This window comes from Dromiciops gliroides, chromosome 1 (assembly GCF_019393635.1).
Source record: "Dromiciops gliroides isolate mDroGli1 chromosome 1, mDroGli1.pri, whole genome shotgun sequence".
Lineage (NCBI taxonomy): Eukaryota > Metazoa > Chordata > Mammalia > Microbiotheria > Microbiotheriidae > Dromiciops > Dromiciops gliroides.
Window position 1 is genome coordinate 622,017,509 of NC_057861.1, and position 65,696 is coordinate 622,083,204.

The 65,696-nt window shown below is 38.1% G+C and overlaps 1 protein-coding gene across 3 annotated transcripts; it reads left to right on the forward strand.

Moving 5' to 3' along the window:
• Window positions 1-486: 486 nt before the first annotated feature.
• Window positions 487-49,259, forward strand: SLX4 (SLX4 structure-specific endonuclease subunit). Of its 3 annotated transcripts, none has more exons than XM_043975314.1 (15): window positions 487-583; window positions 3,693-4,473; window positions 8,627-8,851; window positions 10,040-10,226; window positions 10,619-10,834; window positions 16,210-16,412; window positions 16,559-16,872; window positions 20,797-21,058; window positions 21,872-21,960; window positions 23,002-23,148; window positions 33,516-33,685; window positions 35,320-37,787; window positions 43,889-43,991; window positions 45,182-45,640; window positions 46,710-49,259. In XM_043975314.1, the coding sequence occupies exons 2-15, from the start codon at window positions 4,125-4,127 to the stop codon at window positions 47,047-47,049; spliced, it is 5,532 nt and encodes a 1,843-aa protein (XP_043831249.1). In that variant the 5' UTR covers window positions 487-583; window positions 3,693-4,124; the 3' UTR covers window positions 47,050-49,259. The 3 variants fall into 3 exon arrangements, with proteins under 3 accessions (XP_043831249.1, XP_043831250.1, XP_043831251.1); XM_043975315.1 differs by having other exon boundaries at window positions 8,630-8,851; XM_043975316.1 differs by lacking the exon at window positions 8,627-8,851.
• Window positions 49,260-65,696: the final 16,437 nt, after the last annotated feature.

A 65,696-nucleotide genomic window follows, 5' to 3' on the forward strand; every position in this document is an offset into this window, starting at 1 on the left:
CCAGCCGTTTGAGGCCTGAAAAAAGGTCGTTTCTCCCAGTTAATCAATGGGAAGGGGTAGGAGGCTAAAGTGAGGGGGTCGGCAGTCAGATTTCAAGGGGTGGAAGAGTGGCCAGTGAGAGGTGACGAGCGTAAATGACCCCCGAATCCTGCGCGCGCGTGTGTGTGTATGTGTGTGGGGGGGGTCCTTCTCCAGGTCCCTTCGAGGCGGAGAAGCCTCGGACTCCTCTATTATAGAATTCCGTCTCCTCCCCATGTCCACCCTGCCTTTTCCTTCAAAATTTAACATTTTTTTTTCCTCCAGGAGCTAAAGTCTGTTGGCTAAATTCTAAATCACAACCGCGCTACTGCCCTCCGCTACCCCAGAGATCCAGGGATCGCTCTCCGCACTCCCCGCCCCGGGACGCTTCCGAAAAGGGTAGTGGAAGACTCCCGTGATCGTCGCTCGCGCGCTTGCGCCGACGTGTCTCGCAGCGAGGGAAGGGAGCGCGCGCGCATGCGCAGGAGGTAGAGCGCCTGCGCCTGCGCGGGCGACGACACGGTCCTTTGCGGAGGAGGGAGTCTCAGTTACCGGAGCCCTTGGGGTAGGAGAAGCGGTGTGGAGGGGTGGGAAGGTTGCGTGGTACAAGTCGCTGTCACCCCCCTGACCTTGTGACGTGGGCCGTTGGGCCCCTTCCTGCCCGCTGCCAGGCAAGAGGGCAGTCCCTTTTTGTGTGTTCTTCGTCTTGGTGGCCTGGGTCTATTTGCACAGCCGTCGGCTCTTCCCTGCTGCCCCCCTGGCGCGCCCGGCCTCGTCCCCTGCAGTGGGTTTGAGGAATGAGGGCAGTGGAGAGTAGGGGGTCAAGGGGTTAAGTTAGTGCTCTGAAGCTCCGCGTTCGGAAAATGGGACCCGGGAAGACCCTGGAATATGGCCTGTCAGCCGGCCCTATCCTTGTGCTGTGATGTTGTCACCGCCAGCTGGAGGAGTCCTGGGGTTCCCGGTGTGAGGAGGCTGTTTGGGGGCTTTGAGGCATGTTAGAGACTGACTGACATGCCTGGGGTCTGGGGCAGACTTGCCTATGTTTAAGGTACTGAGTGCCTTCCACTACCCCAATCTTTTCTTACTGTACAGAACACTTTGTAGAATATAAGCAAATATCAGATAAGTCTTGGCATCACTGGGCCAAGTGCCCCTTCCCCGGTCCCTTTTTTCCTTCCCTGTGTGCCTTGTCTTTCATTTGATCAGTCATTTGACAAATGTGCACCCGGACACAAGTGATCAGCACCGGGAGGTTTACAAAGACGTCTCTCTCTGCACCCAGGGAAGCTTACTATACATAGCAATGGGTAGCTGAGGAGTGGGATGATTATAAAGAACACCAGGCTGAATTCGATAAGGTTAAGTGCCCAAAGTAGCAGTAAGGGACGATGGTGTTTAAGAGAAGGTAGGGAGATCAAGAAAGTTTTCATGAATGAGGTGAATTTCAATAGGCTTAGGGATACAGAGCCATGGAAAATTTGCATTAGAGTCTTCTCCCTCTTGTGTCATTTCTCCTACCTGTCTTTCTCTCATGTCATTTGTGTGCCCTTTCCTAGTCTATCGATCCTCTTGTTCTTTCTTTCACTTTTTTTGGGTCTCATCTTTACTTCCCTTCTTGAGGTGTCCCCAGCCCTAGGGTTGTGGGAACTTCCCTAATAACCAGAATTAAGTTGAATGTCCCTTTACTGTTCTCCCAAATCCACATGTATGTCATTCAAACTGGTCTACTCCCTGTTCCCCAAACTCTGCATCCTTTCACGTCTCTACTTTTGTATACGTTTGCTTTGCCTATAAAGCATTCTTTCACATCTACCTCTTAGAAGCCTTAGCTTAATTTTAGGTGCTATTTTCTGTGCTGTCTTTCTGAATCTTTCTACTTGTTCTCTCTCCCTCCTTACATTATTTTCTTTTTCTTTTTTCTTTTTTTCATGTTGTATCATCAAATTTAAGCTTCCTGGTAGGGATTGTTTTTAATTTTTCGTATAGTGCTTTGTATATAGTAGATGCTTAATAAATGCTTGTTGAATTTAAATTAAACAAATAATACAAATCTTCATTACACTCACAATTTTATAACCTCAAACAATCAAGTAAAATAGCATAGAAGAGTGATGGAGTCTGATAGTACATTGTCATGGAGATGAGTATTTTTCCTTCCCTTAAAAAAAATGAAAGAAATGTATCAGCCACTCAGTCAATAAGCATTTATTTATTAAGGACTTATTATATACCAGAAACTGTGCTGAATATTGGAGCTCCTAATTTAATGGGGGAAACAACATGCAAACAATTATGTAGAAACAAGCTATATAGGATAAATAGGAAATAATCAATAGAGGGAAGGCACTAGAATGAAGAGGTATTGGGAAAGGCATCTTGGAAAAGATGGGATTATGGCTGGAACTTGAAGGAAGCCGTGGGAGATAAGAGATGAGATAATAGGAAAGTTTGGAATGGATGAAGGTTTAGATGAATTTAGTTTTGGATGTGTTGAGTTTAGGATATCTACAGTACATCCAGTTCAAGATGTTGAATAGACACTTGTAGATGTGAGCCTAGAAGTCAAGAGAGAAGGTAGAGCAGGATAGGCAGATTTGAGAATCATCAGCATAGAGATGATAATTAAATTCATGGGAGCTGTTGAAATCACCAAATGAAGTAGTATAGAGGGAAAAGAGAAAATGTCCCAGGACAAAGTTCTGTGAGACACCTGATAACTTGATTCAGTCAATTCAATTAAACAAACATTTGTTAAGAACTTAATATGTGCCCTTGTTACTGTTTGAGGTGTTGGAGATACAAAGATAAAAATAAATCCCAATTTTCCTTTGGGGTTGGTTTTATTATTTGTTTAATAAGGTCAGTTTGTTGTTTTACCTTTAGACAACTGGATCAGTTTAGTGACTTTTGGTTTATTTGTAAAATTCCCTATTGCTTTCCAGAATAACTGGACTATTTACAGCTCTGCTAACAGCATGCTAATATGCTGGTCCTCTCATATTCCCTCCAAAGTTTTACTTTTTTGTCATCTTTGCCAATTTGATGAGTGTGAGGTGGAACTTTAGAGTTGTTTTAATTTACATTTTTCTAATAATTAGTGATTTGTAGCACTTTTTACATGTTGTTGTTAATAGTTTGCTTTTCTTCTTTTGTCAACTGCCTGTTCATATCCTTTGTTTATCAAGAATGGCTCTTGTTACATATTTGTTTCCTTGTATAACTTGTCTATCAGATCCTTATAAGCAAATATTTTCCTCCAGCTAACTTTCCCTTCCATATTTAACTGCATTGATTTCGTTTATACAACATGTTTTTCAATTTTATGTAATCATAGTTATTTTATCTACTGTGATCCTCTGTATCCCTTTATGTCCATAGTTGTGAAAGGTAAATTCTTCTCTGCCCTTCTACTTTATTTCACATCTAGGTCTTACAATCCATTTGGAGCTTATTGTGGTATATGGCATGAAGCGTTGGTCCAAAGCAGATTTTTACCAGCCTGTTTTCCAGTTTTGTTGTTAGTGCTAATTGTAACACTCCCTTGGCAATACCTCAGTGTTTTGAAAGGAATATGCTGCTATGAAGACTCCTTAAGCTCTTGTCCATGTTTGAAAGGAATGGCATAAAATGACACAACTTCTCAATTTCATTTCAATATTTTTTGTTTCCTGTAGTTTTGTTTCTTACAGATGCTGAAGTAGATTCTCCATAATTAACCAAGCTTATCTCACTGCAATGGAGATCTTACATCATCACCTGAGTTCCAAGTAGATACATACTCTGCTTTAGAAGTTCATGTTGGAAAAGAAGAAATTCTTCCAGATGTGAATTTTGACAGAGACCTGAAAGATGGTGCTAAGTTGATGCCTAGACTGAAGAGAAATGTTTTAAACTACTATGGAGGGCAAAGAAATATATTTTGCTCTCATCAAAACATAGCTTATACATACATACTGTGAAAGTATCCTTGTGGGAAAAGCAGACAAGGCTTGGATTTAAATAGATTTATACTCACAGTTTTATTCATATTCTCATCTACACATGTATAGACTGATTTTCCTTTGCATATTAATCTGAATGTGTTAAAACAAACAAACAAACAGTTGATGGATGAATCAGATGATGATTTTAATGAACTATGCTCCAAACTTCTACGGAGGGTCAGAAAGAAAGGGGGCAAAGAAGGCCCAGGAGAAACAAGGACTCAGAAGGAGGCTAGTAGGATTCAAACAAAAAACAAATTGAAAAGGACTAAACTTCCGGCAAAGACCAAAATCAGCCATGACTCCACAGAAAAGAAAACAGAGTTGGACAAGAGAGGTCTGGCACCAGAAAATGCAGGAAAATGTGAAATTACTTTCCATGAAAGCAGAGTGGCTCCTACTTCAAAAAGAGAGAAAGATGTGCTTGCAGCTGCTCAAAAAGATCCTGTGCCAGAACCAAGTCAGCTAACAGGTAACCAAATTAAAAACTTGTGTTTTCTTTCATTTTTCTCTAATTTAACTATTTTTTCCCAATTAAATGTAAAAACAATTCTTAACATTCATTTTTTAAAATTTTGAGTTCCAAATTCTCTCCCTCCTTCCCCCTCATTGAGAAGGCAGGCAATTTGATATAGGTTATGTATGTGCAGTCATGCAAAACATATTTTGTTATAAAAGAAAACATACCAAAAAAAAAAAGAAAAAAAATACTTCAATACACATTCAGACCCTATTAGTTCTTCCTCTGGAGGTGATTAAATTTTTCATCATAATTCCTTTGAAATTGTCTTAGATCTTTGTATTGTTGAGAATAGCTAAATCATCCCCAGTTGATCATTGTACAATATTGCTGTTACTGTGTACTTTGTTCTCCTGGTTCTGCTCACTTCACTTTGCATCAGTTTATCAGTCTTTTCAGGTTTTTCTGAAAGCATCCTGCGCATCAGGTTTTAAAAAATTGTTTAAAAATTTTTAAAATTAATTTTGAATTTAAATACAAAAAGATAAAAAAGAATATTTCTATGACACAGCACAACATAAAAAGAGGGTTTAATATAAAACCATGAATTTCCATTTCACACTATTTACTTTTTTTGAAAAACTATAATAAATACTATACATCGTTTTCAAAGCTACCCTGCTTTCTGTGCGGCTTCTTTTTTCCCCTTTTGTTCTTTGCTGTGTGCTTTTTATTTTTTTCCTCCCTACCTCTCTAGCCTGCCATAGAGAAGGCTGCTGTTAGACACAAATATGTACATATATGTAAAACCATACCATACATACTTCTGTTTATCAGTTCTTTCTCTGGATATGGATAAGATCTTTCTTCTTCTTTTTTTTTTTTTCCTTTGCAGGGTAATGAGGGTTAAGTGACTTGCCCAGGGTCACACAGCTAGTAAGTGGCAAGTGTCTGAAGCCGGATTTGAACTCAGGTCCTCCTGAATCCAGGGCCAGTGCTTTATCCACTGAACCACCTAGCTGCCCCTTTCATAGATATTTTGTAGTTGATTTGAGTATTTATAATACTTAAAATGATTTAGTCATTTAAAGTTTTTGACCGACATTGCTGTTACTATATACACTATTCTCTCAGTTCTGCTTATTTCACTCCTCACTATTTCATGCAAGCCTTTCAGTGTTTTTCTAAAATCAACCAGTTCGTCATTTCTTATAGCATAGTAATATTCCATCACAATCATAGACCACAACTCGTTTAGCCATTCCTCAATTGATGGGCATCTCCTCAATTTCTAGTTCTTTACCATCATAAAGAGAGCTGTTATAAATATTTTAGAACATATAAATTCTTTTTTTCCCTAATGACCTTTGGAAATAGACCTAACTCTTTGGGCATAATTCCATATTGCTCTCCAAAATGCTTGGATCAGTTCATAGTTCCACCAATAGTGAATTAGTGTCCCAATTTTTCCACATCCTCTCCAACATTTGTCACTTTCTCCTCCTATCATTTTAGCTAATCTGATAGGTGTATGATGATATCTCAAAATTGTTTTAATTTGTATTTTTCTAGTAAGTGGTGATTCAAAGCATTTTTTCATGACTATATATAGTTTTAATCTCTTCATTGAAAACTGTCTGTTCATATCCTTTGATGACTTATCAATTGGGGAATGACATATTCTTTTAAATTTATATACTTGAGAAATGAGACTTTTATCTGAAAAACTGCCTATAAAATTTTTCTTTCAATTTTCTGTTTTTCTTCTAATCTTGGCTACATTGATTTTATTTGTATAAAACCTTTTTTTAAATTTAACATAATTGAAATTATCCATTTTACACTTCATAATGCTCTCTGTCTCTTGTATGTTCATAAATTGTTTGCCTATTCATAAGTCTGATAGGTAATAGGTTCCATGTTTTTCTAACTTTCTTATTATACCTCTCTTTATATCTAGGTCACGTATCCATTTTGAATGTATCTTGGTAAATATTTTATGGTACTGGGGATGGCCAATTTCTGCCAGACTGCTTTCTAGCTTTCCCAACAATTTTTACCCAAATAATGAATTCTTATCCCAAAACAAACACAGGGTGACTATAATTATTTGCTACTGTGAATTGTATATCTACTTTGTTCCACTTATGTGCCTTTCTGTTTCTTGGCCAGAGAGTTTTGATAATTATTGCCTTATAGTATAGTTTAAGATCTGGTACTGCTAAACCTCCTTCCTTTACAGTTCTTTTCATTAACTGCTCATTATTTTTTTTAAATAGTTATAGTCTAATTCAGACCTGAAGGGGCCCTAGAGAACATTGGATCACAGAACCACAGGACATAAATTGAAAGCTGGCAGGGATCTTAGAGATCATCTCACCAGACCCTTTCATTTTACAGATAAGCAAACTCAAGAAAAATGAAGTGACCTTAAGGTCATACAGTTAGCAAAAAGATTCAGGTTTTGAACTACTGATTTCAAATCCTATACTCTTCCATTATCTTACTTATTTAAAGTTTTGAGTTCCATATTTTATCTCTCCCTCCCCACCCTTCCCCCTCCCCAAGTTTGCAAGCAATCAGTATAGGTTATACATGTGCAATTATGTAAAACATTACCATATTAGTCATTTTACATAAAAAGACAAGTAAAAAAAGAGAAAGCACAAAATAGCATACTTCAGTCTGTGTTCAATCAGTTCTTTCTCTGGAGGTGGATAGTATGCTTCATCATTAGTCCTTTGGGATTGTTTTGGATCATTGTGTTTCTGAGAGTAGTTAAGTCATTCACAATTGCTCATAGAACAATAATGATGGCACTATGCATAATGTTCTCCTGGTTCTCCTCACTTCACTATATATCAGTTCATATGAGTCTTTTCAGGTTTTTCTGAAATCATCCTGCTTGTCATTTCTTATAGCACAATAATATTCCATTACAATCCTATACCACAGCTTGTTCAGTCATTCCCTAATTGATGGACATTCCTTTGATATCCAATTCTTAGCCACCACAAAAAGATATGCTATAAATATTTTTGTACATATAGATCCTTTTCCTTTTATCTCTTTGGGAAACAGACCTAGTAGTGGTATTGCTAGGTCAAAGGGTATGCACAGTTTTATAGTCCTTTGGGCATAGTTCTAAATTACTCTCCAGAATAGTTGGATCAGTTCACAACTCCACCAGCAGTGCATTAGTGTACCAATTTCCCCACATCCCCTCCAACATTTATCATCTTCGTTTCTTTTATAATAGCCAATCTGTTAGATGTGAAGGTAGCATCTTAGAAAAACTGTTTTCCACTTACTAGCTGTGTAACCTTAGGCAAGTCACTTAACCCTGATTGTCTCACTAAAAAAAAAAAAAAGAAAAGAAAAGCTCCTGTTTTGTTATATTGAATGGAAAGTACCATTAATTCTATTACTACTAAAAATAATATTTCTTCATATAAATTTTACTTTTGAGACTCTTCTCAGTGTAATAATATTATATTCAAAAATATCATAGGTTATGTGATCATGAAGATAAACTATTCTTTTACAAATGTATCTAATTTATTCTGAAATAGTTTAGTATGAATGTTAACTTATTTAGACCAGAGAGGGTGTTTCTACCATGTCAATTGAAAGTTTCCAGGGGGATCATGCTCTTTAGAAATCCTTCAATATCTCCATTTATCTTCCCTTTCTGTAACTGTTTTCCTTTACTGTGATGCTTTTGGTACTCAGGAATGTATACATACTTAATCACACATAACTGGGAAATTAGAGTTATAGAGTTCTTAGAATAGGGTATAAAGAAGAAAGACTTCTAAGTTCAGTTTCTAGCTCTCACCTTAATTGTTCTTGGGTAAGTCTTTTTTTTTCCTTTAAACATCTGTTGCTTTTTAACCTATCATATATTGATGTCATGAACCTTGAATAGTGTCATGAAATATTTTGCCATCTTTGGAGGAAAGGAACTCTAGAGATGCAAAGGCCTGACATTTAGGTTAACATCAGTACTATCCTTTGTCAATAAAGAATCCTGTTCAGGGTTAGGGATCAGAGAATATGTCAATGAAGGCATATTTAAAATAGACTACTTTACACCTTGTATTTTAGAATGGGATTGTATTAGTCCACATACGAGGAATAGTTTTAGATTTTTTTTCCCTGTCAGTAGGCGTTTCAGATGACTCTTCTCGGACAGCATCACACTGTTTGATTGCTCTGTTACCAAGTGTCTCCAAACCTCGGGCAGCAGAGCTGGTATTGCAAAAAATGCAGCAGTTCAAGAGAACAGATCCAGAAAGATTGAAACATGCCCCTGAAAGTGGTTCCGAGGAGACTGTACTTAAAGAAAATGTCCCACAATCCACTCAGGAGGAGGATACACTGAAAAATGGTAATGTATCTTCTGAATAGGGTCAAGAGGTTACAGCTAAGGAATAGAAGATAGGGTTCCTAGTATTGTTTCTGAGATTCTTTGAGATGGTCTCCATTCCTCTTTACATCCTATGCAGTGTGAATCCACCTCTCTGTTAAGAGAATACAAAGGGAAAAGACGTGGTATAATCAGCCTAGTGTTGGACCAACAGTCCTCATTGTCTATAGGGATGCATTTATTGGTCCATTTATTTGAGAGCCATCTCAAGACCAGAACCGTTCACTTCATTGCAGAACATCATGCAGATGATATCTTTGGCCTCTAGACATCAATCATATTTTGTCTTTTAAATAAGGGAAGGACTTCAGCATTGAGCCAAGTGGATTCAAAGTTTTGCCCTTTGTGAATGAGATGTAAAAATTTCCTAATATTAGAGCTTGAGATTCAAGGAAAGAATGTAGATTTGGAGAAAAATTACCTCTTACTATCAAGTCAGTGGCCCAGTAAATTTATGGTATCTGAAGGATTATCTTTCAACCAAAACAGGGAAGATAATAGGCAAGTGCTTTGTATTTGTCATTCCTGAGTTTTGCCCTCACTAAATCCTTGGCAGTCCTTGGAAAATCGGAGCTGTAGTATGCAATAGTCAAGCTTCCTTGTCACTTGGTTTGGTGTATACAGAGTTTTTTTCACTTACTAGTACTCACTGGCCTGTCATTTGACAACATAGAAAATGAGAGGGAGCCATTTACCATTTTTTCCCTTATCTTTAATTTTTTTTTTTTACCATTTATCTTTATCTTGCACACACCCCCTTCCCCTTAATGAATCACAGTAATCCGTATCAATATATCCATAATTTTGCATCTTTAATACCATAATTCTCTATTAAGAGGAGGGAGGTATGTTTCCTCCTCTTTTGTTTGGGACCAAGATTAAGCCATGTATTATTTTGCAGAGTATATTATCTGACTCATAAGAAATTTAGTTAGTGAATTCATATTGGATTCTAATGTTCTTCAGTGGATTGACATGGGTGTGTGTGTCCTGGCCAGCCAAGAAAATATTTTTTAAAACTATCTGTAAAATGAAAGGGTTGGACTAAATTATTTCTAAGGTCCCTCCTGCCATTATGATGCCATGATTTTAAAATACAAATTTCCAGAGAGAAATTTTCCCTTTAAGAAGATGTTTTCCCCCTTCTAGGAAACATTCCAGAGCTTTCTGTGACAGAGAGTGATGCAGCTCTGGCCTTGGCTTTGCAGCAGGAATTTGGCCAGGAGACCCCCCAGAATTCAGAGAGTCTGGAGCAAGAGGGTTTGTTTTTCTGCCAGATTTGTCAGAAGGATCTCTCAGCCATGAATGCTACTCGGAGGGAACAACATGTTAACAGGTTAGACCAGTTTATATTGTTGCATCTCTAGGTTACCATCTAGTTTAATAGCTACATCAATGTTGTATGGAATCAAAATGAGTTATTTGCCAGATGTTAACCTTGGAAACTTTACAATATTCATACCAATTATACTTTGTTGCTGTAAAGGACACTTGTTAACAGAAACATCACTGACTGAAACTCTTCTTTCCTTCTCCCAGCTTCCTCATATACTTGATTTATGCTCCTTAGTCTAAGAGATTGCCTAATTCTGGTACAGAGACTCTTTATAACTGGGCACATAATTTATATGCTGTTTGTTGTGAAATGTTGACCCACAGCATATCTAGGTCTTTGTCATAATGCACCTTGTTATAAAGGAATTTTTTATTTCGGGTTTTCTTCTGTAGATGCTTAGATGAGTCAGAGAAGTTACTGGAACCTGCCTCTATTGTACCTAAGATTCCAGATTGTCCAATCTGTGGCAAGCCATTCACTACTACAAAGAGCAGAAATGGTCATTTGAAACAATGTGCAATCAAGATGGAAGTTTCTCCCCAGCAACTGGTCCAGGCGGTCAGGTTGCAGACATTTCAGCCCAGTGAGTGCCTCCCATCAGCATCAAGGTGAGTCGGAGGAATAATGAAGTTCAGTAATGTAACGATATGGTCCTTTGTTTTGTCAAAACTGGAAGTGTGGTTTGTTTGGTTATTTTATAGACTTTTAGCATTTTTTGAGAAACCAAACATCTAGGGCCACCAACCTTTATTAAAGTATGAAGTTGACACATAATTCCTTACTGGAGGATAAATGATTTGAGGAGGGAATAAATCATGTTCATAATAAGCAAATGGTATATTATAGACTTTCTTCCTCTTGAGGACTTTGAAATTAGAATAGTCATTTATCTGGAATATGGAATAGTTTAGTGGTAGCCCTTCCTAAAGGTACGATAGGCACTTTCATGAAAACCTCTCTAACCATATGGTTCTTTGTCTCTAAACAACAAATAATTCAAGTGGGTCTGCAGTTCAGTCTGTTGAACTATAAAGTTTCCCTTCAACAGAAACAATCCATCTTTCATATCTATTAATATTAGGCAAATTGCCAGAATTGCAGAGTGACCAGATGTGATAATAGCTCTCAAGCTCTCAATTTTAAAATAGAATTTTGAAACCATTTAGAAAGATATTTGCATGAATTAAATGCTTTACTGCTAGTGTAGTACAATTTGGTTACAGTTAGGGAAATAAGTTCTGTTTTCTGGAGGGGGGGGGGGTCCTCTGAACCTGAGGCCAGGGTAAAGCTTTTCTCCCCACTGTACCCTGTTAAACAATAGGTCTCAGTGTTTGACATGGTTAACTTTCCCAGACTCATTTTTATTTGAGAATTCTTTCCTGTGAATGCTTAAGCAAAGATTAGGGAGGAATTGGTTATAGGGGATAAGGGAACAAAGGCAGTTGATTTTTTTTTTAACCTGGTCCACCAATATACATAGTGTTATTGATCACAATGATGTCTGGCTCATGTTAGCACCAACAGAAAATGTTGATAGAAAAAAGATTGAATGGGCCTACCTATATTGGTCATTTTGAAGCTTTATCTAAGCCATCCCTTTGTCTGGTAGGGATACATCTTAACTGTCTCACATAGATAAAAATCCCTACTTTTTTAAACACAAGAGGAAAAGAAAAGTGTGTGTGTGTGTGTGTGTGTGTGTGTGTGTGTGTGTATGAAATGCTCCATTATTGGTAAAAACCAATAATAATTTTGATGTCCTTGAAGGATCATTGAGCCTTTTGTTGTGTACTCTAGCAAAGGTACAGTAGCTATTTGTTTTTGTTATTCATTTATTTTAGTCATGTCTGACTCTTTGTGACCACTTTTGGAGTTTTCTTGGCAAAGATACTAGAGTGGTTTGTCATTTCCTCCTCCAGCTCATTTTATAGATGATGACCTGAGACAAACAAGGTTAAGTGACTTTCCCAGGGTCACACAGCCCAGAGACCAGATTTGAAGTCAGGAGGATGAGTCTTCCTGACTTCTGGCCTGGCACCCTATCCTCTGCACCATCTAGCTGGTAGCTATGCCTTGGAGGGAGAATTCTATTGCTATAGATTTGATGTAATTTTGCATATAGGTTGTAGTTTCTCAGCCTATTTGCTTCCTTCCACATATCTGAACAGGATAAGTGTTGGACAGGACACACAAAATAAAGGACCTTTAAGCAGGCAGGGAAGTTCCAGATTACCTTGTAAGTTTCTTGTTGGTATAAAGGGTTTTTATTAGATTTAGGATGCATAGAATTTCGGCAGGATCTTTCAAAATGGTCCATTGGATTTTAAAATCCAGCCCAGACTACAGAGGTATAGACCAGAGACCCTCTCATCCACCCCATCCAGATGAACTCAAAAACATTCACATCAGCCTTAAAGAATGTCTAATGACTGACTCACTGTCGAGAAAGTGGTGTTTGGGTTTTGCACCCCAAAGGTAATTCTAAGTGTTGCTGTTTTATTTAGTTTCTTCTGCCTCTAGCCTGTTCCTAGTCTCATGTGCCTTTTATAACCTCGTCAACCAGAAAATCCCATCAATCCTCCAACCCAAAATTTGAAGAAAACATGATAGACAAGCAAATATATTGACTCACTTGTGTCAGTTGGTAATGTTGCTAAGTTTAGGTATAGGGAGTACTAGCTTGGAAGCTTTAAATTCGATTATTTAAGATTTTTTAAAAATTCATATTTTATTTTGAACTTAAATATCAAAAAAGAGGATTTCTATGTACATATCACAACACATAAAGAGGACTCTATTTGTAGCTATGAATCTCTATTTCACACATCACTTGCTTTAAAAAAAGTATATAATAAATTCTACTTGTTACTTTTGAATCTGTCCTAATCATCTGTGCTATTTTCTGAACTGTGTATTTTAAAAAATGTTTCAATGGACCTCTTTTTTTGGTAGGCATCACTATTGAAAACTCCCCCTTCTCTTGTAGCCCCTCCCTACCATTAGCAAAGAGAAAGAAATGAGGGAAAAAAATATGTCTTTGCACCTTGTGGTTATTACTTCTCCCTTTGTCTGTTTCAGTCAGATAAGCATAAGGCTCATGCCCACCCCTCTACCCCTTCCTCCAAGTTTGTACATTCTTATCTCACATCATAATTATGGGAAATAGCAAGTTCTACCTCCTTGTTCCTCTTTTCTGCACTAATGTATTCCTTCTTTACCCTTCCTTTTTTCCTTTATTCAAATCCCCCAGACAAAACCATTCCACCCTTCATTTTTCCTTTTTAAACTCTTTCAATATCCTTTGAAGATATCATGTTCTGAAGAGATGCTTGTGTTTACCCCCATTAGAATATTAGTAGTGCATCATCATACACCTCCTTCTAATTGCTCAATAACCTTTCTTAGTTTCTCTGGAGTTTTGTGTCTGTATTTCAAAGTTCCTATTCATCTTTGCTCTTTTCATCAGGAAATACTTAAAAGTCCTTTGTTTCATTAAAGATCCATTTGATTTTGCCTTCTCTAGCATCTCAGCACAGAATGTTAGGAATGTGTGATCCCCTGGATTTGGGGCTTCTCATGGGGAGGTAGGGAGAAGAAAGGTGGGCAAATCCGTTACCTTGGGACTTTTTGACATTCCTGGACACTGAGACTTTTCTTCGGAGCCTTCTACTTTTGTTGAGTCTGGACACAAAACCATACGGGCTATAGTTGTGTGTTTGATTTGCTAGGAGTGGGAGGCTCAGACTAATTTTTTGTGACATTCTGGAATAAAAGAAGTTGCATTCTATTTCTTTTTTTTTTTTTTTTGGCCGGGCAATGGGGGTTAAGTGACTTGCCCAGGGTCACACAGCTAGTAAGTATCAAGTGTCTGAGGCTGGATTTGAACTCAGGTACTTCTGAATCCAGGGCTGGTGCTTTATCCACTGCGCCACCTAGCCGCCCCCCATTCTATTTCTTGATGATTATTTGGTCTGGTGAATACTTCAGGATTTTGTCAGGAAATCTATAATTCAATTATTTGAAGTAATTGTCCATGGGGCTGAGACGGTAGAAAGTACATCTGTATGAGGAAAGGGATCCTTTCTTACCTAGTCATGAGAGGAGTTCTCCAAAGAGGCATCAGAATTTTCTATAGAGAATAATTGGTTGTATACAGGGAAAACACGTTTGGGCTATTATGTTTCTTTGTAATTCTTTTTTTTTTTTTTTCCTAGTGAGGCAATGGGGGTTAAGTGACTTGCCCAGGGTCACACAGCAAGTAAGTGTCAAGTGTCTGAGGTCAGATTTGAACTCAGGTACTCCTGACTCCAGGGCTGGTGCTCTATCCACTGTACCACCTAGCTGCCCCCTCTTTGTAATTCTAAACTTAATTATAGAATATTTTCATATCTGATCTGAGCAGAATTACCACAAATCATCCATAAATGTGCTTACTGAAAAGCTAGGGGTAGCTAGGTGGCACAGTGGATAGAGCACTGGCGTTGAAATTTGGAGGACTTGAGTTCAAATCTCATCTCAGACACATACTAGCTGTATGACCCTGGACAAGTCACTTAACCCCAATTGCCTTAAACATCTGGGGCCATCTCTAGTCATCCTGATGTATATCTTGCCACTGGACCCAGATGACTTTGGAGGAGAGCATGAGGTTGTTGACCTTGCACATCCCTCTTTCACTTAAATCCAATTCAGTGCAAGTCATGACATCACCCTGATGTCATGGTCCTCTTTGAGATTGAGGGACAAACAACAATACTGAAAGCTAGGCTGATATTCTCCCATTGACAGATGGCCAAAGAATATGAACAGGCAGTTTTCAAAGATAAAAAATCCAAGCTATCAATAGCTATATGGGGGAAAATGCTTTAGATTACTAAAAATTAAAGAAATGAGCATTTAAAGCAATTCCGAGGTTCCATTTCACACCTATCTGATTGGAATAGTTGACCAAGAAGGAAAATGACAAATGTTAGAAGGGCTGTGAGAAAATGGACTCACTAATTAATAATTAATTAGCTCACTACTGGTGGAGCTGTGAATTAATCCAACTTTCTGGAAAGCAATTTGGAAGTCCACCCCAAAAGCTACCACACTGTTTTGTATCCATTTGATCACTGTATTACCTTTGATCCAGTGATACCACTGGACATCAGACTCCAAAGATGTCAAAGAAAGAGGAAAAGGACCCCAATATATATAAAAATATTAATAACTCCTCTTTCAGTCGTAGCAAAAATCTAGAAACCAAGGGGGTGCCTATCAATTAGGAAATGGGGAAACAAATTGTGGTATTTGAGTGTAATGGAGTACCATCATGCTATTTTTTTTAAAAAAAGAAGAAAGGGATGATTTCAAAGAAAACTGTCAATATCTGGGTAAACTGATACAGAATGAAGTGAGTAAAACCAGGAAAAAAATTTCTACAATAACAACAACTTTGAAAGACTTAATCCTGAGCTGTGCAATGACCAACCACTATTCCAGAGGTCTAGTGATGAGGTGATGGACTCAAGCTGCAGAATAAGATATTTTTTGGACTTGACCAGCATAGAAATTTGTTTTGCTTGATTATGCATATTTATCGGAAGGTTTGTTTTTGTTTTTCTCTTCCTGCTCCTTCCCATAAGCTGAAGAAATAAATTTTTGTTAATTGAAAAAAGAAAATTAAAAAAAGAAAGCCCAGGTTGAGACCAGTAGTCCTAAATATAGAATACTCTATACTGTTTGCTGATTGTTAACCAACAACCATTTTTTTCTTGAGATTTTAGAATCTTGGGCAAAATGGGAACCTAAAAAGAAGTTAATTACACAGCAGAAGCACACTTCAGATGTTTGAAGAGTTGAATTGTTTTGTTATTACTTCTCCCTATGAGAATAGACCTTGTTTCTTTCTAAAATCTGATTGAATAGTACAGTATCATAAAGTAGTTAGTTCACTACTCTAATCCTTATTAACTCTTCTTTTGTGGCTCTTTGTTTTCAGCAAACCAGCTGGTGAATCAAAGAGGAAAGGGTCAACCAGTGAAAAGAAACCACAGAAAAGGAGGAAGATATCCAAGACAGAGGCCATGTCAGAGGATCTCCTTGTTGCGATGGCAATGTCCCATTCTCTGATGGAGCAATCTAAGACTGTGACAAATGATAATCTTGGAAATGTGTTTCCAAACAACATAAAGCCAGGAGCAGGTATATAAGAATAGTGCTACATTAGCTTGTAAGAAATCTTATATGTCCTTTTTCATTTTAGTCATTCAGAACATGTTGCTGTACAGGTTTCAACATCAGTGGGTTCATTCCATTATTGATCCAAATTATTTTCTATTTCTCTTTAGAGAAGAAAAGTCGTAAGAGGAAAATTGTTTCCCCACCTCAATTGTTAGTTCAAGATTCAGACACATATCATCAACAGATACAGGATCGAATTGCTATTCTACTCACAGAGGAATTAGAGTTATCTAGCACTCCACCACTTCCACTGAGCAAAATTTTGAAAGAAGAAATGGGCAAGGCACATTGGTGTCTGTTACAGACTGAAGGAAAACAAGGCATTTTATGGAAGGGCAGCTCTTTGACAGGAGCTTGGCCTCTGGAGTCTTTTTATGCTAAAGGATTAGACCCTCCTATTTTGCCCTGGAAACCTACAAAGGTGAGATTTTCCCATGACCACACCTTCTGGAGGTGTTGGGGACAAACTAATGGGTACAGAGTTCTACTAGGGGTTAGGACACTTCTCCTGGCTCTGCCATTGATGGTGGAAGTTGGAGTAAAGCACTTAACTACTTTAGGAGTTATTTTTTTTTTAAATCTATAAAGTACTTATTTTCTAGGATAAGGTTCTGCGAATCTGACTTTTACTCCTATCCAGTTACAGGTAGAATGAATATATATGTAACTCTGGTTAGCATACAAATGTACTTGCCTAACATTAACTAGTATATGATATTAGGTGAAACAACCACATAGGTTTCCATAGGAACAAAATTATAAATGGCATGGTATGACACTTGAGAATTAATACCACTGAGGCTCAAGGATTTACTCAGATGGTTGCTGATCATTCAGTTCATTTCTTTTTTTTTTAATGTACTTTTTATTTTTATTTTTAACAAACATTTATTTTATTTTTCCAGTTACATATAAGGGTAGTTTTCTTTTTTTTTTTTTTTGGATGCTCTATTTAATAGTAAATAGCATAATGTATGAGATAAAGAGCTTGCCTCCATCAGGAGGCCTTGGATTTATGTTCTGCCTCTGATAAATTATTTCCCCCCAAGTGTTTTCTATTTCCAAGTATACTTTTGAAGGAACCATCATCCTCTTAGTCACCCAGGTACATTTCTTCAGTGTCTTCCACAACTCCTCACACTTGTTCAACCCACTTATCCAATCGGCTATTAAGTCTTGTCATCTTTTTTTTTTTTTAAGGGTAGTTTTCAAACATTCATTTTCATAAGATTTAGAGTTCCAAATTATTCTCCCTTCCTCCCTCCCTTTCCTCCCCCCTCCACAAGACCGCAAGCAGGTTATATATGTACAATCCACACGTGCTCTTTTTATCAGTTCTTTCTATGGGGGTGGCTGGTAGGCTTCCTCATTAGTCCTTTGGGATCGTCTTGGATCATTGCATTGCTGAGAGTAATTAAGTCATTCACAATTGCTCATTGAACAATACTGCTATCACTATGCACAATGTCCTCCCAGCTCTGCTGACTTTACTATGCATCACTTCATGAGTCTTTTCAGGTTTTTCTGGGATCATTCTGTTGGTCATTTCCTATAGCACAAGACCATTCCACCACAATCATATAGCACAGCTTCTTCAATTGATGGACATTCCCTTGATTCTCAATTCTTAGCCACCACAAAGAGTTGCTATAAATGGTTTTTTTTGTGCTGTTCCCCCCCCTTTTCTCTTTTTCATGATTACTCTTGTTAACTGTTTCCCTTCAATCCTATTCCCTTCCCCATGATATTTATTCTATTATCCATCTTCTTTCATCTTATCCCTCTTCAAAAGGGATTTGCTTCTGTCTGTCCCCTCCCCCAATCTCCCCTTCCTTCTTTTGCCTCCTCTCTTTATCCTCCTATTTTCCTGCAGGGTTAGAGAGATTACTCTACCTAATTGAATGTGTATGTTATTCCTTCCTTGAGCCAATTCTGATGAGATTGAGATCTTTGAGTCAATGTTAGGTTCATTTACTGCCCAAATTAAATAGATTACTCTACCCAGTTGGATGTGTATGTTAATCCCTCCTTGAGGAAACTCTGATGAGTTTAAGGTCTTTGAGCTTTTTCTAATGAGTGTAAAATTCATTTACTGCCCTGCTCCTCCCCCATCTCTTTCCCCACTCCACAAGCCTTTTCCTGTTTCCTTCTTGTAGGATTTCACCTCTGCCCTTCCCCCTCCCCCAGTGCATTTCCCTCACCCCTCAATTCAGCCCCAAAGATGTCATCATGGGGGCAGCAAGGTGACACAGTGGACAAAGCATCACCCCTGGATTCAGGGGATCCCAGCCAAAACCCGGCCTCAGACACAAGACAGTCACCTACTACACGACCCCAGGTATGTCCCCCAACTCCAATTTTTTGTGGTTCTCTAGGGTCTTGTATTTGAAAGTCAGATTTGCCATTCAGTTCAAGTCTTTTCATCACAAATACCTGAAAGTCCTCCTTTTCATTAAAATCCCATTTTTCTTCTGAAAGATTATGATCAGTTTTTGCTGGGTAGGTGATTCTTGGTTGTAATCCCAATTCCTTTGCCCTCTGGAATATCATATTCCATGCCCTCTGGTCCTTAATGTAGAAACTGCTAGATCTTGTGCTGTCCTGACTGGGGCTCCACAGTATTTGAATTCTTTCTTTTTGGCAGCTTGCAATATTTTCTCCTTGACCTAAGAGCTCTGAAATTTGGCTATAATATTCCTAGGAGTTTTCCTTTTGGTATCTCTTTCTAGAGGTGATCTGTGGATTCTTTCAATTTCTATTTTAGCTTCTGCTTCTAGAATATCAGGGCAATTTTCCTTGACAATTTCCTGGAAGATGATGTCTAAGCTCTTTCTTTGATCATGGTTTTCAGGTAGACCAATAATTTTCAAATGATCTCTCCTGGACCTATTTTCCAGGTCAGCAGTTTTCCCCAGAAGATATTTCACATTGCCCTCTATTTTTTTATTCATTTGGATTTGCTTTATTGTGTCTTAATTTCTCATAAAGCCACTAGCTTCCATTTGTTCAATCCTAATTCTTAGGTAATGCTTTTCATCAGAGAGCTTTTCCATTTGGCTTTTCAAGCTATTGACTTTTTTCTCATGTCTTTCCTGCATCAACCTCATTTCTCTTTCTCTTTTTTCCTCTACCTCTCTAACTTTATCTTCAGAGTCCTTTTTGAGGGCCTCTGTGGCCTGAGACCAATTAATATTTTTCTTGGAAGCTTCATCCAGTTCATTTCACAAATAATCAACTGGGTAACATTATAATAGGGTTCTGCAATGAGTAGGGTTTAAGATATGTTAATGATCTTATTTTGAAATAAGTCAGAAGAAGCTGTAGTAGATGTAGTTGTAGTACCAAAGAAGGGAGTATGCAAGATTTCATCTCCTTCCTTCCTTAATTTTGATCTCTTCCAAGTAGGTGTGCCTTTGATTTTCCAAATCAGTATCACTACAAATATGTGACTTAACTATATCTTCCTTTCAGGAACTTTCTTGAATATAAGTTTGAGAATCAAATAGAGGAGTTTAAGGATAGCCCTTCATGGAATCAGAAAGATGGACAGGAGATCTCTGAAGGTCCTTCCAATCCTCAGAGCTTATGAACCAGTGGTCATTTAAATTTGTTTGATAACTTTGTTCCTTTCAGATATTTTCTCTATAACTAAATCCCTGTCTAAGGGCATTAGTACATATCAGTATTGTTGCTCATTTCACTCTAGGCCCCTGTTGTATTAAGAATAAAAACCTTTGTGATTAAAACCTAATCACAGAAGGAAAGGAAAGTAAGAAACCAAAAAGGAAAAGTGAAGTATAGGGAATAAAGTATAAGAGACCACAGAAAAGTCAGCTTCTTTTCTCACTTATTAGCTTTTTATAATAAATTAAAGAATAGTGAAAAGATCCCTAGACTTAGAATCTGAAGACCTTAGTCTTGGCTCTACTCACTAGTTATGTAACTGTGGGAAAATCATTTAACCTCTCTTGAGCCTCAGTTTTTTTTAATCCATAAAATAAGAACACATGCAGCACATAGCTCATAGGATTGTTGTGAACAAAGAACTTGGTAAATCTTAAAAGCTCTATAGAAATGCCAGCTGTTTAGATTCTTGGTTTAGAGGAGATAGCATATGTAGTGGAAAGGCTACTGAACTGAGGGCCAGAAGAAACCTGAGTTCAGATCTTCCTCTGACAGTAGCTATGAGATCTCTTGTAAGTTACCTCCCTTAAACTCAGTTTCCTCATCTGTAGAGTAGGGATAATACTTATTGTACTACTGTTTGATCCATGTACCATATAGCTGCTCAACCAACATCAATGAATATAATAAATTAATAGGATTGGGTTTTGGTTTATTTTAGAATTCAGAAAAGGGGCCTGTGCCACCATTAATGGCATTGAGCCAGTCCAAACCAGATGTGCAAGAACTGCCTTCCTTCAGTGTTCCCAGTTCTGAAGGTTTTAACTTTAAAACCCAAGAAGAGCTTCATTCCAGGAGGCAATCACTTTCCTGTAGCCAAAAAGACCATCAGACTCTGCAGGTCCTTATGGATCTGGCAGGAGAAGGGCTGACTCTCACCCAATGGAACAACAGTGCTGAAACCCATTCCAGAAGTCCATCAGGTATGACACTTGTGGTTAGTTCAGTTCTGCACAGCCTTCCAAAGATGCATTATTCAGTTGACTTTGGCTAGGTTAGTCCACGGAGATTATTTCTTGGTTTAGGCAATTCTAAACTACTTTGAAATGTCAGGTTTGTCACAGTTGCACATGAGAGCAACTTAATCTCTATAGTTACTTGCATTTTAGCTACACGGTTAAATGTGAAATGAACAGTTGTGGCTATGCTTACATCCCTCAACATGAGAAACAAAACAAAACACCATTTATTTTTCTAAGAGTGTACATTCTTGTTGGGATTGCAGGTTGGCAAAAATGGTTTATGAGATGTTAATTTATTATTACTTGTATGGTAAAGAAATGTCATTCACAAGGAAATGTGATATAGTGAAGAGAGCACTGGTCTTAGAATCAAATTTCAGCTCCACCGTTTGCTAATTTGGGCAAGTCAGGTAATCTCTAAGAGCCTTAATTAAAATAGGGAAAATCATGTGTTCACTCACAACTTCATAAAGTGGTTGTATATAAAGCAACTTTTAAAAATAAATTTTTATTGATATCTTTATTTTTGTCACCAAATTGCCCCCTTTGCCTATCCCTTCTACTGCTCTCTCCCAGAAAGCCATCCCATATAATTTTTTCATAATTGTGATTTTTAAAAAATCATAAGTGAATGAACAGTCTGATTGTCACAAGCACCCAAGGCTTTCCTAACCTTATTTCAGCCCATGAGAATTTCTGTGTGTCCTAGGATTTGATTTTGCTATTTTTTCTTGCTTAGAATGTGATTTTTCTTTTCATCTGCACTTCCATAAGGGAAAGATCTGGGGTCCTATGATCTTCCACTGACTGGATTTGTCTTATCACCCAAAGAGAAGAAACACCAGAGAAGCAGCAACTCTTCAGTAAGGGTTTATTTTTCAAAGTATTACAATTATTTTTTAATTTTTTTATTTAAGTGAGCCAATTGGGGTTAAGTGACTTGCCCAGGGTCACACAGCTAGTAAGTGTTAAGTGCCTGAGGCCAGATTTGAACTCAGGTACTCCTGACTCCAGGGCCGGTGCTCTATCCACTGCGCCATCTAGCTGCCCCTATTACAATTCTTTTTACTTATTTTTAATTTTTAAAATTATGAACCAGAAAATGATCAGATGTGAACATTATCAAATACAAAGAAGACCAAAAAAAGGATTGTCTATGAAACTGTAAATCTATTACATGCAGCTCCTTCTTAGTAAGAGCCTCAACTGCTTATTATCTGTGTGACCCTGAGCAAAGGTCACTTAACCACTTTCAGCCTCTGTTCTTCCTTATGTAAAATGGGGATAATAATAGCACCTCCCTCAAAGGGTTGTTGTGAGGATCACATGAGAGAATTTGTCAAGTACTTATCAAATCTTAAACTGCTATATTAGTACAACATATGATTATTAGATTTATAATTATTTTTAGCTTAACATCTTCCTTGATTTATCACAGTTACCATTAGCTGCAGTTGCTTCATGTACACAATAAAATGAGCTTACCAAGTTGGTTTACATCTATTCTCTTCATGCTGCTTAAAGTACAAGTGTCCTTAACCTGTTTTATGTCATCATCTGCTTTAAGAAGCATTTGCTCTGTGGGTTTATATGGGAATGACTTCATAACACTGGCTTAAAAAGCCAAGGGAGGGTGGGCATTGCTGTATATTTTCTTTCCATTTGGTCAGGGCCACCAATTCATTTGTGAACATCTTTAAGTTTCCTTTAACTGAAATAACCAGCATATCAATCCTCTATCCTCTGCAGTGTTTATCCTAAATAACACAAAGTTTTATATTTGAAGCTTCCATAATGGATATCATCCTATGTTGTAGTGAGGCTGGTTGGAATGGATTAGCCACTTTGTTAGAGAAGTGAATTCTGGTAGAAAACGGCTGTTTTCATCCCTTTCATTTTTTCAGCTGTCACTTAGTTTGCTGTCTGCCGATTTTGGTGCAATGGTCAACAACCCCCACCTGAGTGATGTGCAATTTCAAATGGACTCTGGAGATGTGCTTTATGCTCACATGTTTGTGCTTTATGCACGATGCCCACACCTCATTCAGATTGTAAGTATGGTTAGAGATTTTTTTTTAATGTAACTTCTTTCTTTTCTTTGCGTATTCTTCTTACTCTACATTTTTTCCCTCATTTTGCTACCTTCTATCCCTTTTCCTCTCCCTTGACTAGTGTTCTCCTTCCCTCTTTTCTGTATTTTCTATTTTTCTTTCTAACTTTTCTTCCCTTTTTTCCCTTAACCTTTTCTCCCTTTCCCATCACACTATCCTTAATGTCTCCTTTACAAATCCCAAACATTTTTCTCTTTACTTTCATGTTCTTTTCATTTTGCCCTTAAACATTTTTTAATTTCCCTTTTTTTATTGTGAACTTAATAAATATCAGCAAATATGAATGGGAATTGTAGGAATATGGGGACTTTCTAGTACATGGAAGAGCCCAGGTCCTCTGAAAACACTCCAGTGGGAATTAGAAATGTGTAACTCTAAAAATTACAAAGAAATAAGAAGAATCACCTGTAGACTTTACTACCCTGCCTAGGAATCCACAGGGGGACCCCTGGAGTCCTGTGGAAACCCTGGGATAAACAGGTAGAAACCAGGCCTGTATTAGAAAGTGGAGCCCCTAGCAGCCTGAGACTGACAATGGCCCTATTCTTGAAGCCCATAGAAAAGAGCAGACACGGGGAGTCCCAGGCAGGGTCCACTGTGGCACTGATGACCCAAGCCCAGCTTTGGGAGAATGATCCTAGATAGTATCCAGCCTGAGCAGCCCCCGAATCCGGTGGAAGGAGCCTAGTAAGGGAGTAGTCCCTGAGTCTTAAACACAGGAAGGAAAAGGTCAAGCAGAGCCTAAAGCAGGGGGAGGCCCTGGTGCCCGCAGGCAGAGCCCAGCACTGGAGCAACCCCAGAGTCCCCCTAGTCAAGGCTTCCATAATCAGGACCAGGAAAGCTTGGCCTGTGCCATTCTATTGAGGAGATTGACACAAATACAGGTTCCCCCACCCTAGATGCTAAGACAGATGAGATGAGCAAACCAAGAAAGATGACAAATAGCATAAGGAAATAACTTAATTTGAGAGGCACTCAAGGGGCAAATCCTGAAAAGAATCCCACAATAAGTCCAGGTAAAACCTTGAAGAAAAAAATGTGCTGGGCAATAAAGCTGTAGGCATATCTGGAAGAAATAAAAGGAAAAACTATAAAATAGAATAGCAAGGGAGGAAGAAATTATAAGGAAAATTGACACCTTAGAATAGATAGTGGAAAATCTCATTCAAAAACTGAATACTCATAAAATTAGGATGGGTGATACAGAACACATCAGCTCAGTAAGGCAGCAGGGAATATTGAAACAAAGCCAAAAGATTGGGGGGAAAGAAGAAGAAAATGTAAGAATTGATAAAAAAAAATGGATTAAAAAACAGGTCAAAAAACAACAACAACAAAAAAAAACAGGTCAAAGAGAGAGAATCTAAGAATTATTAAATTTCCTGAAAAAACCTCATAATAAAATCAAGATATTTTATTTCAAGAAATTATATATGAAAACTGCCCAGAACTCTTACAACCAAAGGGCAAAATGAAAATAGAAGGAATACATATTTACCTCTGGGTGGGAATCCCACAAGCAAAACTTCTGGGAATATTTTAGCCAAACTCCTGAGTTTTCAGGTCAAAGAAAAAGTATTCCAATCAGTCAAAAAGAATGAATTCAAGTACCACGGAGACATAGCAAGCACCACGTAAGACTCGCTGCTGGCTTAAAGAGAAGGGAGAGCTTGTCATATGGTATTCCAAAAGGTAACAGAGTCTTACAACCAAAGACAACCTGTCCAGGATAACTAAGTATAATCAAACAGGAGAAAAATGGATCTTTAATGTAACAAAATTTCTAAGCATTCCTTATGAAAAAGGCCAGAACTGAATGGACATTTTGAAATGCAAACACAGGTGCTAAGTGAAATGTAGACAGTTTCACATATTTGTAATTAAAAGGGACTACATAGGAATGGATTTTTTACATTTTAATAGGGGGATAAGAAACAAAGTCTCCTCAAAACCCTAATATTTATAAGTGTCATTGAGAAAGGTAAAAATGACAAGAAGGTCATGGATCATTTTCTTCTGTTTTAATGATCTCAGGAAAAGTCAAAAATGAGAGGGGGAAGGGTCTATCTGGGAAAGAAAGAAGGAAGACGTGAAATCACTGTTGCTTAATAGATAAAGAGTATATTGCCATGAAGGAAAGGGTAGGGGGACAAACATCCATGAATCTCACTTTTGTCTGAATCAGATAAAGGAAGATTGAATAGAGTTATATGCACGAACTCAGATTTTGGTATAAAAATACACAGAACGCAAAAGGGAAATAGGGGACAGTGATAAGAGGAAGGGAAGGCTAGGAAAGAGAATAGTTATGAACAAAAGAAACTTGAATTTTGGAAGGAGCAGTGTGAAGAGATTAATTCCTTTACCACCTTGTTTTTAAAGTGGGAGGTAGGAGTAAAGAGAAGAAAAAGTACAAGAGAACAGGATGAGGGAAATACACAATTAATAGTCAAACATGAATGTGAATGGGATAACCTCATCCATAAAATGGAAGAATGTATTAGAAAACAGTCCAGTAATATGGGTTTTTGCTAGAAAAATGCTTGGAACACAAAGTTTCACATAGAATTAAAATAAGTTGGAGCAAAATCTGCAGTGCTTAAGCTGAACTAAGCAGGGATGGCAGATATGATTTAAGATAGAACTAGAGTAAATAGAAAATTTAAAAAGATTAGTATCGAAATTACATTATGCTAAAAGGCACCATAGATAATTAATGTCAATAATATATATGCAACTAATAGCACAACATCTAAAAGGGGAAAGTGAATTAGGAGAAACATATTAAAACTAATAGTGGAAAATTTAATGCACCATCTCTTTCAGACCTAGATAATTAAGTACCTGAATAGAACTTTAGAAAAAGTAGAAGTGATAGCTCTCTTGTGATTAGTAAATGGGAATAGACTTTATATTCCTCTTAGCTATATATAACTTCTTTAAAAATTGACCATGTAGTGGAGCATAAAGACCTTACCAAAAATGTAGAAAAACAAATACTTACCACATCATTTACTATCATGATGTGATAAAAATTATATTTAATAAAAGGTCCTTAAAGAAATAATTAAAAAGTAACTGGAGGGGAAGCTAGGTGGTACAGTGGATAGAGCACCGGCCCTGGATTCAGGAGGAGGACCTGAGTTCAAATCCGGCCTCAGACACTTAACACTTACTAGCTGTGTGGCCCTGGGCAAGTCACTTAACCCCAATTGCCTCACCAAGAAAAAAAAAAAAGTAACTGGAGACTAAATAACATAATTTTAAAGAATTGGTAGGTCAAAGGACAAATTATAGAAAAAGTAGAAAATTTAATCAAAGCGGATGACAATAATGAGGCATAACAAAACTTATGAGATGCAGCTAATGCAGTTCAGAGAGGAAATGTTATCTAGACACTTTCAGCAACAAAAGAGAAAAAACAAATTGACGAAATGGGCATACAATTTAAAAAAAAAACTTGAACAAATCAGAAATCTCTAACCAAGAAAGTAGAGAATCTGAAAATAAAAGATTAATAAAATTTAAAAAGACCATTGAATTGATAAACAGAAGTAGTAGCTATGTTTTGTTTTGTTTTGTTGGCCAGGGGTGAGGGAGAAAGAAAGGAATAAAATAAATAGCAAATCTGATTTTTTAAAATGGAGAGGAAAACTATGTTGTTTATATCAGAAATGAAAAAGAATTAAAAATAATGTAAAGGAAATTATTAAAAACAGTTTTGCCCAGTTGTATGCCAACAAAACTGATAACTTAGAGGAAATAGATTAATACTTAACTAAAACATAAAAACCCATATTAGCAAAAGAAATAGACTTTATAGAATATATATAAGCCAATATCAGAAAATGAAATTGAACAAATGATAAACACTTAACATTGATCTGAAAAGCAAAAATTGATGTAAAAATTTAACATATATTAATATTTAAGTAGCTTTATAACAACATATTACAAAGATTATATACTATGACCATGTTGTGTTTCAAGATTGGTTCAACATAGGATAGGATATAATATAATAAACCTTATTAATATTGGTAGACGCTGAACACTTGATAAAATAAATACTCATTTCCATAAAAAATAAAATAAAAAATATTTAATTAAAATAAAATTAAAATTTTAAAACCTAGAAATCATAGGAAGAGGTAGACTTTTTCTTAACTGTAGTAAATAATATCTAAATCCAAGTGCAAACTTATCTTGTGGAAAAAAGTTCTTTCCTATAAAATCAGAGGTAAAACTCATACTGATTATCACCTCTTCTGCTTAACATAGTGCTAGAAATCTTAGCTATAGCAATAAGATGAGAAAAAGAAATTTAAGAAATAAGCATCCGAGGGCAGCTAGATGGCACAGTGGATAAAGCACTGGTCTTAGAATCAGGAGAACCTGAGTTCAAATCTGGTCTCAGACACTTGCTAGCTGTGTAACCCTGGGCAAGTCACTTAACCCTCTTTGTCCTGCCCCCCCCCCCCAAATCCTAAGAAATAAGCATCCACAAAAAGAAACAAAATTATTGCTTTTCTAAAATATGATGGTGTCATTAGAGAGTCCTAGAGGGAATCATCTAAAAAACTGAAACAATAACTAGCAAAATTGCAGGATATAAGATAAATCTCCACAAATCATCAGAACTTCTGTTACCAACAAAACCTAGCAAGAAGACAACTATAGAGACTATAAAATGGATTTTCCAAGATTCACCTAGAAACTATATGAATCCAACTGTAAAATACTTGTAGAAATAAAGACAGCCCTAAATAATTGGAGAAACTCTAATTGCTCATGGGTAGGTCAAGCAAATATAATTTAAAATGCTAGTACTATTTTACTTATTCAGAGCTATACCAGTCAACCAAAAGAATATTTTATAGAGCTAGAAAAAAAATAGTGAAATTCATGTGGAGGAATAAAAGATCAAGAATCTCATGAATAATTAAAAGTAAGAAGAGGACCTAATGGTATCAGATCTCCAATTATAGTACTAAGCAGTAATCATTAAAAGTATTTGAGGGGGGGGGGCAGCTAGATGGCGCAGTGGTTAAAGCACTGGCCCTAGATTCAGGAGTACCTGAGTTCAAAGCCGGCCTCAGACACTTGACACTTACTAGCTGTGTGACCCTGGGCAAGTCACTTAACCCCCATTGCCCCACAAAAAAAAAAAAAGTATTTGAGGGGAAGCTAGGTGGCACAGTGAATAGAGCACCGTCCCTGGAGTCAGGAGTACCTGAGTTCAAATCCAGCCTCAGACGATTGACACTTACTAGCTGTGTGATCCTGGGCAAGTCACTTAACCCCAATTGCCTCACCCCCCCCCCAAAAAAGTATTTGATACTTGCTTTTTAAGAAGATCAATCAATGGAACAAATTAGGTAAACAAACATAGTAGCCTGGTGTTTGATAAACACAGAGACCCCAGTTACTTGGAGAAGGACTCCTTATTTGACAAAAGCTTTAAGAAAAGTGGACAACAGTCTGGCAGAAATTAGGTTTAACTCAGTACCACAAAGATATACTAAGATAAGCTCAAAATGATTTATCTAGATATAAAAAAGTCAGACAAATTAGATGAGCAAGGAAGAAATTATCTTTCAGATCTATGGATAGGGGAAGAGTTCACGACTAAACAACTAATAGAGTATTTCAGAAAATAAAATCAAGATTTTGATTATATAAAATTGAAAAGTTTTTGCACAAATCTAATATTGTTAAAATTAGAAGGAAAACAGGTAGCTTGGGGGGAAAAAATCTATGTGGCAAATTTCACTGATGAAGGTCTCATATCCAAAATATATAAGGAACTGATCCACATTTATAAGTTTTAGAACCATTTCCCAATAGGTAAAAGGATATGAGCAGGGAGTTTCCAAAGGAAGAAATCCAGGTTACCAAGAACCATGTGGAAAAATGTTCTCACTAATAATTAGAGAAATTCAAATTAAAGCAATTTTGAGGTTCCATCTCACACACATCAGAATGGGAAAAATGACCAAAAAAGGAAAATTATAAATGTTGGTGAGGCTGTGAGAAAAGAGGTATACTAGTGTACTTTTGGTGGATCTATGAATTGCTCCAACCATTCTGGAAAACAGTTTCAAACTATGCCAAAGAAGTACCTACCCTTTGACCCAGTTATGCCCCCAAAGAAATAAGAAAAGGATCTATATGATTTTTCTTGCCTTTTCAATGTGTATGGGAGGAGGGAGGGAGGGAATTTAGAACTGAAAATAAAATTTTATACAAAAATATTTATAGCAACTTTTTTTGGTGTAGCCAAATATTGGCACTCAGGGTTTGTCCTATTGGGGAATGATGGAACAAATTGTGGTATATGAATATAATGAAATATTATTGTGCTATAAGAAATGAAAAAAATGAACAATTTTAGAGGAAATTTAGAAACTTATGAACTCATGCAGAGGGAATTGAGCTGTACTAGAACTATTTATACAGTGATAACAACATTATGGAGAAAAATAACTTTGAAATACTTTAGGACTCTGATTGAAATTATAAGCCACAAGGCCAAAAGAATGAAGATGAAGTAGGTCACTCATCTCCTAACAGAAAACTTAAAATTCAAAAAGAGACATACATTTTTTGACTTGGCCAATATGGGATTTTTTTTTTCAAATTATAAATGTATTTTTAAGATTCCCCCACCCCTACCCCCATCTCAATAGAGGGAGGGACAGATTAATAAAAGATTAAATTTTCTAACAAGATAGTTATAAAAACATTTTATACATATTAATTTTTCCCTATACAAAGTCAACAAGAAACTAGCATTTTTTGTTGTTGGCAAAACATTTTTTCCTTAGTATTTTATTTTTTCCCAATTATGTGTATAGATAGTTTTCAACATTCATTTTTACAAGATTTTGAGTTCTGAATTTTTCTTGCATCCTCCCTTCCCTCCCCTCTCCCAAAGCCAGCAAGCAATCTGATATAGGTTATATATTACATTCGTGTTAAACATATTTCCACATTAGTCATGTTGTGAGAGAAGAGTCAGAACAAAATTTTTAAAAAATAAAGAAGAAACAACTAATAAAACAACATAAATGAAAATAATATGCTTCAATCTGCATTCAAATTTCATAGTTCTTTTTCTGGATGTGGAAAACATTTTCTATCATGAGTTCTTTGAAATTCTTTTGGATCATTTCACTGCTGAGAAGAACCAAGTCTATCACAGTTGATCATCACACAATGTTGTTGATACTGTGTACAATGTTTTCTTGGTTCTGCTCGTTTCACTCAGCATCAATTCATGTAAGTCTTTCTAGTTTTTTTCTGAAATATGCCTGCTTATCATTTCTTACCGCACAGTAGTATTCCATTACATTCACATACTACAATTTGTATACCATTCCCCAGTTGATGGGCATCTTCTCAATTTCCAATTCTTTCCCACCACAAAAAGAGCAGCTATAAATATTTTTGTACATGGGTCCTTTTCCTTTTTTTAATGATCTCTTTGGGATGTAGATCTAGTAGTGGTATTGCTAGGTCAAAAGGTAAGGTTTTTTTTTTAAAGGAGCTTATAGTTTAATAGGGGAAATAATATGCAAACAAGTGTTTACAAATGATTTACAAAACTGATAAAATAATCTCTTTTAAAAAATTATTCTTTATTTTAACATTGTTTTCTTAAACTTTGAATTCCCAATCCTCCCCCTGTACCCCTTCCTCCTCCTATTGAGAAGGCCAGCAATATAATCTCATTTATATGTGTGAAGTCATGTAAAATACATTTCCATATTAGTCATGCTGCAGAAAAAAAAAGCAAGAAAAAGAAAGCAAATGAAAAAAGCATGCATCAATCTACATTCAGAGTTCATCAGTTCTCTCTGAAGGTGGATAGCATTTTTCATCATAAGTGCTTTGGAATTGTCTGAGATCATTGTCTTCATCAGAGTAGCAATGTCTTTCACAGTTGGTCATCATTAAAATATAGCTATTACTATGTACAGTGTTCTCTTGGTTCTGCTCACTTCATTTTGCTTTGCTCATATAAGTCTTCCCAGGTTTTTCTGAAGCCATCCTGCTCATCATATAGCATAAGAGTATTCTTTCATAATCATCTACCCTAATTTGTTCAGCCATTCCCCAGTTGATGGGCATCCCCTCAGTTTCCAATTATTTGCCACCCCAAAAAGAGATGCTATAAACATTTTGATATATATAGTTCCTTTTCCCTTTTCTTTGATCTCTTTGGAATACAGACCTAGTAGTGGTATTACTGGGGCAAAATGTATGCACAGTTTTATACCCCTTTGGGTATAGTTTCAAATTGCTCTACAGAATGATTGGACCAGTTCACAACTCCAACATAAACTTCTAGTATTTATCATTTTCTTTTTCTGTCATATTAGCCACTCTGATAGGTGTGAGGTGGTACCTCAGAGTTGTTTTATTTTGCATTTCTCTAATCAATAGTTATTTAGAGCATTTTTCATAAGCCTTTTGATAGCTTTGATTTATTTTGAAAACTGCTACAATAAGCATTTTTTAAAGAATGATAAAAGAGTACTGCATATAAAACTGAATCTCCACTATGTATAGGTTGGCTATTTTTTTTGTGGGTTGACGGGGTGTAATATTTCAGATTTTATGTGTTAGGTCCAAGAGTGCCCTGGTTTCCTTTGTCTTCTACTGAACTTCCATATGCTCACTTCTGTTTTTAAAATGGTTCATTAGTACTCTTTTATTTCTTAATTTTTAAAGTATCATCAGTACCCTTCTTTTTTTCTGAAATGCTGTAATGCTTACTCTTCAGTGGAAAAGAATGGAACAAAGAGGACAAGTTTGATAGGAGGTCAAGGAAAGCCATTAGATTAGAACAAGGGGATCTTAGATTTATTGATTTCCCCCCACCAGAATTGTTTCTTTTCCCCACAATATCATTTTGGCATTAAGTCTATAAAGACTTACATTTGTGAGAGGAAAAGTAGGTTGAGTTACTGAAGAACTTCACCTTAAGAATTCTGATCTTTCATGTGTGAAATGATGTATTGTGAAGTGAGCAGAACCAAGAGAACATTGTGCACAGAGACAGCAATATTGTTTGATGAAGAACTGTGAATGACTTGACTATTCTCAACAATACAGTGATCCAAGACAATCCCAAAGTACTATTGATGAAACATACTATCCACCTCCAAAGAAAGAACTGATATTGATGGAACAGACTGAAGCATGTGATTTTTTACTTTCTTTCATTTTTTCCTTTTAATTAGGTTTCCTTGTACAAAATGACAAATATGGTAATGTTTTTCATAATCATATATGTATAACACATATCTGATTGTTTGCCGACTCAGGGAAGGGGAAGGAGAGAAAGAAGGACAAAAATCGGAACCCCAAACTTTAAATAAAAATATTTATTTAAAAAAATAAACTGTAGGAGATGGTATTAAATGCCTGAAGAAAAAAAAAAAAAGAATTCTGCTCTCTTAACAAACTGACAAGGAATTTTATCTCAAATGTAGCACATGATGCAAAATCCTTGGAACAGCAATACAATGGTCCAAGATAGTTCCAAAGGACTCATGATGGAAAATGCTCTCCAAATCCAGAAAAAAACCCAACAACTGTGGAATATGGATGCAGATTGAACCATAATATTTCTTTTGTTTTTTTGGTGCTATTGTTTTTCTTTTTTGAGGTTTTTCCTTTTTGCTCTGATTCTTCTCTTATAACATGACTAATGCAGAAATATGTTTAATGTTATTGTACATATATATAACCTATATCAGATTATTTGCTGTCGTGGGTAGTGGGGGAGAGAGGGGAGGGAGGGAGAAAAATTTGAAACTAGAAATCTTACAAAAACAAATGTTGAAAACTATTTCTACATGTAACTGGAAAATAATAAAATACTTTTATAATTCAATGAATTGAAGGTGTGGGGTTATTGCATGATTAGCAAAAGAAAAATAAGACTAGCCTAAGAACCTACTATCCTAGATATTTGTTTTGTTTTGTTTTGCAGGACAGTGAGGGTTAAGTGATTTGCCCAGGGTCACACAGCTAGTAAGTGTCAAGTGTTTGAGGCTGAATCTGAGCTCAGGTCCTCCTGAATCTAGGGCCAGTGCTTTATCCACTGCACCACCTAGCTGCCCCCATCCTAGGTATTTGACTGGCAAAATAAATTACCCTTCTATTGTTTTCCTTAGTAGTTGGGGGAATTTATAAGACTAGTTCTAGTATCCATGTGGCCAATATTCAATCTGTCTCCTCTAGTTAGGTCTCTATTGATAAGAAACTTTTAAAAAATTGTTTTCTTTCCTTCTCAGGTACATAATGAAGGTTTCTTTGTAGTGGAAGATGGGAATTTGAGAACACGAAGAGTCCTTTTGAATGAAGTTAACACTGAGACAGTTCACATGTTTCTACAGTACCTGTACACAGCTGATACTAAGATTCCTTCCCATCTGCTCACCGACTTGCAGTCCCTGGCCATCAGGTCACTCTGCTACTTTTTGCTTACTTAACAATTGAAACTAACTTTCCAAAGTGTATCAGTGTTGTTTTTTTTTGTGCAAATTAAGCGTTGTCATACATTGGAAAGTCAGTATAGTGCGGAAGGAGCACTGGATTCAGAAGTAGGAGATACCAGGGTTCCAATCCTGACTCTGCCACTTTGTAGCTATGTAACTGTGGGCCTCAGGTTATTCCTCTGTAAATGAAGATAATATCTACAAGGCCTATGTGACTGTATTCTTGAGAAGATCACACAACAGAAAGGGTGCAAAGTGCTTTTCAGACTTTTAAGTATTCTGTTAGGACTACTGAAACAACTAGGCGACTCAGTGGAGGACCGAGCCTGGAATCAGGAAGACCTGAGTTAAGATCTAGCCATAGAGACTTACTGACTGTGTAACCCTTGGCAAGTAGTCACCTAACCTTTGTTTGCTGCAGTATCCGCAACTGTGAAATGGGAATAATAATATCTGCCTTCTAGTATTGTTGTCAGGATCAAACTAGATTAGATTCAGTGGTTTCAGTTGTTTTTGACTCTTTCTGAGACTCTCTGTGACCCATTTTTGAGGTTTTCTTGGCAAAGATCCTGGAGGGGTTTGCCATTTGCTTCTCCAGCTCATTTTGCAGATGAGGAAACTGAAGCAAAAGGGTTAAGTGACTTGCTCAGGGTCATGTGGTTAATAAGTGTCTGAGTCCAGCTTTGAACTTAGGTCTTCATGATTCCAGACCTGTTACTCTATTCACTATACCATCTAGCTGTCCCCCTCAGATAACTTGGTGTTTATAAAAAGTGCTTAGTGAAGATGCTATAAATGCTTATTCCCTTCCTCCATTCCTCCTCCACTTCCTTTTTCTTATCCCTTCCCTTCCTCCTGTTAATATCAGTTATGATTATTAGTCAGAAGTTTATCACCAATGATGACCTTGCAGGAATAGAATACTTTAGGTGGAATTTGTTAGTTACTTATAGTAACATGTTCTTTTATGAGTCTCTGGCCAAAGTTTAAGGCTGTGACGGGTATGTGGTAGGGCCATATAGCTTTCAGCTTTCTGTTTAGGGTAAAATATAGCTTATAGTATACGTTACATCTGTCTCCTTGAGAAATCTAGAGGCAGTTGAGCCTTCATAGTTTTGGGTACTTTAAGTATTATATTATATATTATTTAAACCACACAGCCTTGAGACACTTTGAGGAATTGGTTATAGGAGGTTCTTATTAGAACATCCTAATGACCAGGCAGACTTCAGCAAGATTGGTCTTGGGGAAGAGTGTCCTTGTTACAGAAGGATGGAGGAAAGGACAAATATATGGTATTTGTGGTAATTCCCTTATTATTCCTACTTCAGCCTTCCTTTCTTTTTGTTTTTGTTTTTGTTTTTAGTGAGGCAATTGGGGTTAAGTGACTTGCCCAGGGTCACACAGCTAGTAAGTGTTAAGTATCTGAGGCCAGATTTGAACTCAGGTACTCCTGGCTCCAGGGCCGGTGCTCTATCCACTGCGCCACCTAGCTGACCCCCCCTTTCTTTTAATATATGAATTCCAGTTCTGCCTCTGACCTCATCCTTGAATGAGAGAAACATGGTTTGATTGATGCTTTTTCATTTCATTTCTGCAGGTTTGGAGTGAAGGAACTTGTTGATCTATGCGAAAGTGGCCTAGAGGGTACTGATATTAATTCAGAAGATGATATGTTTTTGGTGGAGAAAGAAGAAGAGGATTGTGAAAGTAGAGCAGAAAATTTCCAAGAACTATTGAGGTCAATGTGGGTAGATGAAGATAAAGAATCAGAGCCTTTACTTAAGCTACAAGATCAGGAAGAAGATGACAGAGAGAAAGTAAATGAAGAGGAAATGGATGAAATCTATGAGTTTGCTGCTACTCAGCGAAAGATGCTTCAAAGGAAGTGTCAGATAAAGGAAGATTCAGTAGCTGGCCAGCCGGGGGAAGAAATTCCACTATTTGAATGTTTACCAGCAAGTGTCAAATTTAAAAAACAGATGGACAGTACATATAAAATAGACTCTTCTGAGCAAGTGAAAGGTCAGGAACCTAATGTAAGCAGCAATTTAAATATTAAACATTTCACTCCTGTGAAAGAAAGATACCAAAAAAAGATTCCAGACAATCAGAGTGGTACAGAGTCTCCTGAAAAATACTGTTCACCAAAGCCAGCTAAAGCTGGTACTCACTCTAGTACTTCTGATCTTTTGGTAGAAGGTGAAGGAGATAGTCTAAGAGAAAAACTTGCATCTCTAGACTCACTCCATGATTCTGATCTTGATAAGAGCTATGATCATCTTTTTTCAGTGACTCAAGGAGAGTATTGTGAGCCTTCCCAAGTAAACTGCACTCCAAGGAAACAAAAAGGGACTTTGCTAGGGAAAGAAGTGTCTAATTCGCCCATTCTTTGCCAGACACCTCCATTGCAGCCAGACTTCCCTCTGTCATATAACCACTGTCAGAGTCCTTCCAGTTCACAAATCTTTCCTCAGTGTAGACACAGTTCATCCCCATTATCTCCTCAGTTAAAAAGGAAATTTTCCAAGGTAGTCTCTCCTCCAATTTTAACAGAAAAGCAAAAGGAAAACAATGATATCCACACTTTGTATGAAGACTCAGCCTGCAAGGACAGCAGTGAGTGTGGTTATATTGCAAGCCAAAAAAATACAGCAGTTCTGATTTCTCCAGCTGAGTCTCTGTCCATTGACCTAACTAAACCAAAATCTTGCCAAAGGCTGTCCCAGTCGAATAGCCGATCTCAGAATTCTCTATCGCAAGTGAACAAAGATGATGATATTATTCTTTTGTTGGATTCAGATGAAGAAATGGAACTAGAACAGACCAAAATGAAACCAGTTTCTGATAGTTCCTGTGGAGAAAGAAAAACACCCAGAAGCTTTGTAGGTAAAGGCAAGGAAATGAAGAGTAGTCCCAAATCATCCAGACCTTTTCTAATTATTGATATTGACAGTGACCAAAGGTATTCTCAAAGCCCAGTAGCCACAGAAGTCGGGGAACACAGAGAGAGGGGTACAGATGTTCTGACTGAGGTGCAGTCACCCAGAAAGGGGAATAGTTGTTTGGATGACGAACTGGATTTTAAGCTGATCTCCAAACAGGACATCAGCAAAGAGGAAAGTGGTAGCACAGATACTTCTTGGCTGGTTCCAGCCACTCCTCTTACTAACAGAAGCCGTGATTGCTCATCCCATATGCGAGTCACAAGCATCATCGCTAGGCCATGTGTTTCTACTTTACAGGATAAAGTTTCACAGTGCAAGACTAAAGTACTAATAGAGGATAAAGATGTTAATGAAATAACAGACAAAGTATCTGTAAATGTGCCCCAGACATCATCTCATCGGGTACCTATTACTTCGGAAACCAAATCACTCTCAGAAACCTCAGTCAGTGAGAGATACTCTTATAGAAGCCCTCAGTATTCAGAGGTTAATAAGAACCTTTCCACAGTAGTCCCAGCTCAGTTTTCACCTGAGCGTGCTGACTTAACTAAACAGTCCCTGGAAAGCCCATCATCCCACTCAGGACTTTCTTCTGCTCATGACAAACCTGTGCTTGTCCAAAATGTATGTAGCGAAGTGGTAGAAGTTGTAGATAGTGAGGAAGAAGAAGTTCTTGATTCTTGCCCTCTGAGTAGCAGCTTTTTGCTAAACAGTGACCCCCCAATTCCAGTTGATGATGACTATTGGAATATTGAACCTCTCTCACCAATTCCAATTGATAACTTGAACTTAGAGAGGACTGGCCACCTAAGTACTAGTAGTCCCAATGGTAAAGTGTGTGAAACTCTGAGTAAAAAGGAGAGAAACTCCCTTGGAACCCCAAGTAGAATGGACAGCACTCCTGTTTGTGGAAGTCCTATCAACAAAAAAAGATCTTTACACTGCAATGAAAAGAGATCTTCATGTACAGCCTCACCCGGAAACAGTAAGCTAAGCTATTTGAATTCAGCTCTGTGGGATGATTGGGATGGAGAACAAAAGTCTACAGAAATTCTTCCTTTTGCTGAAAGATCGTCAGATGAAAAAGCAGCTCAAGAATTAGAGGTGTTAAAGACTCCAAGTAAGTAATCTTTGAGAATTATATTTGTAATTTAACTACTGGAATGAATATTGAGTCCCAATAATGTTTCAAAACTCACTTGCCTGTAAGCTGATCTTTGGACCTCACAGCAGTCTCAATAAGAGTATGGACAGGATAGAGTTACCACTGGATGTCTTTTAGTTTCCAGGCCATTTGTTCTCAATGATTTCTGTCAAGTAAGTAGATAGTTAATATGCATTTTGAATCCCTGTTTGGCTCCCTGTGGCATTATACAAACCATAAAATTAGATTAAGCCTAATTTCCCAGTGGGAAATGGACAAAAGCAATCCTAAGTGAACAAAGACATAATAGAAGCAATGGGGGGATTGTTAGGAAATCAGTCTAATTGCTGCCTCAATAGAGTTTGGACTTTATTCAAAAGTCAGTAGGGAGCCAGTCCTTAAGCAGAGAAGTGAAATTATCAAAGCTATCTTATAGGAAAATTAACCAGCCACCATGTATAAAATGTATCGGTAGGGGAAAAAGAAGACTGATTAGGAAAAGTCTTTTGCAATAGTCCAAGTTGGGCTGCTAGCAGTATGAAAAGAGGAGTTGGATACAAGATGTTTCAAGAGCAGAACTGATTAGACTTTGTGACTGGATGTGAGAGGTAAATGAAAGTGAGGAATGAAAACTAAGTGAAGATTTCAAACCTGGATGACTGCCATTAAGGAGTAATGGGGGACGACTTCCCTGATACACTAGAAAGAATAGAAAATTCTATTTTAGAAAGTCTAATAGAAAATATTTCACCCGAAGGCTTAGGCAGAGTCAGGTTTGGGGATGGGGTCTGGGGAGAGATGATACTGATTTGGACATCCATTTCAATTCAGTAAATTTTTTTTTCAATCTTAATAGTATTTTTTTTTCCAGTTACATGTAAAGATAATTTTTGACATTTGTTTTTATAAGATTTTGACTTCCAAATTTTTCTCCCTCCATTCCCTCCCCCTTCCCCAAGACAGAAAGCAATCTGATATAGTTTATATATGTACAATCATATTAAACATTTCTGCATTAGTCATATTGTGAAAGTCAATTCCGTAAATATTAGTAAGAGCCAACCACGTACAAAGCATTGTGCTTGACACTGGAAAATAAATGAAAAATAGCACAATCTCTGCCCTCAAGAAACATCTTTTTTTTTAAAAAAGATTTTGTAATCTAATAGAAAATAAGAGCTACACAAACAAGTATGATTCTATGACTGTAGGATCATTGATTCAGAGCTTGAAGGAACCTCAGAGATCAACTAGTCAATTAATAAATTAAACACCTGCTATGTGCCAGGCACTGTGCTAGGATATAAAAAGAGGCCAAAGATAATCCCTCTCCTCAATGAGGCTACAATCTAATGGAGACAACATACAAACAAATATGTCTGAACCAAGATTTATACAGGATAAATAGGAAATTATTAAAAGAAGGAAAGCACTGGAATTAAGAGGGGTTAGAAGTAGGCCCTCTGTCCCACAGCCTGTGGTCTTTCCATTGTACCATGCTGCTTCCCTATGTAAGCAGGAGGCTTTGGTATGGTTTATAAGCCTTTGACCTATCTTGCTTCTGACTCCTAGACTAAATTTTCCACTATATTTTTTACTCTCCTCCCATATGCTCACTCTTGTACTGAAGTCACTGAGTAGTAATATAATCAGCACGATTTCACATAGTTTCTTTTACTTCCTCATTCTCTACAACAGACACTTCCGTAAGCTGCAATTATCTTCTTGGTGTTCTTTTTGCAATTGATTATTGTATGAGTAATACAGTTTGAGATGGCACAGCATCCCCTGAAATGATATTCCTTGTTACCTTTGGACACAATAAAACCAATTTCAACACCTTTATTTGCATAGGCAAGGAAGAACCCTAAGCCTTCCTCCCATTTAGCTTCAATTTACTTTCCTTTTGTCTTTTGGTTTCATTAGTAGAGTGTTAATCCAGACACCTCATTTTACTGTGAGGAAGATGAAACCCAAAGAAGTGAGATGACTGGCTCAAAGTCACAATGGGAGTTCCACCACATCATGCTCCCTCTCGATGGGTATGAAGTGCAAAGGAGCAGTCTAGATTACTGAGAAGTTTGGGAAGAAAGATCACCTACTGAGGCCTCAGAGGAAGCTTCATGGAACAAAGCAATGAAGGAAGAGAAGGATTTCAGTGGGCATAGACTTAGAAGAAACTTGTTATCTCCTGACAAGTACATGGTTATAGGAAAGGACAGGATGAGATCAGAGATAAACCTTTAGTCCTGGAACATAACACACATAAAGAGAGGAATAGGGTAAAATAAGACAGGAAAAGTAATTTAGAGACTTTGGGTGCTGTGTTAAGGAGGTTTAATTTTGTCCTCTAGGGAATGAGAAGCCTTTTTTTTTTTTTAAAGAAGCCTAGCAAACATGAAGGTATGGAATTGAAAGGACAAATACAGAGATTAGCTAGAGGGGCAGGGTGATGTACCAAAAGGCAAGTGGGACTTGGAGGTGGGGGGGGGGGCATTGGTTGAAACCTTGCTTCTCTATTTTATTGACAAGGGCAATTTACCACATGACCCTTGAGGCTTTATTTGCTCATCAGCCATTAAAAAAAAAAAAGAGGAGTGGGTAGGTGTCCCAGTAGATGGAGTGCTGGCCCTGGAGTCAAGAGGACCTGAGTTCAAATCTCGCCTCAGACACTAACTGTATGACCCTGGGTAAATTACAACCCCAATTGCCTTAAAACATCCAGGGCCATCACTGGATCCAGATGTCTCTGGAAGAGAGAGTGAGTTTGGTGACCTTGCACAGCCCTTCCTCACTTAAATCCGATTCAGCGCAAGTCATGACATCTGTCATGGTCTTCTTTGAGAACCAAGGACAAACAACAACAACAACAAAGCTTATCAGCAAAGTGGGGGTAATAGTCACAAAGAATAACTGTGGGGAAAGGGTTTTATAACCTCTAAAAAGCTATGTAAATATGGAGATAAAAATGGGAGGCAAAACCATCTCCTGAGAAGATCAGGGTTAAGGGGTATTAGTGGAGAAAGTTTGAAGTGTCCACTGTGAAGAAAGTGAGAGGAAGTCAATTAAAGCCACAAGAGGATTTCTTTGTAGTGGTGGGCTACCAGCTGGGTTTAGTGTATTTTTATAGTGGCCCAAATTAGCTTGGGTTTTTTACTTCTTCCAGCATTATTCAGTGGCTCAAAAGTAGGAGCTAAGGAGGAAGGTGGTAGATGTTATCCCAGTGGTGCAGATTAACGGGATGGGTTCAAGCCTGGAAGACCATGCATTCTTAAAATGACTGCTTCATAGGGACAAAGCATGAACAGAATGAGGTAAATATAGAACGGGGATAACGGTATGAGAAAATAGAGAATGATCAAGAGACTAGGGTTAGGTGGCGCAATGGATAAAGCACCGGCCCTGGATTCAGGAGGACCTGAGTTCAAATCCGGCCTCAGACACTGGACACATACTAGCTGTGTGACCCTGGGCAAGTCACTTAACCCCCATTTCCCCGCCAAAAAAAAAAAAAAAAGAGACTAGGGTTAGAAGTGGAAATGTAGAATATGGAAGTTTGGAAATAGATCTCAGGAAAGAAGTCAAGACTAGAAATAGAGGGTTTTTAAAAAATGGATTTTTATTGATCTTTTATTTTTATATCACCTAGATTTCCCCCACCTCCCTCTTCTTCCCAGAAAGCCATCCTTTATAACAGAATTTTTTACTAAAGAAAAGAGGGAGGGAAAATTCAGTAAAACTGATCAACAAATCTGACATCCTATGCAGTGTTCCTTGACTGTGGACCCCCTGACCTCTTTAAGGAGTTGTCTTCTCAAGTCTGTTCTTTGGAATCAAACTTGTTCTTTATAATTCTGAAGTACACAATTTAGATTGCTTGTATTGATTGTTATTTCCATTTCCATTGTTGTACTTATCATGTATATTGCTTTCCTGGCTCAGTTAACTTCACTTTTTAAGTCATGAAAGTCTTTCCAAGCTTGTCTGTTCGTCCTATTCATTGTTTCTTAAAACACAATAATATTCCATTACATTCACATTCAGGTACCACAATTTGTTTAGCCATTCTCCAATTAATGAGCATTTTTTTTGTTTCCAGTCTTTTCTGCCACAAAAAGTATGATAAATATTTTGGCGTATATGGATCCTTCCTTTTTGCTAATGACCTTCTTAGGGTCTATGACTAGCAAGATAATTTCTGGGTCAAAAGATAAAGACATGGGGCAGCTAGGTGGCGCAGTGGATAGAGCATCCGTCCTGGAGTCAGGAGTACCTGAGTTCAAATCCAGCCTCAGACACTTAACACTTACTAGCTGTGTGACCCTGGGCAAGTCAACCCCAATTGCCTCACTAAAAAAAAGAAAAAGATAAAGACATTTTAGTAACTTTATTTCCATAATTCCTCATTGCTTTCCAGAATGGTTGCACCATTTGGTCTGCCTGTCTCCCCACAGCTTCTTTAATAATGATTATTCCCATCTTTTGTTATCTTTGCCAGTTTGCTGGGTATGAGGTAAAACTCCAGAGTTGTTTGTTTGCACTTCTCTTATAGATATTTGGAGCATTCATATAATTAATACTTTGTAGTTCTTCTTTTGAGAATTGTTTACTGATATCCTTTGACTACTTCTCTATAGGTGAATGATTTTTGGTCTCTCATATAGATTTGCTTACCATCTCCATAATGAGCTAGTTGAAGTTGTGAGTGGGAGATGATGAAGAGAAAATGTAGAAAGAAAGGAAGCTCGTAGATAGAACTTTGTGGAATGCTTACATTTAGTGGGTAGGAAGAAAAGCAGCTAACAAAAGGAAGGTGTAGGAAGAGAGAGGAAAAGCAGAGAGAGAACTCCCCCCCCCCAATATAGTGTAGTGTTATAGAAGCCAAAGAAGGAAATATTTTCAGTAATAATATCACATGTATATAGCATATTAAGTTTACAAAATACCTTTAACAACAGTTATGTGGTATTGCGAGTATCATTATCTCCATTTTGTAGATGAGAAAAACAAGGTTCAAAGAGGTTAAGTGACTTGCCCATGGTCAGTGAGCTAGCAAATATTGGATCTGGAATAGGATCCCAGATCTCCTGATCCCCAAGCCCAACACTCTCCACCCAACCATGTTGCTGATGGTGCCAAATTCTATAGAGGGGACAATCAAGCAGTCTTTCTATCAACAAGCATTTGTTAAGCACCCACTGTGTGCTAGGTTCTGTGCTGAGTCTTGGGGCTACAGAGAAAAATGAAACTTTCTATCCTTGCAGAACTTGGATGATAACTGAGGAAAAGACCACTGGGATTATTGATTGGAACATTGATTGTCCTTTCAGAAAAAGGTTTCAATAATATCATTTTGTGGTAGTTGTATGGTTTCATTTATACTGAGTAAATGCATGTTGAATATAGAGATTCCTAGGATTTAGAACTGGAAAGGACCTTAGGGGTCATCTAGTTCTAAACCCCTAATTTTATAGATGAGGAAACTAAGACCCAGAGAGATTAAGTGACTTATCCAGAGTCAAACAACTAATGAGTGGCAGTACCAAGTTTAGAACCTAGGGCATCTGACTGCAAATTCAATGTTCTTTCCACTGGAGTCAAAGTTCTCCAGGACCACCACTCCAAATGTGTGTGTGGAGTGATTGCACTAAATCATGATCTCTTTTAAAAGTTCCTTCTAATTGTTCTATTTTCTCCTTAATACAGTAAGTGCTGACTTTGGTTTTGAGAGATCCCAATATTTGTCAGTGATTTTAAGGAGAGTGTTGTCAGTGTGTCATATCAATATTATATGTACACAATGCATCTAGAGTGTGCCTTGTAATGCTTCTTAGAAGGGAGAGTGGTGGTGTAATGGAATCAGACATTGATAACTTGTCACAGCTCCAGAGAGGTTGAAAATTACTACATTCATATAGTAAAATAATACTTGCATTGTTTTCAGTATAAAGAAAGATAAGGAAACAGAGCTTAGAAACTCATGTCAATGAAATTGAGATGCCAGATAGTCACATCACATCAAGTACCCCTTATCCCAACCACTTACTAATATTTGTATTTGTTTTATTCTCCCACAGAAGCTGCTGATCAGAAGACTAATAGACCCCCCAAAGTTCCTATAACTCCAATGCCAAGTTATTCTATCATGGAAACACCAGAACTAAAGAAAGAATTGAATAGGTTGGTGTTTCTATTTTACTTATCTACACACAATTTGGGTTTAACAAGATACCTTGGATTCTTCTCTAAAAAGTTCATATTCCTTCTCTTCTTAGAGGAATCTTCTTTGTGGATAGACTCAGACTTCTGACTCTTAAGAGGCTCTGCTAAAGACTTGAGGCCTCTTGTACCTAGCTGAGCTCCTGGTATCCTTAATTATAGGGTGGGCCCACAGACTTATCCCAGACTTTGCCTGCAGTTCCTGAAAAGTCAGAAGGTCTAGCCCACTTTCTGTGAGAATAAGAAAAAACCTTCATGAGCTTTGGAAATTTCAAGTTTGTGGAAGGAGGTCCATTGTAAGAGCCTTCCTTAGATCATGTATGTCTTCATTTTTGCATAGCAAATATATCACGCCAGAATGACTGCCCATTCTATCTTCGAGACATATTTATAATTGTCAGTTTTAATGATTTATTTATTTTAATAAAAAATTCCTTAGCTTATTTTAGTTATTGCCTCAAAGTAAAAGATAATGTGCTCCTGTTACACAATTATGAGTGACTTGCACACTTCTTTAGCAAGTTTTTCTTTGGTTAATATTTGGTTAATATTTTCACAAAATAAAATTTTTTAGCTGAATCCAAGTTTTTAGAATAATAGAATTTTGTTGAATTGATTTATCAAGGTCATACTTAATAAATAAAAAGATCCTTTGTCTGCATATCTAAATAAGTATTCTTCTCATTTAAAGCAGTCACTTTGGTGTGCTACACGCTGATTTCAGTAGTGCCACTATTGCTTCAAACACTATTGGAACTCCTCTTCAAGACTTTGAACATTTGAAACTCTTATCTCACCACTTAATAGTCATGTCCCATTTCTAACTCTAGACTTTCTTTCTTAGCCTGACTCCCCCAACCTTATTCATCAGACTTAACTTGATGTGTTTTTGATGTTTCCAGAAATCAGATCCACCCTCAAAAGACACACATTTACTGTTATTGCAATGTGGGGATTTTCCAGAGCATACTTAGAATGTGTGACAGACTCTAACTTTTGACAGTCACAGAACACAAGCATGTTGGCTTTGCCAACAGCCATTAACATTTGCTAATAATTGTGTCCTGTTTGCTGACAAGTAAGCAGAACATTGTAAAGTACATACAAACAATCTGGTTCAGGACTAAAAAATCACCTATTTCCCAATTTAGATTTGGAGTTCGTCCTCTCCCCAAACGCCAGATGGTACTGAAGCTGAAGGAGATTTTCCAGTACACCCACCAGATCCTGCCGTCTGACTCTGAGGATGAAATCCAGGCTTTGCAGACATCCCCTAGAATGATGGCAGAACCTTGCTGCCTAACTCAGACAACTCAAGTCAAGACTTCAGGAGCAGTGAATGAGTTACCACCAGCTTCCTCCAGTAGTGCCCTGCCCAGTGTGGAAGATGGTCAGTCAGAGAACTTACCCAGCATGAGTCACCAAAGGCTAAAGAATCTCACTAAAACCCGAGGCAGAAGGAAGCAGCCACATAAAGCCTTTCTAACACTGACACAACCACCAGCTGAGGATGTGTGCTCAGGCCCTGCCAGTGATAATCAGCTCCCAATGTCTCAGACATCCATTGCTTCTTCTACAGATGAAAGTGAAAACTCCTTTGGTTCACAAAGGTAATGGATGAAGAACAGGTTTAGTAGGGGTGTCCTTACTGCAATGAACTGACTAGCCCAAGAGTAGGAATGACTAAGTATAGTTTATTGTCTGATAAACTCAAAGCTCCTGACTTGCTTTCTAAGTTGCAAGGTGTCTAAAACCTGAAGAGATTTTGAGTAGTTGGTAACACAACTCACATAAACAGAATTTTGGTCCTAGGAGACAGGAATACCATGTCCTTTGCAGCATTTCTCAAACTTTTTGGTCTCAGGACCCCTTTACTCTCTTAAAAATTATTGCTGACTGTCCAAAGAACTTTTGTTTATCTGGGTCATTTCAATCAGTATTTATTGTATTAGAAACTAAAACACTTTATTATTATTATGAAAATAGTTTTGACCTCACAAACTCTCTAAAAGGGTCTTGGGTAGCTCCAGGAATCCCCAGACCTCACTTTGAGAACCACTCACCTAATGTACTGACAAAGCTACATGCAAATGCTTTGCATTTTTCTTTCTCACTTCTGGGGGTCAGCTAATTTAATTGCTAGAGTAGCAAGGGCCTCCTCAATGGTGATGATGCCCATCATCACCAGTGACACACTGATCTTCAGTCCTTTGTGATTAGAAGTGACTCTAATCAAGGTTTTGTAAATTCCTATGAAACCCAGATACAGAGCTAAGAGATGATAGGGGAAGCATAGAAGAGGCAGATGCATCACAGACTGTTAGAGCTGCTTTCAGAGGTCCTTTGCTGCAACTCCCTCCTTGGACAGACCTGCAAGTCAAGGCACTTGGCAGTGAATGGCAGAGCTGGAACTTGAATCCGGGTCTCTGCCTGTGTTGATCCCACTGTGTCATGCTGCTTTGCATTATGGGGAAGTAGGAGTTTACAGAACACTTTAGATTCCCTCAGATTAAACACAATGGAGATGTTGATACATTAGCCACTAGTAAGGACTGCTCCCTGAGATATGGCTGTCGTGAGTTTCTCTGCCATTTGCTGGCTCTCATTGTCTCTGGTAGGTGCAGGGGAGAACTCTTCACTTAGAGTTTTCTTTTCTTTTTTCCCCATTTCTATTGCCAGTGAGTTTGAAACAGTCTTTGAATCTGAAGGGGAAGAGGAAGAGGAGGAGGAGGAGATCACTGCTTCCCAAGCTGCTGTCCAGGAGGCCAACAGAGAGGAGGCAGCCAGACGCTACATCAGATCCCATCCGGCTCTTTACCAGAAGATTCTCCTTTACCAGCCCTTTGAGCTAGCTGACCTGCAGGCAGAGTTGAAGCAGAATGGCATCAAGTTTGCCATGGGGAAGCTATTAGATTTTCTGGATGCTCACTGCATCACTTTTACAACAGCTGGAGCCAGAAAGGAAAAATTAAAGAAGAAACTGCAGCAAGGTGGCAAAAAAAGGGGGAAACATTATTGATAGGGGCCACCTCTTTCTCTTCCACATTTGCCCATTACTAGCCTAGAGCTCTTGTAATCCTCAGCATCTGAGTCTCTTGTCAGAACTTGTTTGGGGAGTTGCTTATTTGCCCCAGGTCATCTGCCCATACAGTCAAATAGCAGGAAAAGCCAGACATCCCACTGTATTTCTAGACTCCTGTGACTCAAGATTGTTTTGTTTCTGTGAAATTTCTCTAAAAGAATGACAAGCTATCTGACCCGAATTTCCAGCTCACTTAGAGACTTACCTAAAAGTGCAGATCAGAAAGTTATATTCAGAATTTTACCACAGGGCAAAGGGAAGTATTACATACTTGGACTTCTGGGCTTATCTCGAACACATACAAGAAGGGCCTTTTACTATTTCTAGTGAGTTGTAAGCAGCAGTGGAACAAATCAGACAGGTAGTCACATCTCCTAGTTTGGTTGAGAAGTAAGGAAACTGGCACATCCCTCTTTCCTGTAATGTGCTGCCTTGGTCTCCATCTACCTGCCTCCCCTGCCACTCCACGTGCATGCAGAAGTACTGAAATCTGGTCACCAGGAAGCCACGTGTTCAATGCCTTCCTCCCAAATCAACTCTTCCTCTGCTCCAGTACTTAGGCCCTTCTCTTCTCACTCTCTTTTTCAAAGAAAGGGCATCACTATTTGCTAGCCTTCTTGGCCATCTGTCTTTCAGTGATGTTTGCCTTGTCTCTAGAGGTCTTGCTCCCCCCCACCACCACCTGTTTTGAATAGATAAAGTATTTCCATTATAGAAAAGAAAGTTTGCACAGTACATTTTTATGACTGGGAAATGGATTTGCTGAAGATGTCTTCAAAAGGGCAAAAGCTTAGAAAAAGAACCTGAATGTTGAAATTCAGTTCTTTATATTGTGTCTCTTATTAAAGAAGAAGAAGAAAGAAAGATAAAGAAAATAAAGGAAAAAATAAGGAGCCAATGCAAGGTTCACAATTATTTGTTGATTATCCTTTTTCTTTTTCTTCCAATTCTTATCTTTTGAGTTCTTTGCTGTCCTCTTTTGCTGAAAACTCTTTTTTGTTTTGCAGTCATTAACAAGAGTGTTTTTGCCTAGTCCTCTTTTTTGTCTCATCCCTACATTCAAATTTTGCCTGCACCTTCTGGGCATTTTCTGCCTTTGGGAATGGAATTGCTAGAAGTTTAGGTCTAGGACTTCAATCAGCAAAGTCAACATGTGTGTTCCAGACCCAGACCTTGTCCCTTCCTGTTTTAGGCTTCAGTTCTATACACAGTGTTATATAATGATTTGCACTGATCTTGAGAATTTTATCCCTTCTCATAATGAAGAGAATTGTCCCTTTCTCCTGTTGTAGCAACTTTTTGTCCTATTCTTTCCATTCCTGAAGGTCATTCTTGGATACAAATGTTTCTTTGCTCACATCTTAAGGAGTTCTTTCTTTTCTTTCTTCATCCTCCTTCCATTGTGGGTGATGGCTCAGGTTACCTACATTCTCAGTGGAGATATCATGTTTCTTAGGAATTTCCTTGGCAGCTATCATTGGAACTGGCTTGGGATACCTCCTTTCATTGCCTTTCTGCAAGTCACGCGGTTGTGCATGTGAGGTCTCCACATTAATGGCTGACTGGCAGTGCTGAGCAGCTGTCCATTGATGACTCCATGGAGTCAACCCCTGTGAGAGACCAAATGTTAGGATTTTTTATGAGCTGTGGAGCAGTGGGGGCAAAAATGTAGTAAAGTAGATTGGAAAAGAAGGAATGATTTATTTCCTGTGATCAGTATTGATTGTTTTTGTCTGTTATGTAAATAGATCAATTTGCATTTTATGTGATGTGCAATTAAAAAATGCTTTTTAAGAATTGTTCAGATGTTGACCTCACAAAGTCATGGCTTTCTGCCTTCTGTAGGAGACTGTTCTCTAACTTTTTTTTCTTGCTTTTTTAATAAGGAGCCCCCCTGAGTCTGTCCCTTTGGCCTCTGAAGTGTTGAAAAACAATATGTATGCCTCATCACAAGGGTAGCTATCATTATCACGATTTTATATGTAAAGGAGGAAGGTGGGACTTAAAAAAGTTGTGACTTACCAAGTTTATTGCAATACTGTGGGTGACCACAAGGGGAGAACCAGAATAGTGGAAAGGTATCTCTCGAATAGTGAAAGGAAAGACAGTTATATTTATAGTATGGATAAATTGATTATCAGTCTCATTATAATAATCTCCACCTTAGGGAGGTGGAGGGGAGGGCCTGTCCTGCTCATTGTAATATTCTCCACCTTGGGGAGGTACAATGGAGGGCTTATCCTAATTTGGAGTTCCTGGGGTCCTAAGCCAACCCCCAAGACGGGTACCTTTTTCTGTGGAGGTATGTTTTTGAGGTGTACATGTCAGAAGGTGAATCTGGGGACAAATTTGGCCTTTTCTGAGCATGTCTCTTTCTGATTCTCATGGCTAGTTTCAAAATATCTTCATTTTTCATTAGAATTTCTATACCCTTGTTATTTCCTTTATTGTCTTCAGGTCTCCATGGCCTAGATCCCTCTGTTCCTGTTATGGGTACTGATTTATGTGGGCATGAGAACCCAGCATCCTGGCTTACAAGTTATCCATTAACTGGGGTCTGACTCCTTTTAGAGCTAATATCTGAATTAGAGCTTGGGTCTTAGGTTTTTCTGTTAACCCCTTTTTGCCTCCTACATCAAATGTAAGTTGCCACCTTCTCTGTCACTTAGGATATTAGAGAATTACCAAGACATTGCCAAGTTAAGTGACTTGCCCACATCACAGAGCCAGCAGATGTGTGAGTCCTCAAGTCCAGGAATACTTGGATTTAAGTCCCACCTCTGACATGGCACTTTCCTATAACTCAAAAGATTTTTTTTAAATGGAATTTTTAAAGAGTTATATTTCAAGATTTCTTGGGGGTTTTAATCTTTCATTTTCAGATTGAGTAAGATCAGGGAGTAGTACAAAGGAAGGAAAGGTATAGAGAATTGGATTATGCTGAAAGAAAGCACTTTGCTAAACTAAGACCTATACAAGTATATAAACAAATAGGTGGAGTTTTAGGGAAGCAGATTTCAGCTCACAATAAGGAAAAACTTAAAATTCAGAGCTGCCTCAGGAGGTAGTAAGATCCTCCGGCAGAAACTAGATAATGTTTTTATCAAAGATGCTTTGAGCAGATTTGTTTTCAAGTAGTAGTAGATTTTCAAGCAGCTGTTTGACCTCATGACTTTAAGATTTTTTAAATTTTACTATTAAAGTGTTATGGGGGAAATTGGTGGGGGGTTTGGGGTGTTGGGGTAGGGGTATTCCTCTTTAAAGAATTACACCCTCTTGCACACAAATCCAATTAGAAGAAAATAATATTTTATTTGGATGCTAGAGAAAGGAAACCTTGAGACAAGTCTCAAGGGGAGGTAGATCCAGAGATGTAGTTCTCTGAGGAGCGGGAGAAAGGCAAATACTTTTATAGAGGAACCAGATGGGGTGATCATCTGATTGTGAAAAGTTCCCTCATTGGGGGTGATCACCTGAGGGAGGACCATCCCCCACTGATGGTGGGCTGGGGAAAGCCAGGTAAGAGGCAGCTCCCATCTCCATCTCCCTGGTGCCAGGAAGGCAGCAGCCATGCCTAATGGGTTTATCTCTCCTGCTTCAGGGTGTGTCTTGTCAAAGAGAAGACCCATGTCAGCTGGCCAGGTTAAACTTTGATAGTTCTACCCCATAGCAAAATGATAAATTTGGAGGAGAGGGAAGTCTTTGTTTATTTTGTTTGGTTTTGGTTTTGGTTGGGCAATGATGGTTAAGTGACTGCCCAGAGTCACATAGCTAGTAAGTGTTAAGTGTCTGAGGCTGGATTTGAACTCAGGTCCTCCTGAATCCAAAGCTGATGCTTTGCCCCACCAAAAAGAAAGAAAGAAAGAGAGAATTTAAGGTTTACAAAGCTCCAACCTTGTGAGGTAGATAGGGCACAGTATCCCTGTTTTGTATGAGTAAATTGAGGCTCAGAGGGATTAAGTGATTTGCCTAAAGCCACAGAGTCAGCTGAGATTTGAATTTGGGGTTCCTGATTCTGAATCCAGCACAATTTCTACTATGTTGCTTCCAGAGTGGGAAAATTGAGCTTCTTCCTCTAAATCTGGGTTGATCTTTCACATGGAAACGGACATTTGGAGGATACTGTGAAATAACTTTGACCACATTGTTTTGCTAATCTTTTTATGGTCTCTTTTTTAAAAAAATTAATAAAGTATTTTATTTTTTTTCCCGTTACATGTAAAGATAGTTCTCAACTTTTGTTTATACAAGCTTTCCAATTTCAGATTTTTCTCCCACCCTCCCCTAGACAGCAGGTAATCTGATATAGGTTATATATATATATATATATAAATATATATATATATATATACACACACACACATAATAACATTAAACATTTCTGCATTAGTCATGTCATAAGAGAAAAATCAGAGCAATGACAAAAAACTTCAAAATAGAAAAACATCAGCATATGGTCTCTTTTTTAAATTATTTGTTTTTCAATTAAGAAATGAATTAGGTTAAACCAACACTGAACCCTATACCAAGATAAGCTCTGAATGGACATATGATTTAGATATAGAAGGCCATGTTATAACAAATTAGAAAAACGAGGAAGAAATTTCCCTTTCAAATCTTTGAGTAGAAGAGTCCATGACCAAATCAGAGATAGAGTGAATCACAAAAGATAAGAAAAAATTTGAATTACATTAATGAAAAAACTTTTGCCCAAAGAAACCAATGCAGCTAAGATTAGGAAGGAAATAGTTAACTGGGGGAGGAAATATTTACATTGTTTCTCTGATAAAGGTCTCATTTCTAAAATATATAAGAAATGAATTCAAATTTATAGGAATAAGATCCATTCCCCAATAGATAAATGGCCAAAAGATACGAACAAGTAGTTTTCAAAGGAAGAAATCCAACCTATCAAGAGTCATATGAAAAAAAAAAGCTCTCACTAATAATTAGAAAAATGCATATTAAAGCAACTCGGAGGTTCTACCTTACACCTCTAAGATTAGTAAAATTGGTCAAAAAAGAAAATGGCAAATGATGGAAGGGCTGTCAGAAAACAGGCATATTAAAATACACTATTGGAACTATGAATCTGGTCATTTTATCCAGCACTTTGGAGCCAGTAGGGGTCAGGTATGCCTTGAGCAATAGGACCTACTAATTTAACAACTTCCCTAGAGTTTAGTAACAGGCATTCAAAGAACTGTCATGGGGTGCAGAGCACCCCAGAAGTTCTCTGGGGCACACCGAGGAATCTTGTCCTTGAGAGGCTAAACCAGAGGACAGATATGCCTAGAGAGATAAGCAGAACCAAATCTGACTGAGCTAGCTTCGGATTCCCACCCTTCATTTTGGTCTCCCTTACCCCTGGGGAGATAAGTTTGGGTGTGGCTGCGGTCTTTGTGTCCTGAAGAGAGATCCATAGCCACCCCTCACCCAATTCCTTCAGTCACTGCCAGTGGGGGATGGTCCTCCCTCACTAAAGTAACTTTCCACAGGCAGATGGTCCACCCCCATCAGTCCTCTATAAAAGTACCTTCCAGTCTCCTGCTCTAGGAGATTGGTACCTCTGAGCCACGTGCTTTGTGCCTATCTCCCCATGAGAAGTCCAAGGATTTCTTTCATGGTTTCCCTCCCCCCGCCTTCCCTTCCCTTGCCCCTAAATAAACTACCACCTTATTCTAACTACTTTTGTGTGCAAGAGGGTGTAATTCTTTAAAGAGGAATTCCTAAGAACCCCTACCCCCAACCCAACCCATACCCCATTTCCCCCACTACAGAACCATTTCATTTTTCTGGAAAAAATTAAGTAGTTGATGCTATGAGAGTGAAAGGCGGTCAATTGGTATAATAGGGAAACTTCCATTCCTAGTTACAGCTTTGGTTCTTGGTCCCACGTGATAGAAACCTAACTCCATTTCCCAAGGAGTATAGATAAAATGTATAAGAGGAAGGAACTTTGTCATCACATAAATTAATTCTGATCCAGTGACTAAAATTAATTAGGTCATATCAATAATTATTGGGGCTTTGAGCTAGGGAAAGAATGAAAATGTGAATTGCCCTCAGCACTCTACCAGTGATTGGTGTCTCCTGCAAATTCAATTCAATAAACACATATTGAGAACCTTCCTTGTGCATAGTATTATGAGAAATACAATGCTTTAATAAGACACTCTTGGAACTCTTATGAGCTTATGGTCTTCCAGAACTACAGATAGCTTGTTAATGGGTTAATGGATGGATACTGACCAGGAAGGAAGGGCTAGGGATTTGGGTAATTGATAGATTTTTTTTCTCTTTATATCTTTGTCTTAAGCAAAGTCCTGCATCTATAAAATTGTAAATGTCTGAAGGAGAGACAATAACTCATCTGTATCTTCCTCAGCTCCTAGAATAGTTCATGAGAATTATAGTTCCCTCTTGCCTTGTCCTCTGTAAAAATCAAGAACAGCAGTTCACTGACTCCCATTGGCAGTAATCAGCATTGTGGTAGGTACCATGAGGATGGGACCAAGAAGCTGGGGACTCAATAAATATGATGGCTGAATTAATTCTAAGGAGGTTTTGAAAAATTCTAAAGAAGACATTCAGAGGATCATAGAGCTAGAACTGGGAGAACCTTAGAGGGAATCTAGTTCAAATCCCTCATTTTACAAATGAGGAAACTGAGGCCCAAGGAGGCTAAGTGTGACTTGCTCAAGGTCACACAGGTCATCAGAAACAAGATTAAAACCTAGGTCTTCTTTCCACTGCCCATATTCCTTCCAGAGATGGAGAAATACAAAGCTTATGCCCAACTTGAATACATTGAATTAATAAGTCATCAAAAGTGTTTCTAACCCTATGGAGGAAAGATAGGTCTTGCTCCAGGAAATCACAAGTACACATATACCTCCATCTAGAAATCTCTTTAATTCAGGGGTTTATAATATTTTATTTGAGTAGGTAATTTGGGAATTTAGGCAGAGCTCATGGCAAAGAATTGAATGTTTGCTCATTTATGGCAGGAAAAAAATACCATCAACATCTCAGGTGTAACTCAGTTCTCACCCCTCTGCTCTTACTCACCTCAGTCACAATTGTCACTGCACATGATTAGGCATTTCCATTCAAGAAAAGGAAGAATTTGTTGTACAAGATTAGTCTTGGTAGTTACCCTGGGCCATGGCTGGGGCATACAGATAACATTCTTTTTTATGTTATTAATGATAATGACTGCCAGTCACCTTGCGCAAGGAAGTGAGTTCTTGCCTTGGGTGAGGAGTTATGGAAGTACTATAGGACAGCTGGTACATCAGTGGCTATTGGGGGAAAGAGAAAAAGAATAAGGGCTAAACGTACAAAGATAGGGAAGGAGATCAGTCTAAAATGTTCTAGAAATGGAGAACAACTGTTCAATGTCACCCAATCATTTGTCATTGTAGTACCATGAAGACTGGGTCCAAGATGATGGATCCCAGCTCTTCCTAGAACATCATTTCAGTTTTGCACCAGCTGACTGGGGTCCATTCATTGGATTTTCATTTCTACTGTTCCTAGCTCCCCCAGGCTCCCCACTACCAGGACCTCTCCAAGGGAAAAGAAATAGGATTTCCTTCCCTCCCTCTTTCTGCTGCTGATCATACATCTTCTCAGGTATTTTTTTTTTTGAGGCATTTGGGGTTAAGCGACTTGCCCAGGGTCACACAGCTAGTAAGTGTCAAGTGTCTGAGGCCAGATTTGAACTCAGGTCCTCCTGACTCTAGTGCTGGTGCTCTATCCACTGTGCCACCTAGCTGCCCCTCCCCCCTTTAAAAAATTTTGAATAGAATTTCATTTTCCAAAATATATGTAAAAACAAAATTTTAACATTAATTTTTTTAAAACTTTGTGTTCCAACTTCTCTTCACCCCCTCCATTCCCCCCTCCCACCCACAAGAACTCAAGCAATTCAAAATAAGTTATACATGAGTAGTCATGGAAAAATTCCCATATTAGTTAGTTGTGAGAGAAAACAGTCAAAAAAACCAAAACTTCAGATTAAGGAATTGCCAAAGAGGAAAAGAAAAAAAAATTTTTTTAATGTGTTTCTATCTGTTTTCAGATACTATCAGTTCTTTCTCTGCAGATGGGCTGCAATCTTCTTAAGTCCTTCAGGGTTATATTGGATCATTTTCTTGCTGAAAATAACCACATGCTTCCCAGCAGATCATCTTACAATATTGCTGTTATTTTGTATACAGTACATTTCACTCTGCTTCAGTTCATGTAGGTCTTTCCAGGTTTTTCAGATAGTATCCTGTTCATTATAACCTGTATATAGTACCTTAAGATTACTCCTCCCAAATGAGTATGAATGTTATTCCCTCCATAAGCCCACTCTGATGAGATTAAGGTCTTTGAGCTAATTCTGTGTTCTAAATTTTTCTTCTCCCTCCCTCCTCAACCCTCCCTATGAGATCAAGCAATTCAATATGTCATACTGGTGCAGTAATGCAGAACATCTTCATCTTCCTTGAAAGTGTTTTGCTTTTTACTGCTCTCTCCCCCGATCTTCCCTTTCCTCCTTCCCTTCTTCCCCCCTTCCCTTTTCTCCCTCCCCCCCTTTGAGCCAATTCTGATGATATTAAGGTTCACTCACTCCCCAACTCCTTCCCCCTCTTCTACTCTCCTCCATAAGCTTTTTTCTTGTTTCCTTCATGTGAACTACCTCTCCCCAGACCATCTCTCTTTCCCCCCCCCTTCTCCCTCCCCCCAGTTTATTCCTTCTACACCTCAACCATATTTTAATGATGTCATCGCGGATTACTTAGGTGGCACAGTGGACAAAGCACCAGCCCTGGACCCCAGGAGGCCCCTAAAGCCAAATCCAACCCCAGACATAAGGACACCCCACCCTGTCTGCCCTACAAAGCTTCTTCTCAGCCTGCCTGGCCTCACTTTCATTTGATTTTAAACTCTCCACTGGGAGGTGTGGGGGGGATGGGGGTGATGCTGCTTCTCGGCTTCGCTCCTATTCCCAGCTTCAGAGGGTCCCGGGTGTTTTGGGTTGGGGGGGGCAGGTTTTAATCTCACCTGGCCTGTTCTCAGGTCTGGAGATAACTTCAGGTCTACTTACTAAGCAACTAATCAGCAAAGCTTTCTGTGGTGTGGTTCTTATATTCTGATGAGCCTGCCTGCTGCCCTCCCCGACCTGGGCCTTCAGCCGCTCAGGATTTCTTCCTGGTTGCCCGCTGGGGTGGACAGTCAAATCCTTCCCCCCAGTCCACTGGTACCCCTGCACTTACCTCCCCGGGCCAGCCGTTCAGCCCAACCATGCGCTGGGTTCCAGAAGACACAGGTGTTGCAGCCGATTCAGAGGCACTGGGGCAAATTCTTCTGGCGGGTGTCTGGTGTGTCAGCCTGATTGCAGGGTTAGGCTTTATTCGTGGCCCAGCATGGCCCCCTAAAATCTATCTATAGCTGGAGAAAACTCTCAGCCCGTATTTTTGTGTGTTTTTTCTGCCCCAAGGGTCTTTTATTGCTATTTTGGGGGTGATTGTATCAGGAGCCCTGTGGGTTTAATGTCTTTCCTCTGCCATCTTGGCCTCCACTCCCCAGGTATTTTTTAAAAAGAAGACTTTTTAAAAATTTATTTTTAACATTCTTTTCTTTTAAAATTTTGAGTTCCATATTCTCTTCTTCCCACACACTGAGAAGAAAACTGAGAAGACAAACAATATATCAATTATACATGTGAAATCATGTAAAACATATTTCCATATTAGCTATATTGCAAAAAAAAAGAGCCAAAAAAAGCAAGAAAATTTACTTCATTCTTTCTGTGAAGGTGGATAGCATTTTTTCATCATGAGTCCTTTGGAATTGTCTTGGATCAGAGTAGTTGATTTTTTTTTTTGTCTATTATCTATTGCCAACAGTCTATTGATCAGAGTAGCCAGGTCTTTCACAGTTGATCATTATTACAACATTGCTATTACTGTATACAATGATCTCCCAGTTCTTCTCACTTCACTTTGTATCAGTTCATATAGGTCTTGCCATGTGAACAGACCTAGGAGTTGTATTGCTGGATCAAAGGGTATACAGTTTTATAGTCTTTGGGCATAGCTCCAGATTGTTCTCCAGAATGGTTGGAACAGTTCACTACTCCACCAACAATTGATTAATGTATGTATTTTCCCTCATTCCCCTCCAGAATTTGTTATTTCTGATAGGTGTGAGGTGGTACCTCAGAGTTGCTTCATTTTGCTTTTCTCTAATCAATAGTGATTTAGAGCACTTTTTCATACAACCATAGATAGCTTTGATTTCTTCTTCTGAAAACTCCCTGTTCATATCCTTTGGCCATCTATCAACTGGGAAATGGCTCTTATTTTTATAAATTTGACTCAGTTCCCTATATATTTAAGAAATAAGGCCTTTATCAGATAAATCTGCTATAAAAAAAATTTCAATATTGCTTCATTGTCTATGAAACCTTTTTAGCAAAATGTAGTTTCCCTAATTATCTCTTTCAGTTAAGTCTAAGTTGTTTGCTTTTGCATATTGTTGGATTCTGGTTTCTAATTCATTCTGTTATCCATTTCTATGGGTTAGCTCATCCCATTAACATTCACAGTTATGATCACTAACTGCATTTCTCTCCATTCTATTTTCCTCTGTTTATCTTTCTCTCTCTCTTTTTATCCTGTCCCTCCTCAAGTCTGTTTTGCTTCTGACCACTGCCTCCCCCAAACCTCCCTCCCTCTTATCATCCACCCCCATATCTCTTATCCCCTTACCCTCCTATCTCCCTATTGTGTAAGATAGATCTCCATACCCAACTGGGTGTGTGTGTATATACATATATGTAAGTGTGTATATATGTATGTGTGTGTGTGTGTGTGTGTGTGTACATTTCCTCTTTGAACCAATTTCAGTGAGAGTAAGGCTCTAGCATTGCCCACCTCCACCTCCTATTTTCCTCTTCACTATAAAAGCTCTTTTCATGCCAACTGTGATGTTTAAAACCTAATGTGGGGGAGCAGCTAGGTGGCACAGTGGATAGAGCACCGGCCCTGGATTCAGGAGGACCTGAGTTCAAATCTGGCCTCAGACACTTGACACTTATTAGTTGTGTGACCCTGGGCAAGTCACTTAACCCCAATTGCCTCACCAAAAAAAAAAAATCTAATGTGGGTCCTAACCTGGCCCCCCAGTTTCTTGGGGGGAAACTGGCTAAGATTTACTGATAAATTCAGCAAGAGTTTAGGCTTTTAATGATTTTTTTAAAGAGTAAAGACAACACATGGGATCCCGTAACACCATAAAAATCTATCTACTTTCTATTTACTTTCCTTTCTTTTTCTATGTCTTCCTTTTCTCTGTCTCCCATGAAGCCAAAATCCCAAACAAGAAGAGGCCCTCTCTTTTTCTCCATCTCCCATCATACACTGGTTTCTGAACAAAAAGAGGAAGATCCAGCTAGTCAGCCTCAGCTTCCTGTCTCCTTCCCCAAAAGGGGAGGTCCTTCAAGCTGATTTGTTGAGAGTGGTCTCCTGCTGATGGCATAGTCCACAGCCTCTGAGAACAACACCCTACGCAGGGTTAGCCAGGTGTGGCCTCTATTCAATCAACCTTAAGTAGGTTCATCTTCTGAGAACCACACCCCAATCAGGGCCAGCCAGATGTGGTCTTGATTTAATCATTCTTATGTAGGTTCTCAGTCAGTTTCTCAGTCTCAACCTATTCAATCAATTCTAAATCAATCTTCAGGTGGGGCCCCTGGGCATCTGCCAAATCCCATTATTTTATCACACTCTTTTATTTGAGAAAATTTGCTCCATTCTACCTCTCCCCTTTCCTTTCTCCCAGTACATTCCTCTTTCTCACCTTTACATTTTTTTTGGAGGTCATCCAAACAAATCAACTCACTCCCATGCCCTCTGTCTATGCAGACTCCTTCTAACTGCTATAATAATGATAAAGTTCTTAGGAGTGACCTGTATCACCTTCCCATATAGGAATGTAAACAGTTTAACTCTATTGAGTCCCTCTTTCATGTTTCCCTTTTTATGCTTCTTTTGAGCTTTTTGCTTAAATGTCAAATTTTCTACTCATCTCTGGTCTTTTCATCAGGAATGCTCAGAAGTCCTCTATTTTATTGAATATCCATTTTCCCCCTGAAAAATGATACTCAGTTTTGCTGAATACATTATTCTTGGTTATAATCCTAGCTCCTTTACCCTCTAGAATATCATAGATCAAGCCCTCTGTTCCTTTAATGTAGAAGCTACTAAATCTTGTGTGCTCCTGACTGTGGCTCCATGATATGTAAATTGTTCCTTTCTGGCTGCTTGTGGTATTTTTTTTCCCTTGACCTGGGACCTCTATAATTTGGCTATTAGAATGTTAATTCTTTGGATTTTTCAGATCTCTTTCAGGAGGTGATTGTTGGATTCTTTCAGTTTCTGTTTTCCCCTATGGATCTAAAATATTGGGGCAATTTTCCTTGATAATTTCTTGAAATATGATGTCTTGGTCATTTTTTTGATCATGGCTTTCAGGTAGTCCAATAATTATTAAATTATCTCTCTTTGATCTATTTTCCAGATAAGTTGTTTTTCCAATGAGAGATTTCACATTTTCTTCTATTTTTTCATTCTGGGACTTTGATTTATCTTGAAGTCTTTTGGAGCATTAGCTTCCACTTGCCCAATTCTAATTTTTAAGGAATTATTTTCTTCAGTGAGCTTTTGTACCTCATTTTCCACTTGGAAAATTCTACTTTTTAAGGAATTCTTTTCTTCAGTGAATTTTTTTGCCTCTTTTATGATTAAGCCAATTCTGTCTTTTAAGGTGACATTTTCTTCAGTATTTTTTTTTTTGGTGCCTCTTTTACCAAGCTGTTGATTCTCTTTTCATAATTTTCTTGTATCACTCATTTCTTTTCCCAATTTTTCCTCTACCACTCTTATCTCTTTCTTATTCATATATATATGTATGTACATATATATATATGTATGTATGTATGTATGGGTTTTTTTTAGGGCAATGAGGGTAAAGTGATTTGCCCAGGGTCACACATCTAGTAAGTGTCAAGTATCTGAGGTCAGATTTGAACTCAGGTCCTCCTGAATACAGGGCTAATGCTTTATCCAATATGCCACCTAGCTACTCCCTCTTATTTCTTTCTTTAACTCTTTCAGGAATTCTTGCTGGCCTTGGGTCCAATTAGCATTTTTTTCTCTGAGGCCTTGCTAGTAGCTGTTTTCACATTATTATCTTCATCTATGTTTATGTCTTGATGTAGTAACTTTTGATAGTCATGTTCTTTTTTTGTGGTTTGCTCATTTCCCCTGCCTATTTCTTCCCTTTGAATTTTATGTTAAAGTTGGGTTCTAGTCACCTTTGGTTGGGGGGGGCACTGTGCCAAGCTTCAGGATTTTTTTGCTGCTGTTTTCAGAGCTAATTATAGGGTCTTTGAGTTTTTTGGTGCTTCCAAGCTGGTGTAATCTTGGGAGATGTATGGTCACTGCTCTCCTGGTATGCTCTGGTCTTTACCCCTGCTCCCCTGTAGCTGCAAGTACTAGTGTTGCTCTTGGCCCTATAACTGTGACCAGGGTCCCTGTTCCCTTGTGACTGCCACAAGTGCTCCTCTCAGTCCTGGAACTGTGACCCAGAACTGCTTATGGGTGATAGAGTTGCCAGTCAGCACCACCTCTCTCCAATGTCAGAAGAGTGTGCCCTGTAATCTCTTTCTGACCAGTTGTCCAACCCCCTTACTGTTTTGTGGCTGAGAACTCCCAAATAAGCTCTATTGCTGACTTATGTTTTTTACCTCTAATCATTTTCTGATTTATACCCTCCCCATTGAACCCTCCCTTTTAAAAAAAATAAAAGTATTTTATTATTTTTCAGTTACATATAGAAATAGTTTTCAACATTTGTTTATATAGGATTTCCAATGTCAAATTTTTCTCCCTCCCTCCCCTCCCTCCCCCTCTAGACATCAGGCAATCTGATATAGGTTATATATACATAATAACATTGAACATATTTCTGCATTAGTCATGTTATATGAGAAGGATCAGAGCACAAAGGAAATACCTGAAATCAGAAAACCAACAGCATCAAAAACAAAAGAAATAGTATGGTCCAATCAGCATCCATATTCCACAGTTCCTTTTTTCCCCCCTGGATTTGGAGAGCCTTTTCTATCATGAGTCCTTTGGAACATTCTTGTTCCATTGGATTGGTGAGAAGAATATAATCTATCACAGTTGATCAACACATAATGTTGATGATGCTGTGTATAATGTTCTTCTGGTTCTACTCATCTCACTCATCATCAGTTCATGCAAGTCCTTCCAGGTTTCTCTGAATTCCACCTGCTCATCGTTTCTTACAGCACAATAGAATTCCATTACATTCATATATCACAACTTGTTCAGCCATTCCCCAGTTGATGGACATCCCCTCAATTTCCAATTCCTTGCCACCACAAAAAGAGCAGCTATAAATATTTTTCTACATGTGGGTCCTTTCCCCTTTTTTATTATCTCTTTGGGAAAAAGACCCAAGAGTGGTATTGCTGGGTCAGAGGGTATGCACAGCTTTATAGCCCTTTGGGCATAATTCCAGATCACTCTCCAGAATGGTTGGATCAGTTCACAGCTCCACCAACAATGCATTAGTGTTCCAATTTTTCCACAGCTTCTCCAACATTTATTATTTTGTTTTGTTTTGTGAGGAAATTGGGGTTAAGTGACTTGCCCAGGGTCACACAGCTAGTAAGTGTCAAGTGTCTAAGGCTGGATTTGAACTCAGGGACTCCTGAATCCAGGGCCAGTGCTCTCTATCCACTGTGCCACCTAGCTTCCCCTCCAACATTTATTATTTTCCTTTTTTGTCATATTAGCCAATCTGATAGGTGTCAGGTGGTACCTTAGAGTTGTTTTAATTTGCATCTCTCTAATCAATAGTGATTTAGAGCATTTTTTCATATGGGAATAGATAGCTTTGATTTCTTCATCAGAAAACTGCCTGTTCATATACTTTGACCATTTCTCAATTGGGGAATGAACTGGATTCAGGTAAATTTGATTTAGTTCCCTATATATTTTAGAAATGAGGCCTTTATCAGAGGTACTGGCCATAAAGATTGTTTCCCAGCTATCTGCATCCCTTCTAATTTTGGATACATTGATTCTGTTTGTACAAAACCTTTTTAATTTAATGTAATCAAAGTGATCCATTTTGCATTTCATAATATTCTCTATCTCTTGTTTGGTCATAAGCTGCCCTCCTTTCCAAAGATCTGAAAGGTAGACTATTCCTTTTTCTCCTAATTTACCTATGGAATCACCTCTTATGTCTAAATCATGTACCCATTTTGACCTTATTTTAGTATAAGGTGTCAGATGTTGGTCTATGCCTAATTTCTGTCATACTATCTTCCAGTTTTCCCAGAAATTTTTGTCAAATATTGAATTCCTATCCCAGAAACTGGGGTCTTTGGGTTTATCAAACAGTACATTACTAATGTCATTTCCTACTGTGTCTCCTGTGCCTAGCTTATTCCATTGGTCCTCCACTCTATTTCTTAGCCAGTACCAGATAGTTTTGATGCTGCTGCTTTATATTAGAGCTCCAGATTTGGTAAAGCTAACCCATCTTCCTATGCATTTTTTTCATGATTTCCCTTGATATTCTTGACTTTTTGTTTTTCCAGATGAATTTTATTATTTTTTTCTAGCTCTATAAAATAATTTTTAGGTAGTCTGATTGGCATGGCACTGAATAAGTACATTAATTTAGGTAGAATTGTCATTTTTATTATATTAACTCGGCCTATCCATGAGCAATTGATATCTTTCCAATTTTTTAGATCTGATTTGAGAACCCTCCCTTTTAACAAAGAAGACAGTTAAGCAAAACCAACTAACAAAATGATCATGTCCAACAATGAATGCAACATCCTGCTCTTGTGGTCTGATGGCTCTCTAATGAGATAAGGGAAGCATATCCTGTTCTCCAGGACCAAGACTGGTTAATTTGAGTCTAGCTGACATTGAGTATCATTATTATTTTTGTTTGTTTGTTTGTTGCCTTTTTTTTTTTGCAGGGCAATGAGGTTAAGTGACTTGCCCAGGGTCACACAGCTAGTAGGTGTCAAATGTCTGAGGCCAGATTTGAACTCAGGTCCTCCTGAATCCAGGGCCGGTGCTTTATCCACTGTACCACCTTGCTACCCCTGAGTATTATTTTTAATATTATGATTGTGATCATTGTGTGTATATATACATATGCATATATACATATATAAAATAGATAGAAAAGAAAAACATATAAATATATATAGTATATATATATATATTATTATATATATTCTTGAGGGGGGGTATGGGTGTATAATCCACCCTAAGGAGATCAAAGACAGCACAGAATGGCTATAGATATAGATACACACACATACATAAATACATATATACAAACATACATATATCTATATCAATCCTTTCTTTTCCGCCTTTGATCTCCTTAGGGTATATAACATACATGTATGTGTGTGTGTGTGTGTGTGTGTGTGAGTATATCAACTTTCTGTCTTTGATCTCCTTAGGACACATATAAAGGTTTTGAGTATGGGAGTGACACAATTAGACCTTTTCAGCTAGGTGGCACAATGGATAGAGCACTTAGGCCTGGAGTCTAGGAAGACCTGAGTTCAAATCTCACTTCAGACACTTACTAACCTTGTGACCTTGGCAAGTCATTTAACCTTAGCCTTCCTCATTTTCCTCAACTATAAAATAGGGATGGGGAGGCTAGGTGGCGCAGTGGATAAAGCACCAGCCCTGGATTCAGGAGTACCTGAGTTCAAATCCAGCCTCAGACACTTGACACTTACTAGCTGTGTGACCCTGGGCAAGTCACTTAACCCCCATTGCCCCCCCCCCAAAAAAAATAGGGATAATATTAACTCTTACCTCCCTGGGTTGTTGTGAAGATAAAATGAAATAATTTTTGTAAATTATTATTAAATTAAATTAAAATTGTAATTACCAGAACATCTCCTTTCTTCTTCTCCTTTGTATTGATAAAATTATTGTTATAGTAGGATGAAGGATTGATTGGGGAAAGGAGAAACTGGTGGAAGAAAGACTAGTTAGGAAGCTATTAATAGTAGTCCAAGCAAGAGGTGATTGAAGGACTAAACTGAGGAGGTAGTGGCATTAATTTAAAGAAAGGGATATAGGGGGCAGCTAGGTGGCGCAGTGGATAAAGCACTGGTCCTGGATTCAGGAGGACCTGAGTTCAAATCCAGCCTCAGACACTTGACACTTACTAGTTGTGTGAGCCTGGGCAAGTCACTTAACCCTCATTGTCCCGCAAAAAAAATAAAATAAAATAAAATAAAGAGAGGGATATGTAGGAGAAGAATTATCATGGTGTGGACATAGTAGCTATTTGGATGGGTAGGAGAATAGAATAAAAAGTTAAGAATACCATTACAAAAACAAAAACAAAAACAAAAAAGGGGGCAGCTAGGTGGCACAGTGGATAAAGCACCGGCCCTGGATTCAGGAGGACCTGAGTTCAAGTCTGACCTCAGACACTTGACACATACTAGCTGTGTGACCCTGGGCAAGTCACAACCCCAATTGCCTCAAAAAAATCCACCCAAAAACCAAAATAAATAATTAAATAATTGAAAAAAAAGAATACCACTAAGTTTTTCAGCCTATGTATAGGAATGGTAAACACATAATAGAAGATTAATTATATTGGGGGCAGCTAGGTGGCACAGTGGATAGAGCACTGACCCTGGATTCAGGAGGACCTGAGTTCAAATCCAGCCTCAGACACTTGACACTTACTAGCTGTGTGACCCTGGGCAAGTCACTTAACTGTCATTGCCCCACAAAACACAAAAACAACAAAAAAATCTAAGTGAGGATGAATTATATCAAAATAACCAGAGATACTAGGAGGACCAGATTTTGGAGGGAAAAATAACTTAACCTCTCTGGATGAGTTCTCTTTTGGACATTCTGAATTTGGGATATAGACATGACATTGAGGTATAGTTGTCCAATAAGCAGTGGTAAGTGTAGTACTCAAAATCCAAGCTGGAAGTAAAGATCTGGGAGTTATCTGCCTGGAGATGATGGAAGTCAAGGTAGTGAACAAGAACACCAAGGTAGAGAATGTAAAAAAGAAAAAAAATGAACTTTTGGGAGACACACACTCAGGAGGTAGGAGAATGAAGAGGAACCAGAAAAAGAACCTGAAAAGGATGATCAGAGTATGGAGAAGCAGGATCAAGCCATGCCACAGAACCTATCAAAGAGTAAGCGTCAAGGACAGGGAAGGGGTGAAGGAAAATGAAGACTGCAAAGAGGTCATTAGGAAGTCATGTATTGGTGACCTTTGAGGGAGTAGATTCGGTAAAGCGGGAGAGACAAATCACATTGCAAGGGGTTAAGGAGCAAGTAGATGGTACAAAGTGGAAGTGATAGAGATACATTTCTCTTTCTTGAAGTCTAGGAGTGGAGGAGAGTTGAAGGAGATAGCTTTGAGTGGGGAGACAGCACAGACAAAGAAAGGCTGTTTGG

Coding starts and splice junctions, on each gene's coding strand:
- SLX4 (XM_043975314.1), top strand. CDS start 4,125: ATGGATGAATCAGATGATGATTTTAATGAACTATGCTCCAAACTTCTA. Junction 16,873..20,796: donor TGCCCTGGAAACCTACAAAG/GTGAGATTTTCC, acceptor GGTTTATTTTAG/AATTCAGAAAAGGGGCCTGT. Junction 33,686..35,319: donor TTGCAGTCCCTGGCCATCAG/GTCACTCTGCTA, acceptor TCATTTCTGCAG/GTTTGGAGTGAAGGAACTTG.